This window comes from Heptranchias perlo, chromosome 44, assembly GCF_035084215.1.
Source record: "Heptranchias perlo isolate sHepPer1 chromosome 44, sHepPer1.hap1, whole genome shotgun sequence".
NCBI lineage: Eukaryota > Metazoa > Chordata > Chondrichthyes > Hexanchiformes > Hexanchidae > Heptranchias > Heptranchias perlo.
This window is the reverse complement of record NC_090368.1, coordinates 5674329-5745179: the sequence shown is the minus strand read 5'-3', so window position 1 is coordinate 5745179 and position 70851 is coordinate 5674329. Positions and strand designations below refer to the sequence as shown.

General features: G+C 49.5%; 2 protein-coding genes across 2 annotated transcripts in view; both read left to right on the top strand.

The window, feature by feature from the left end:
* The first annotated feature begins 16490 nt into the window (after window positions 1–16490).
* LOC137306661 (aryl hydrocarbon receptor nuclear translocator-like) lies at window positions 16491–53224 on the top strand. The gene is made up of 20 exons (XM_067976007.1): window positions 16491–16726; window positions 21788–21911; window positions 23738–23794; window positions 24193–24237; window positions 25725–25938; window positions 27278–27491; window positions 30051–30153; window positions 32016–32081; window positions 33762–33847; window positions 34770–34846; window positions 35813–35947; window positions 36739–36813; window positions 38060–38211; window positions 40921–40981; window positions 41575–41689; window positions 42330–42432; window positions 43447–43588; window positions 45439–45607; window positions 46931–47070; window positions 48422–53224. Exons 1-20 carry the CDS (start codon window positions 16705–16707, stop codon window positions 48509–48511), a joined length of 2190 nt encoding a protein of 729 aa, XP_067832108.1. The 5' UTR covers window positions 16491–16704; the 3' UTR covers window positions 48512–53224.
* A 6478-nt stretch (window positions 53225–59702) lies between these two features.
* Window positions 59703–70851, top strand: part of hormad1 (HORMA domain containing 1) — an 18348-nt gene continuing 7199 nt past the window's right edge. Inside the window, exons 1-7 of the mRNA XM_067976124.1 lie at window positions 59703–59735; window positions 62231–62375; window positions 63263–63326; window positions 65254–65290; window positions 67084–67104; window positions 67210–67236; window positions 69275–69342. Of these exons, the coding sequence (XP_067832225.1) occupies window positions 59703–59735; window positions 62231–62375; window positions 63263–63326; window positions 65254–65290; window positions 67084–67104; window positions 67210–67236; window positions 69275–69342 (395 nt within the window). The remainder of the gene's footprint in view (window positions 59736–62230; window positions 62376–63262; window positions 63327–65253; window positions 65291–67083; window positions 67105–67209; window positions 67237–69274; window positions 69343–70851) is intronic.

Genomic DNA, 70851 nt, shown 5'->3' with positions numbered 1-70851 from the left:
ATAGCCCTGTATCAATCCCAAACTAATCCCACTGCCCCACTCTCTCCCCATAGCCCTGTATCAATCCCAAACTAATCCCACTGCCCCACTCTCTCCCCATAGCCCTGTATCAATCCCAAACTAATCCCACTGCCCCACTCTCTCCCCATAGCCCTGTATCAATCCCAAATTAATCCCACTGCCCCGCTCTCTCCCCATAGCCCTGCATCAATCCCAGACTAATCCCACTGCCCCACTTTCTCCCCATAGCCCTGTATCAATCCCAAGCTAATCCCACTGCCCCGCTCTCTCCCCATTGCCCTGTATCAATCCCAAACTAATCCCACTGCCCCACTCTCTCCCCATAGCCCTGTATCAATCCCAAACTAATCCCACTGCCCCACTCTCTCCCCATAGCCCTGTATCAATCCCAAACTAATCCCACTGCCCCACTCTCTCCCCATAGCCCTGTATCAATCCCAAACTAATCCCACTGCCCCACTCTCCCTATAGCTCTGTATCAATCCCAAACTAATCCCACTGCCCCACTCTCTCCCCATAGCCCTGTATCAATCCCAAATTAATCCCACTGCCCCGCTCTCTCCCCATAGCCCTGCATCAATCCCAGACTAATCCCACTGCCCCATTTTCTCCCCATAGCCCTGTATCAATCCCAAGCTAATCCCACTGCCCCGCTCTCTCCCCATTGCCCTGTATCAATCCCAGACTAATCCCACTGCCCCACTCTCTCCCCACAGCTCTATCAATCCCAAACTAATCCCACTGCCCCACTCTCTCCCCATAGCCCTGTATCAATCCCCAAACTGATCCCACTGCCCCACTCTCTCCCCATAGCCCTGTATCAATCCCCAAACTAACCCCACTGCCCCACTCTCTCCCCACAGCCCTGTCTCAATGGGTCTCTGCCTCACCCATTCCCTGTGGCAAAGCAGCCCAGGCTCCAACAACCCTCTGTGTAAAGAATTATCACGTGACCTCTCTCTCTCGTGCCAATTTTAAATCGATGAACCCCTCGTCACTGACTCCCCTACCACAGGAAGTAGCCTTTCCCCATTCACTCTTATCAAAACTCTTCATAATTTAAAAAGAAACTCTGTTCACTCTCCTCTTGGCCTGCTCTGCTCCAGTGGAATCAGGCCTTGTATCTCAAGACTCTCCTCATTAACTATAGTTTTGAAGCCTTGGCATCATTGATAAAGTTACTACTTGCTGGAGCAACACAGACCCTGAAGGAGCCAGCTTCCGTCCCCTGGTCTGTGCTGTTAGCTGATCTCGGCCACCTTTGGTACTCTGACTGGCCTTAGTGTCCCCTTGTGCTTGGAGCAGGCTCTGCTTGTGATGCCTCCCGCGGTCGAATAGGCAGTTAACGTCCGCTGTCTCGGCTCACGCTTGGGCCGAGGCACTGGAGCGATCCTACCTGCCCGCTGACCGAGTCAGCGCCTTCAGGAGAAAGGGGGAGGAAGAAATGTGGGAAAAACAAGGCAGCCAATTTGCGCACAGCAAGATCCCACAAACAGCGATGCGATAATGACCAGAGAATTTTTTTTTAGTGGTGTTGGCTGAGCGATAAATATTGGCCCAGGACACCGGGGAGAACTCCCCCCTGCTCTTCTTCGCAATAGCGGCCGTGGGATCTTTTACGTCCACCTGAGAGAGGGCCAGACGGGGCCCTCGGTTTAACGTCTCGTCCGAAAGACGGCACCTCCGACAGTGCAGCGCTCCCTCAGTACCGGCAGTGGGAGCGTCGGCCTGGATTGTGCGCTCAAGCCTCAGGCCAGAAGCTTTTGTAGACGGTAAAAGCTGTAAGTTTCCCCATCAGTTTGGCTCAGTGGGTCTCTCTCTCTCTCCTCTTGGAGTCAGAAGGTCGTGGGTTCGAGCCCCCACTCCAGAGACTCGAGCCCATAATCCGGGCGGGGATAGATAGACAGATTTAGTCGAATGGATTTGGTTTTGTAACGCAACCTTTGCTGTAAGCACTAGGTGTCACTGTCCCACCATCCAATGCACCATTTTTAACCTGTGCTCAAGTTCTCTAGTGGCTCTGTCCAAAACTTCAGCAAACGTCCTTTAGTCGAAACCTTGGATAAATCATCTCTTGGTGCCCAGTATATTTCTAAACCTCACGTTCTTGGCCTTCATTGCACAGCCACGATGGGCCGAACGGCCTCCTTCTGTACTGTAAATTTTACGAATGGTTCATCCGTCCAATTATTCTCCAGTTGAATTTTGCGTCAGCCTGTGGCTCAGTGGGTAGTGCTCTCTCTCTCTCTCTCTCTATCTATCTATCTCTTTCTCTCTCTCTTTCTCGCTCGCTCGCTCTCGCCTCTGAGTCAGTAGTTCGTGGGTTCGAGTCCCCGCTCCGGAGACTCGAGCCGCATAATCCAGGCCGACGCTCCCCAGCGCCAGTACTGAGGGAGCGCCGCACTGTCGGAGGTGCCGTCTTTCGGATGAGACGTTAAACCCAGGCCCCCGTCTGCCCCTCTCAGGTGGACCTAAAAGATCCCACGGCCGCTATTGGAAGAAGAGCAGGGGGGAGTTCTCCCCGGTGTCCTGGGCCGATATTTATCTCTCAACCAACACTGAAAAACGGATGATCTGGTCATTTATCACATTGCTATTTGTGGGATCTTGCTGTGCGCAAATTGGCTGCTGCGTTTCCTACATTACAACAGTGACCACGCCTCAAAAGTACTTCATTGGTTGAAAAGCGCGTTGGGACGTCCTGAGGTGGTGAAAGGCGCGATAGAAATGCGAATTCTTTCTTTTCCTTCGTTGCGTGTCGGCCAATGACGTTCATTCCCAAGATGCACCGGGGCTAAATGACACAATGGCGCCCCCTACTGTGAGGAAACGTACGGTCACAAAATGGCTTCCCCTGAGCCAAGTGCGATTGGGAATAAGAACAGAAAATGCTGGAAATACTCAGCAAGTCAGGCAGCATCTGTGGAGAAAGGCTATTCGACTGTGAGAGCTTCGCTGCCGCCCCTGATCATGCCCTCACCCGACAGCCATGCACCTCATGTCAGTGGATAGTGAGCGGGACCCCCCTCCCTCCCCCACCATCGGCTGATTTTTCTTTCGTCCCAGGTCCAGTGGCACTGAGGCTAACTCTGGCACCCCAACCGCTGCCTGGGCCTGAGCCCAGCGGACTCAGCACAGAGCTGGGGTGGAAGGTCTTTATTTGAGGACAGGTTACTGTGGACGCCAAGCCACTACTTGATGAGGGCGAGTCATAATCAGGTTAGAATCACAGGATGATAGAAATTTATGGCACAGAAGGAGGCCATTCGGCCCATCGTGTCTGTACTGGCTGAGAAAGGGCCATCCAGAACCAATCCCACATTCCAGCTCTTGGTCTGTAGCCCTGTAGGTTACGGCACTTCAGGTGCACATCCAGGTACTTTTTAAATGAGTTGAGGGTTTCTGCCTCTCCCGCCCTCTCAGGCAGTGAGTTCCAGACCCCCACCACCCTCTGGGGGAAAACATTTCTCCTCAGCTCCCCTCTATTCCTTCTACCAATTACTTAAAATCTATGCCCCCTGGTCACTGACCCCTCTGCTAAGGGAAATAGGTCCTCCCTATCCACTCTATCTCGGCCCCTCATAATTTTATACACCTCAATTAAATCTCCCCTCAGCCTCCTCTGCTCCAAAGAGAACAACCCCAGCCTATCCAATCTTTCCTCATAGCTAAAATTCTCCAGTCCTGGCAACATCCTCGTAAATCTCCTCTGCACCCTCTCGAGTGCAATCACATCCTTCCTGTAATGTGGTGACCAGAACTGTACACAGTACTCAAGCTGTGGCCTAACTAGTGTTTTATACAGTTCTAGCATAACCTCCCTGCTCTTATATTCTATGCCTCGGCTAATAAAGGAAAGTATCCCGTATGCCTTCTTAACCACCTTATCCACCTGTCCTGCTACCTTCAGGGATCTGTGGTCATGCACTCCAAGGTCCCTCACTTCCTCTACACCTCTCAGTATCCTCCCATTTATTGTGTACTCCCTTGCCTTGTTTACCCTCCCCAAATGCATTCCCTCACACTTCTCTGGATTGAACTCCATTTGCCACTTTTCTGCCCACCTGACCAGTCCATTGATATCTTCCTGCAGTCTACAGCTTTCCTCCTCACTATCAACCATTTTGTATCATCTGCAAACTTCTTAATCATTGCCGACTTTCTAATGTTACGTGTCCTCCCTCACCCCTACACGTGCAGTAAGACTGAGATAGGGAACTCGGTGATCGGGGAGTCAAGGAGATGGACCAATGTTCAATATCCTGGCACACCGTGACTCTTGGCCACCATCATCCTGGCACAGTGACCCCAAACCAGCAACATCTTGGCGCATCATGGCTCCAGACCGCAGGGCGCCAAACACCCTGGCAACTAGTGACCCCAGGCCCCATGAAGTCCTGGTCAAGAAGATAAGTTCCTTACAGCATCAATGATGAGACTATGATAGAAACTTGCAACTATCACAAGTCCGTCAAAGAAATCTCAGATCAAAAAATACAAAGGGTGAGCAGAATCAGGATATGCTTTTTATTGCGGTGAATCGAGCTTGGAATAATTATTTTCAAAATGTTAAAAAGGGTACTTTTTACAAAACTCTTCCAGAGAAATTATAGAGGGCGGTAGTTTACATAGGCGAGGAGAGTTGTGCTTTATATTTTATGGCTCTGGAAAGTTTAAGAACGTAATTGCTCAGATTATCTAGATGATTGTGAGATTTCTCCGTGAGATTGCGAGATTTTCCATGAGATTGTGAGATTTCTTCGAGATTGTCCACGAGATTGTGAGATTTTCCACGAGATTGTGAGATTCCTCTGAGATTGTGAGATTTCTCCGTGGGATTGTGAGATTTCTTCGAGATTTGTCCATGAGATTGTGAGATTTTCCACGAGATTTTGAGATTTTCCACGAGATTGTGAGATTCCTCTGAGGTTGTGAGATTTCTCCATGGGATTGTGAGATTTCTTCTTGAGAAAGTTCATGAGATTGTGAGTTTTCTCCATGAGATTTTCCATGAGAGTGTGAAATTTCTTCATGAGATTTCTCCTTGCGATTTCCTCATGAGATTTTTGAGATTTCTCCATGAGATTGTAAGATTTCTCCAGGCGATTGTGAGATTTCTCCATGAGATAGTTCATGAGATTGAGATTTCCCCATGAGATTGTGAGATTTCTCCATGCGATTGTCCAGGAATTCATGTGATTTCATTGTCATCCACAAGACGGTGGAATTTCTCTGCCAAGATATCCTAAAGGGGCGTGGGATTAATAGGGTTTGCAGCAGATGCGGTTGGTTTGGTTTTTTGGTTCCTGATGGTGCAGCAATACAGTCTGAACAAATGGTCAAATTCGAAGGCGTTGGAGAGGGGTTTCTCACTCTGAGACACCTTCTTCGACACCAACATAACACCCAAAGAGGAACATCAAATATGGTGGAAATCTGAGACAATCAGAATTCGACTGGTTTTGGAGCATCGTAAGGTGCTCTCTTCAAGTGAAAGGATCAGTTCAAGGCACCATTTTAATGCTCACCATATCTTGGTGATCGATCTCAGACAGGCCGGAGAGATGGCTGGTCTAAGAACTGCCCCCACTGATGGACTAAAGGCACTCGTCGAAGGCAAGAGTTAAGGCACGTGATTCGACGACGTAGAAGGTGCTTTACTCTGTCTCTAACCCGTGCTGTACCTGCCCTGGGAGTGTTTGACGGGACAGTGTAGAGGGAGCTTTACTCTGTATCTAACCCTGTACCTGCCCTGGGAGTGTTTGATGGGACAGTGTAGAGGGAGCTTTACTCTGTATCTAACCCTGTACCTGCCCTGGGAGTGTTTGACGGGACAGTGTAGAGGGAGCTTTACTCTGTATCTAACCCTGTACCTGCCCTGGGAGTGTTTGATGGGACAGTGTAGAGGGAGCTTTACTCTGTATCTAACCCGTGCTGTACCTGCCCTGGGAGTGTTTGATGGAACAGTGTAGTGGGAGCTTTACTCTGTATCTAACCCTGTACCTGCCCTGGGAGTGTTTGATGGGACAGTGTAGAGGGAGCTTTACTCTGTATCTAACCCTGTACCTGCCCTGGGAGTGTTTGACGGGACAGTGTAGAGGGAGCTTTACTCTGTATCTAACCCATGCTGTGCCTGCCCTGGGAGTGTTTGACGGGACAGTGTAGAGGGAGCTTTACGCTGATTCTAACCCGTGCTGTACCTGCCCCGGGAGTGTTTGACGGGACAGTGTAGAGGGAGCTTTACTCTGTATCTAACCCATGCTGTGCCTGCCCTGGGAGTGTTTGACGGGACAGTGTAGAGGGAGCTTTACTCTGTATCTAACCCGTGCTGTACCTGCCCCGGGAGTGTTTGATGGGACAGTGCAGGGGGAGCTTTACTCTGTATCTAACCCTGTACCTGTCCTGGGAGTGTTTGATGGGACAGTGTAGAGGGAGCTTTACTCTGTATCTAACCCATGCTGTACCCGATTTTATAAAGCTTGATGGGATTGCAGTGCTCCTACAGGAGGTAGGGTGCGATTACAACGTGACAAGTATACATAGACAATTCCCATTACAAATTTGGACGTGGGAATTAAAAATGGAAAAATGCGCACAGACATACAATTTTTTTCGATATTACAAATGGACTGATTGAGGGTTTGGAAGCAATGTTGATAAGACAAGAAAAGAAACGTCTAAAGAGAGTATCAGTCTTGGACACAGTCGCTGTCCTGGGTCACAGAGATCAGAAGGGGGCAGGGTTCGGTATAAAGAAAAGTTAGGGAGTAGATATCTTATAAGGGCTACTTTCATTGGCTACCCAATGGCTCAGCCAATCGATGGACAGCTTAACTGTGGGACTGAGCGACACGGAGCAGGAAGATCCCACGATTTGATTGTGCTGAGTTAGCCGATCCCGCATGGGTGAGGTATTGGGGAGGGGGAACGTAAGAACTTGAGAAATAGGAGCAGGAGTAGGCCATTCGGCCCCTCGGGCCTGCTCCGCCATTCAATCAGATCATGGCTGATCTTCGACCTCAACTCCACTTTCCCGCCCGATCCCCGTATCCCTTGATTCCCTTGGAGACCAAAAATCTATCCATCTCAGACTTGAATATACTCAACGACTGAGCATCCACAGCCCTCTGAGGTAGAGAATTCCAAAGATTCACAACCCTCTGGGTGAAGAAATTCCTCCTCATCTCAGTCTAGGATGGCCGACCCCTCATCCTGAGACCATGCCCTCTAGTTCTAGACTCTCCAGCTCGGGGAGACTGGGATTGGTACTCCCAGCCAGAGTGAGTGCCATCAAGAGTTAGAGGGAGATACTGGAGTGCACACCATTCCCCACACCCCCACCCAAAACAGAATAGCGATCTTTAATTATTAAAGTTTCTCGGTGTGATGGACGGAGATATGACATTCTAAAGGCTCTCAACCGTCCCCTTTAATTGAGGCTCCTGACCGTGAACCAGTATCACTGGCAGAAGTATCAACAAGACCCCCACCCACCGCAAGTATTTTTTTATGCGTTCATGGGATGTGGGCGTCGCTGGCGAGGCCGGCATTTATTGCCCATCCCCTAATTGCCCCTTGAGAAGGTGGTGGTGAGCCGTCGCCTTGAACCGCTGCAGTCCGTGTGGTGACGGTTCTCCCACAGTGCTGTTAGGAAGGGAGTTCCAGGATTTTGACCCAGCGACGATGAAGGAACGGCCGATATATTTCCAAGTCGGGATGGTGTGTGACTTGGAGGGGAACGTGCAGGTGGTGTTGTTCCCATGTACCCTTGACCTTCTAGGTGGTAGAGCTCGCGGGTTTGCTGTCGAAGAAGCCTTGGCGAGTTGCTGCAGTGCATCCTGTGGATGGTCCACACTGCAGCCACGGTGCGCCGGTGGTGAAGGGAGTGAATGTTTAGGGTGGTGGACGGGGTGCCAATCAAGCGGGCTGCTTTGTCCTGGATGGTGTCGAGCTTCTTGAGTGTTGTTGGAGCTGCACTCATCCAGGCAAGTGGAGAGTATTCCATCACACTCCTGACTTGTGCCTTGTAGATGGTGGAAAGGCTTTGGGGAGTCAATTAGAAGCAATCATCTCAACAACAACAGCCTGCATTTATATGGCGCCTTTAACGTAGTAAAACGTCCCCAAGGCACGTCACAGGAGCGTAAATCAAACAAAATTTGACACCAAGCCACATAAGGAGATGTTAGGACAGGTGACCAAAAGCTTGGTCAAAGAGGGAGGTTTTAAGGAGCGTCTTAAAGGAGGAGAGAGAGGCGGAGAGGTTTAGGGAGGGAATTCCAGAGCTTAGGGCCTAGTTGGCTGAAGGCACGGCCGCCAATGGCGGAGTGATGGAAATTGGGGATGCGCAAGAGGCCAGAATTGGAGGAGCGCAGAGATCTCGGAGGGTTGTAGAGGCTGGAGGAGGTTACAGAGATAGGGAGGGGGGGGAGCGAGGGCCATGGAGGGGATTTGAAGACGAGGATGAGAATTTTAAAATCGAGGCGTTGCCGGACCGGGAGCCAATGTCGGCCAGCGAGCACAGGGCAGGGGGTGGGGTGATGGGTGAATGGGACTCGGTGTGAGTTAGGATGCGGGGGGCAGCAGGAGCTTTGCATGAGCTGAGGTTTATGGAGGAGCGGGGCGGGGGGGGATGCGAGGCCGGCCAGGAGTGCATCGTAACTCTGTCGTAACATCCACCACCCCCTCCCTACGACCGTCTTAAACCCTGCGACAGGCTACCATCGCTGGCTGTACCCTTCAGTCCCGTCGTACCAAGGACCGCCAGGCCGGTCGGTAGGGGAACAAACCCGGCCTTGCTCAGTTGGCGATCTGCTCCTCCTGCCAGGTGGAGGTTGGGATGGCACTGTAGGGGTCGACGATCATACGTGCACAGCGGACAATCATGGCCAGGAGGAAAAGGCAGAGCAGGGCGAGGAACGCCAGCGCAAAACCCTTGTCCAGGTCGATATAATTGTCGTCGAAGCCCGGGCGGATGGACGTCATCCGACCCCCTCTGCCCTCGTCCCCGCGCCTGGCCTCCCTCGGTGAGTCTCCCTCCGGGTTTCCGTCGCAAATCCCGCTTGAAAAGTCTGTCGGGAGAGATGAGCAAACATTAGTGCTTCCTTTAGGGTGTGGACTGGGACGTGGGAAGAGGAGGAGGCCATTCAGCCCCTCGAGCCTGTCCCGCCATTCGGTGAGATCATGGCTGATCTGTATCCTAACTCCATTTACCCGCATCGGCTCCATATCCTTTAAGACCCTTGGCTGGCAGAAATCTATCGATCGCAGATTGAAAATGATTAATCGAGCCAGCGTCTACTGCTTTTGGTGGCAGAGTTCTACCCTTTGAGTGAAGAAATGTTTCCCAACTTCGCTCCTGAGTGGCCCTGGCTCTGATTTTAAGGTTACGTCCCCTTGTCCTGGACTCCCCCCACCAGCGGGGAAAAGTTACTCTCTATCTACCCTATCGATTCCGTTCAAAATCCTGAAAACCTCAATCGAATCACCCCCTAACCTATATTCCGGGAAATGCGAGCTTAATTTATTGTACTCTCTCCTCTTAATCTAACCCTTGAGGCCCTGGAAACATTCTGGTGAATCTGGGCTGCAATCCTTCCAAGGCCAATATATCCTTCCTAAGGGAAATGTGGCAGCCAATTTGCGCACAGCAAGATCCCACAAACAGCAATGTGATAAATGACCCGATCATCTGATTTTTAGTGATGATGGTTGAGGGATAAATATCGGCCCCAGGACACCGGGGAGAACTCCCCCCTGCTCTTCTTCCAGTAGCGGCCGTGGGATCTTTTACGTCCACCTGAGAGGGGCAGACGGGGCCTCGGTTTAAGATGGCACCTCCGACAGTGCAGCGCTCCCTCAGTACTGGCGCGGGGAGTGTCGGCCTGGATTATGGGGCTCGAGTCTCTGGAGTGGGGACTCGAACCCACGACCTTCTGACTCCGAGGCCAGAGAGAGAGCCGCCCACTCAGCCATGGCCTGACTCCATCCGCGAGAGCCTCCCACCGCAGTCGAATAGCCCAGTGACTCGAACGGCCGCTCGGGCGGAGGGCGAGCAGTGAAGGCAGGTAACCAAAGGGATCATTGGAGGGAAAACAGTCAAAGAATGATATTGCTCTGTACCTGGTGTCTCTCGCACAATCGGGAGCGCTCGACGGAGTCACTGAGGGAGGAATTGAAAATTCGATGCTTTCTTCCACTTGATACAGCCCAGTCTGAACAAGGCTAACGAAACATTATTTTTTGTAAGTGGCTGCACAGTAAAATATTAATGGAGCCCATCAGTGGATGGGATTGAGTTCCTGGGCGTGCATTAGTCTGCCTCTGTTTTAATAATTCAATGTAACAGCATGGCTAATATGAGATATTGAGAGCAGGATGGATCATTTACTGATGGGCAGAACTTAATCCTCAACACTTAAAGAGAGTGAAGCAAATCTTGTATTGTACACAGAGGAACAGACACGTTCATAAACACACACACACACACACACTCACAAACATACACACACAAACACACACATACAAACATACTCTCACACAAACACACACATATACACACACTCACAAACACACACTCTCAGACACACACACACACAAACATACTCACATAAACACACACAAATATACTCACGCATACACACAGACTCACACACACACAAACATAGACACTCAAACACACACACAATCACTCACACACAATTCACAAACACGGACACACACATACACTCTGTATTGGCTATGTTACTGGACTGGTAATCCTGAATGAAGCTCCCTCTACACTGTCCCATCAAACACTCCCAGGGCAGGTACAGGGTTGGATACAGAGTAAAGCTCCCTCTACACTGTCCCATCAAACACTCCCAGGGCAGGTACAGCACGGGTTAGATACAGAGTAAAGCTCCCTCTACACTGTCCCATCAAACACTCCCAGGGCAGGTACATCACGGGTTAGATACAGAGTAAAGCTCCCTCTACACTGTCCCATCAAACACTCCCAGGGCAGGTACAGCACGGTTTAGATACAGAGTAAAGCTCCCTCTACACTGTCCCGTCAAACACTCCAGGGCAGGTACAGCACGGGTTAGATACAAAGTAAAGCTCCCTCTGCACTGTCTCATCAAACACTCCCAGGGCAGGTACAGCACAGGTTAGATACAGAGTAAAGCTCCCTCTACACTGTCCCATCAAACACTCCCAGGGCAGGTACAGCACGGGTTAGATACAGAGTAAAGCTCCCTCTGCACTGTCCCATCAAACACTCCCAGGGCAGGTACAGCACGGGTTAGATACAGAGTAAAGCTCCCTCTACACTGTCCCATCAAACACTCCCAGGGCAGGTACAGCACGGGTTAGATACAGAGTAAAGCTCCCTCTACACCGTCCCGTCAAACATTCCCAGGGCAGGTACAGGGTTAGATACAAGAGTAAAGCTCCCTCTACACTGTCCCATCAAACACTCCCAGGGCAGGTACAGGGTTAGATACAGAGTAAAGCTCCCTCTACATTGTCCCGTCAAACACTCCCAGGGCAGGTACAGCACTGGTTATGTACAGAGTAAAGCTATACCTGCCCTGGAAGAGTTTGACGGGACAGTGTAGAAGGAATTCACTCTGTATCTAACCCGTGCAATTCCGGCCTCTTGGACATCCCCCGATTTCCATCGCTCCGCCATTGGCGGCCGTGCCTTCAGCCGCCTGGGCCCTAAGCTCTGGAATTCCCTCCCTAAACCTCTCCGCCTCTCTCTCCTCCTTTAAGACGCTCCTTAAAACCTACCTCTTTGACCGAGCTTTTGGTCACCTGTCCTAATATCTCCTTATGTGGCTCGGTGTCAGATTCTGGTCCGATTCGGCTCCTGTGAAGCACCTTGGGGACGATTTGCCGGGTTAGAGGCAAGTTGTTGTTGTTGTCACCGAGAGGGACGAGGAGAGGGCCTTCCAGGGAAGCCGATTTAATTTACCGGATGCAATACTGGCCACACCCTTCAAGCTGAACTCTTAAATGCCAAGAGAGAAATGGCTGTGCACTCTGACACAGAACATCTAGTTACAGCGCTGGGCTCCTACAAAAACTGCTGCTCAGTTGATAGTCTGAGGCACTTGGAGGCACTCAGGAGGTTGTAAGGAGTTTTTGGCCGGTCCGTTGCCCACTCTGCAACTTGATTTTTAAAAAAAACGGCCACCCTCAGATCAAGCTAACAAATCGTCTCCGCCTTTTCCACTCGAAGTTCTGCACACTTTAAGCCCCAAGACGGATTAAGTTTCACACACAACGTACCCTTACCTTGCTTTAAAAGACCCACGTCTCTCTCTCGCTCAGCTCCAAAAATTAACGTGACTTCTTGTTTCTTTTCGCTCCTCTTCCCCTCTTCGATCGTCGGCTGGGGGGTGGGGGTTGCTAACGGGGCAGGGCAGGGATCATATCTGAGGTAGCTCTGCTGGACCCCGCACCCTGTGCACGAGCAAGCTCCCTACTTTGCTTGCTCGGTGAGTGCTTCTGCAAGCATCGAGTTACAGGGGGCCGTCAAGGAGGTCGAGCAGCTCCTTCCCGTCTGCCGACTGCCGTCTGCGGGCCTTCGGGGGCCAAGTGGAGGAGTTTTAAATTCAATGCCTTCCTCTCCTTGGCGCTCCGTCTCAACCCCTCTCCCCACGATGGCCTAGTGGGGAAAGAAAAGAATTTGCATTCCTATAGCGCCTTTCGCGACCCCTGGACGTCCCGAAATGCTTCACAGCCGATGAAGTAGCTTTTTTTTTGAAGTGTGGTCCCTGTTTTGATTTAATTTAACGCGGGAGTCAATTTTACGCACAGCAAGATCCCACGAACAGCAGTGAGATGTTGACCAGATGATCTGTTCTTTTCTTAGCGATGTTGGTTGAGGGATAAAAATTGGCCCCAGGAGAATCAGAAAATTGAGGGTTCGAGCCCCCGCTCCAGAGACTCGAGCCCATAATCCAGGCCCGACACTCCCCGGTGCCAGTGCTGAGGGAGCGCCGCGCTGTCGGAGGTGCCATCTTTCGGGATGAGACGTTAAACCGAGGGCCCCTCTCAGGTGGAAGTAAAAGATCCCATGGCCATTATTGGAAGAAGAGCAGGGGGGAGTTCTCCCCGGTGTCCTGGGGCCGATATTTATCCCTCGACCAACATCACTAAAAAAACAGATTATCTGGTCATTTATCACATTGCTGTTTGTGGGATCTTGCTGTGCGCAAATTGGATGCCTCGTTTCCTACATTACAACAGTGACTACACTTCAAAAGTACTTCATTGGCTGTAAAGCTCTTTGGGACGTCCTGAAAGGCGCTATATAAATGCAAGTCTTTTCTTACACTTTCCTTTGACCTTGCTTATAATACATGACAATAAAATGCATTGCAAATGCGTGAAGGTCCCATTGCCATGGTGACAGACTGGCTTGATTAGGCCTGTACAGCTGGGCCTCACCCGTCACCAGCCGCCGCTGGCATCTGCCCTCCCGCCATCTTGGCTGCCATCAGCCAACTTGACATCGGCCGCACCCAGGCCTTGGATCCTTCCTGCTCTAAATGGCTCCTTGACCCATCAGAGCAGCTGCTGTATTTCTCTTGACGGGGCCTTTGGCCTGTTCACCTCCACGTCCTGGTCAGCTGGGGACCGGCTCCGCGAGTAACTGCACGCCCGGCGCAGCGCAGACCAAAGAAGGTTCTGGAATCAATCCCCTGGCGTGCGCTGGGTCAGCCGATCTCAGGCGGAGCAACGGTAGGGGGCGCCACCGTTGGCATCAGCTATCCTGCTGGAAAGGAAAGGGGATTGGAATTGGCCGGGGCCGCCTCCACAGTTGAATAGCCACCCGACGCTCGCTATCCAGGCTCACGTACGAAGAATGGCCGCTTGGGTGGGAGCAAAAGGCTCCACCTCAGCAGGAAACATCCTTCAGTGCCTCTGGGAAAGGGAAATGGGGATTTGAAAAGGAGAGAGGACGATTGAAAAAGACACAGAAATAACGAAGAGTCGGCTTACCAGAGTGTTCCTGGACTTTTCTGTAAGGTTTGGTTGGGTTCTTTGACACTACGCTGGAGGAAGGAGAGGTGGGTGCCTTGACGACTTTCTTACCCACTAAACATCTCTTGAGTTGGTTGTGGGTGGTGTCTGCCCAGTCTCCCCTTCCCGCCCATCCCCCAGGGTCAGAGGTGAGCCTCTCTCGTGTACGTACACAATGGGGAAACAACAACCCTCCCCCTCGACCTCGACTCTACTCCAATCGAAAAACTCAGGCCAAAAATAGTTCAGCACCTGTTGTCACCATCGACAATTTGTTGTGTGCTCAATCCAGTGCCCCAGGCCCCTTTTTGTTTCCCCAACCTCGTTTCGTATTGTCAGCTCGGCTCAGCAATTAGCAATCTTGCCTCTAGACCAGAAGGTAGTGGGGCCGCAGTGTCTACATCGGAATTTCACCTCACAACCTAAGCCGCGCGGTACCGAGGGAGTGTTCCCTTCCTTTAGGATGAGACGTTAACCCGAGGCACCGTCTTCCCTCTTCAGGTGGACGTCAAAAGATCCCAGGACCACTATTTAAAGAAGAGTGAGGGGTGGGTGGGAGTTCTCCTCAGTGTCCTGGGCCAAAAAAACCTGGGATATCCCACTGAATAAAAACAGAATTTGACTTTTTTTTTATTCGTTCATGGGATGTGGGCGTCGCTGGCGAGGCCGGCATTTATTGCCCATCCCTAATTGCCCCTTGAGAAGGTGGTGGTGAGCCGCCTTCTTGAACCGCTGCAGTCCGTGTGGTGACGGTTCTCCCACAGTGCTGTTAGGAAGGGAGTTCCAGGATTTTGACCCAGCGACGATGAACGAACGGCCGATATATTTCCGAGTCGGGATGGTGTGTGACTTGGAGGGGGAACGTGCAGGTGGTGTTGTTCCCATGTGCCTGCTGCCCTTGTCCTTCTAGGTGGTAGAGGTCGCGGGTTTGGGAGGTGCTTTCGAAGAAGCCTTGACGAGTTGCTGCAGTGCATCCTGTGGATGGTACACACTGCAGCCACAGTGCGCCGGTGGTGAAGGGAGTGAATGTTTAGGGTGGTGGATGGGGTGCCAATCAAGCGGGCTGCTTTGTCCTGGATGGTGTCGAGCTTCTTGAGTGTTGTTGCAGCTGCACTCATCCAAGCAAATGGAGAGTATTCCATCACACTCCTGACTTGTGCCTTGTAGATGATGGAAAGGCTTTGGGGAGTCAGGAGGTGAGTCACTCGCCGCAGAATACCCAGCCGCTGACCTGCTCTCGTAGCCACAGTATTTATATGGCTGGTCCAGTTAAGTTTCTGGTCAATGGTGACCCCCAGGATGTTGATGGTGGGGGATTTGGCGATGGTAATGCCGTTGAATGTCAAGGGGAGGTGGTTAGACTCTCTCTTGTTGGAGATGGTCATTGCCTGGCATTTGTCTGGCGCGAATGTTACTTGCCACTTATGAGCCCAAGCCTGGATGTTGTCCAGGTCTTGCTGCATGCGGGCCTCAGCCTTGAATATACTCAACGACTGAGCATCCACAGCCCACTGGGGTAGAGAATTCCAAAGATTCACAATCCTCTGTGTGAAGAAATTCCTCCTCATCTCAGTCTAGGATGGCCGACCCCTTCATCCTGAGACTATGCCCCCTGGTTCTAGACTCTCCAGCCAGGGGAAACAACCTCTCAGCCTGTCAAGCCCCCCTCAGAATCTTATATGTTTCAATGAGATCCCCTCTCATTCTTCTAAACCCCAGAGAGTATAGGCCCATTCTACCCAACTGGTACAGATCAGCCGTGATCTAGTTGAATGGCGGAGCAGGTAAGGGCTGAATGGCCTTCTCTCATGTCCTCAGGATGTGGGTGTCTGGTAGACCAGAATTTATTGCCCATCACTAGTTCTTCTTGGACAAATGTAATGGTTTGAAACAACTGAGTGGTGAGCCAGGCCACTTTCGAGGGCATATAGAGTCAACCATGTTGGTGTGGGGACTGGAGTCACATATAAGGCAGACCGGGTAAGGAAGGCAGGTTTCCTTCTGTACTGGAAATAACCAACCAGTTGGGTTTTTATGAAAATCCGATAGCTTACTGGTGACACTTTTACATATAGCAGTTTTATATATCCTGATTTTTAAAAAAAACTTTCTGAAGGGATTATAAAAATTAAACTTTGTAGAAACAATTTAAAACAGGAAATAATAGAATCCTAAAATTTTTTTAAAAATTTAAGAGGAAACAATTTAAAAAAAAACTTTTTTAAATTATGAAACTTTCCAAAGTTTGATGCAATCTGCCCACACTTCCGGGAACGGGAGGGGGCGGGACAAGCAAACACGTCAATCAAAGGCAACTCACCTTCGATTGGCCGAGTGCCCAGCCAGACGGGCGGGCGGCTGGGCTATTGCGATTGGTGGAAGGCCGCGTCAATCAAGGACGCCCCGCCCTCTTTTGCTTCACGGCCCGCCCCCTTTTTAGGAAGCAGGAACGCAGCGAGCAAAAAAAAAAATCAGGTTTGGTTGCGCGGAGGGGGAGCCTCCATTTTGTGGAAGTTTTCGGGTTCCCGAATTTCCCGGCCGGGGGAGGGCGGACGGGCCGGCCGGCCCGGAGCGAGCTTCCAGCCCCGGGCGCAGCAGCAAGCAAGCAGCGCCGGCGGATGTTGGACCGAAGCGCACGGAGGAGAGGCCGCCGTCGCGCGTTGAACCATGGCCGCGGCTGTCAACCCAGGTGAGCGGCGCCCCGAAAATTGAGGCGCAGGCTGCAGGCGGGCAGTAGGCCGCAGCACCAACAACCACAACAACAGTTCTGGCAGTGAGTGAGGGGCTTGGGGCCCATGTGCTGGAAGATTTAATGCTAACTTATACCAGCATTAAAATTCTGCCCCATTGCTTCAAATATAAGTTTTTGTTAAACAATTAATAACCAGCCAGGGCTCTGTGGATTTATTATTGACCCAATCTCACACCTGAGTCAACTTATTCCTCCCCGTTATAAATACCTAGGGTCACATTTATAATGGGAACTCTCTATGTAAACATGTCACGCTGTAATTCCACCCTCCCGCCAGTGGAGGTGCTGTGGTCAGTGCAGCGTGACATGTTTACGTAGCTAGTTCCCATTCTAAATGTTGACATAGGAATTTATAATGCAAACAAGAGTGTGTGAAGATTAACTTTTTTGTTGGTGTATTTTGATTTATCAAAAGTTGGTGAATGTATTGTGGGATCGATTTTAATTAGTTTGCTGATTATTTGAGCATATCCCCCTGAGGTTCTGTTCTCTTTTAAAAGAAAGTATTTTAGTTAACTTTTTTATTATTTATCAACAGTATATTAAAAATCTTGTATCTGTGTGCATTTTCTGTCTGTAGATCTGAACTATTCTCACATTTTAAAGTCACCTTTGACTGTTACAAATCCCTATGTCCAGACTTAGAATGCAAACTTCCTATGTAAACTTGTCACGCTGTAATTACATGCTCTTGCCAGCAGTGGCGCTGCAGTCCTGTGTTTCTCCGCTTCTCTGCCTCTACAGAGAAACTTGCATGTGCCAACCCACTCTGCTTCTCAAATTTATCTAAGCCTTAACTATAAATAACAATACAAAGTCAAAAGATGATGTGGAAGTGTACAACTTGTTGCATTGTTAGCTGATTTAGCATATTTTCTCTGGTGTGAAGCTGGGAACTGTGGAGGAGCAGAGAGATTTAGGTGCCAAAGTACAGAATTCACTATAAGCTAGTGGACGGGTACAGAAAATGATTAAAAAAGCTAATGAAATGTTGGCCTTTATCTCGAGGGGGTTGGAATACAAAGGGGTGAAAGTTATGTTAGTTATATAAAGCTCTGGTTAGACCCCATCTGGAGTACTGCGTTCAGTTCTAGGCACCGCATCTCAGGAGGGGGATGCAGCCCAGATTCACCAGAATGATACCGGGACTGAAAGGGGTAAATTATGAGGACATTTTGCATAGACGAGGCTAGTATACCCTGGAGTATAGAAGATTAAGGGGTGATCTAATTGAGGTGTTTAGGATGATTAAAGGATTTGATAGAATCGTAGAAAGTTACGGCACAGAGGAAGCCATTCGGCCCATCGTGTTTGTGCCAGCCGAAAAAGAGCAATCCAGCTTAATCCCATTTTCCAGCACTTGGTCTGTTGCCCTGCAGGTTACGGCACTTCAAGTGCACATCCAAGTACTTTTTAAATGAGTTGAGGGTTTCTGCCTCTACCACCCTTTCAGGTAGTAGGGTAGAGAAAAGCTATCTCTTGTTGCTGGGATGGGGGGGAAGGTCCAGATCACGGGGGTATAACTTCAAAATTAGAGCCAGGCCGTTCAGGGGTGATGTCAGGAAGCACTTCTTCACACAAAGGGGAGTGGAGATCTGGAACTCTCTCCCCCAAAAAGCTGTTGAGGCTGGGGGTCAATTGGAAATTTCATACCTGAGATTGATAGATTTTTGTTGGGTAAGGGTATTAAGGGTTTTTTTTTATTCATTCATGGGATGTGGGCATCGCTGGCATTTATTGCCCATCCCCTAATTGCCCTTGAGAAGGTGGTGATGAGCCGCCTTCTTGAACTGCTGCAGTCCGTGTGGTGAAGGTTCTCCCACAGTGCTGTTAGGAAGGGAGTTCCAGGATTGTGACTCCGCGACGATGGAGGAACCAATGCGGGTAAATGGAGTTAAGATACAGATCAGCCGTGATCTATTTGAATGGCGGAGCAGGCTCGAGGGGCTGAATGGTCTACTCCTGTTCCTATGTTTCTATGACCGGGATCTGAAAATCTTCAGATCCGTCAGTCAATATTCAACAGGCCCAGTGTCGTAAGTGGGCAATTCCCAGCTGCTTTCGAACTGGACAAGGAGAGTGCGCCTCAAATCTTTACCTATGGGGCCTTTGTGACATTGAAAAATGTCCTTGTGGACAAATAAAAACCATGTCCCACGTCGTTGAGTCGTGCCCACTGACTCAAAACTCTCTGGCATTTACACTTTGCATGCTGGCAAATGACAAAGCTCAAAAATGGCTGGCAGTAGACTCCAAGTCAGCATTCGCTAAATAAAATGTAGGATTTAAAAATGGGGTTTGAATCATGCTTTTGCGCCCCGGTCCGGTTACATAGAATTTACAGCACAGAAACAGGCCATTCGACCCAACTGGTCTATACTCCGCATGGAATCACCAAGGTTCTACCAGTTATCCCTGTGGCCTCTAACCCAACTTCACCTGAAGACTGCCCTTGGCTTTGATTCCCTGTATGCCATGCTATGGGTGATGAGCTGCGATATTCAGTATCTAGCGTACACGTGCACTACCTGCCCCAAGACTTAATGGACAATTTTTGAGTGGCACTTCATGTTCTAGTCCCCCCCACTTGTGAATCTCCCCTATCCTGATTTAGCCTCGCCCTTCGAAGTTTTAAACTTCTTGCCACTGTTTTCTCAAGTATGTGTGACTGCATTTTTAATATATCTACATTTATCCTTTTTGTTTTTTGTCTTGCCTCCCAAACTTCACCCTGCCCCTGTTCTTCCAAGTACCTTGGCAGATTACCATGGCATTGCTCATGGGGAGTCAGGAAAGGCTGGTCTGACACGATTACGGGAAGTGTCCTATCTGCAATGCTACTAAAATATTACCAGTAAAAGAGAGAGTAAATTAAGGGAAACTGTTTCCAGTGGCAGGAGGGTCGGTAACCAGAGGACACAGATTTAAGGTAATTGACTAAAGAACCAGAGGCGACATGAGGAGAATTATTTTTACGCAGCGAGTTGTTATCTGGAATGCGCTGCCTGTAAAGGTGGTGGAAGCAGGTTAAATAGTAACTTTCAAAAGGGAATTGGATAAATACTTGAAGGGGAAAAATTTGCGGGGCTGTGGGCTAATTCGATAGCTCGAACAAAGAGGAGGCACAATGGGCCGAATGGCTTCCTTTGTGCTGCATCATTCTATGAGTCTATAAATTGCCGGTGATGTTCTCCATGGTCAGTTAATGAATAGAAATGTTGTTTCTCATACAAGATGGCAACGGAGTTGGATGGGAGACTTCATAGCGTCGCTCCGCAGAGCCACCTAGTGGCCCGAGCCTGCCGCTACGTCGTGACAGTTTACATAGCAAAAGTGAATGGGAAATGGCGACGTGACAATTTAGAACGGGAAATGTTGACAGAAAAGCACAACCAAAAATCGTAGTAATAGAAAGTAAGGATGGTGGACAGGAAGTGCATATTCTAAGCAAGATTTTTAATAATATATTAGTTGAGCTGCCATGGCGTACAAGAATCAAGACTAGGTGTCGTCTTCAGGTGAGTGGAGTTAGAGAATGGTGGATAACTACATCAAGGCCCGCAGACATCATTCAGTCCCCATTTTAAATACATTTTGACCTTATTTTTATGTTATATGTTGATTTTATTGTTTATATAATTAAATATCAAGTCTTCCAGCAGTTTCGGCGGTAGAGTTGGTTAGAACTTTGGAGTTTCTCTGCAGCACAACTGAAAGTGAAACACTACAGCGCCACCAATTACAGCATGACAAGTTTACACGGGGCGTTTCCATTATAAAAATAGCCTAGAAATTTATAATGGGAAAAGGTTGACTCAAAATTGTGATAACAGGAAGTCAAGTTTTGTAAATTGGGTGTCGGCCGTGACTCAGTGGGTTATGGGTGTCTTTCTCCCCTCCGTCCAGTCTGTAAGAGAAAATTGCATTTTCTCACCATCGCTAAGTGCCTCATTACTCAAGACCACCTACTTCCATCTCTGTAACATCGCCCATCTCAGCTCATCTGCTGCTGAAACCCTCATCCGTGCCTTTGTTACCTCTAGACTCGACTATTCCAATGCTCTCCTGGCCGGCCTCCCACCTTCCATAAACTTGAGCTCATCTAAAACGCTGCTGCCCCCGTGTCCCAACTCACACCAAGTCCCGTTGACCCATCACCCCTGTGCTCGCTGACCTACATTGGCTCCTGGTCCGGCAACGCCTCGATTTTAAAATTCTCATCCTTGTTTTCAAATCCCTCCATGGCCTCGTCCCACTCCCTATCTCTGTAACCTCCTCCAGCCCTACAACCCTCCGAGATCTCTGCACTCCTCCAATTCTGGCCTCTTGTGCATCCCCGATTTTCATCGCTGCACCATTGGCGGCCGTGCCTTCAGCTGCCTCGGTCCTAAGTTCTAGAATTCCCTCCCTAAACCTCTCCGCCTCTCTCTCCTCCTTTAAGACGCTCCTTAAAACCTACCTCTTTGACCAAGCTTTTGGTCACCAGTCCTAATATCTCCTTATGTGGCTCGGTGTTTAATAAAACTCCCGTGAAGCGCCTTGGTACATTTTACCACGGTAAAGATGCTATATAAATGCAGGTTCTTATCTGTTGCATTTATATAGCGTCTTTCATAGCCAAAGTGCCTTACTCCCTCCAGGGAGTCTCACTCCACTTTGCTTCAGTCGCTCCATGATTCTGGATTTCCAGTACAACCTCAGCGACCATTTCACGCTGACGCTAAGGCTGTAGTGTAAATAGGGCGAAGTGAAGTGCAGTAGGTGGGTGACTGTGGAATTTGGAGATGGTCCCTAAGTGTCCTCCATCACTACCCTCCAAAAGGAATTCATTGAAATCTTTCGAGAACGCGATAAGATGCTGGCTTGATGGACCAGCTGGTCTTTTCCTGCCTGTCATTTTCGCATGTTCGTAAAGGTATTTCTCCCCTCCCCCCCCCCCCCCCCCCCCAAATCTAATGTTTCACTTACGCTCATGTTTATGGTTTTTGTTTCCCCAAGTTTCAGAAATGGCTTCAGAGATTGGAGGACCGCTGGGTTTATCGGTGGCCGGGAACGCTGGAGCAGGGACACAGCCTCAGCCCGGGGGGGCAATCGTCTCTCGCGCACCTAAAAGACGGACAGGGTAAGGATCCTTGGACTTGCTGCTACGTTAGATCGGGCAGCTGTGAAAGGATTGTTTTCTGCAGGGATATCCAGAGTGAGTTTTAGGCTGGAATCTAATCGAGGGGTTCGGGGGGTTTATATATAGAATAACAGATACCCGGGAGTGAGTTACAGGCTGGAATCTAATCGAGGGGTTCGGGGGGTTTATATATAGAATAACAGATACCCGGGAGTGAGTTACAGGCTGGAATCTAATCGAGGGGTTCGGGGGGTTTATATATAGAATAACAGATACCCGGGAGTGAGTTACAGACTGGAATCTAATCGAAGGGTTTGGATGGTTTATATACAGAATGACGGATATCCAGAAGTCATTTCTAGATAACCTTAGAAAACACAAGCAAAGCAAGAGGTGATTTGGAGGTTAAATGCTTCCAGCGGTGCACAACTTTTCTGAAATGCTTAACAATTAGGTGGTTTTGTCGCTGAAAGACAAAGTTAAGGAGGAATCTATTCATGATTTTCAAAATTTGGACAGGTTTTGAGGGTAGAGGGTGAAAGATTATTCCTTGGCGAATTGGTAACAAATGGGCATAGATTGAGGATTATCATTCGAAGAACAAAAGGGGAAGGTGGAAGAAATCTTTTCACACCGAGGTTATGAAAACGTGGAATTCTTTACCTGAAGGGCCGTTGAAGCATCAACAACCTGCATTTATCCAGCGCCTTTAACATAGTAAACGTCCCAAGGGAGCGATTATCAAACAAAATTTGACACCGAGCCACATAAGGAGATATTAGGACAGGTGACCAAAAGTTTGGTCAAAGAGGTAGGTTTTAAGGAGCGTCTTAAAGGAGGAGAGAGAGGCGGAGAGGTTTAGGGAGGGAATTCCAGAGCTTAGGGCCTAGACGGCTGAAGGCACGGCCGCCAATGGTGGAGCGAAGGAAATCGGGGATGCGCAAGAGGTCAGAATTGGAGGAGCGCAGAGATCTCGGAGGGTTGTAGGGGCTGGAGGAGGTTATAAGAGAGATGGGGTGGGGGCGAGGGCCATGGAGGGATTTGAAAACAAGGATGAGAATTTTAAAATCGAGGCGTGGCCGGACCGGGAGCCAATGTAGGTCAGAGGGCACAGGGAGGTGATGGGTGAACGGGACTCGGTGCGAGTTAGGATACGGGGGCAGCAGAGTTTTGGACGAGCTGAAGTTTACAGAGGGTGCAAGGTGGGAAGCCGGATAGGAGAGCAGGGACATAACATCGTAGAAAATGGGATTGCACAAGTATTTAAAAAGGAAGAATGTAAACGAAAACTCCTTGCACAGGCTCGATGGGCAGAATGCTTGCTTTCTGAAGTGCAATTTCTGCGAATGTTCTGAATTGAAGATCATTTGGGACTGGCGGTATTCAGATCGCCGCTACTGACAATGGCCGATGTACTTTCTGTTTGTTCTAAACAGTCACAACAACAAAAACACATAAGGAAATGTTGCACAACGCAAAGTTCGAATGGCAAATGTTAACATTGCAGTTTACAAGGGTCAATGTTGACAATGAAACCTCTAGATTTTCACATCTCCATCTGATGGTTTTCACAAGCTATATTACAACCCCTTCCCGCAGAATTCTCCCATCTCCAAAGCTGGAACTCCATACCACCCTCGGCCGTCCCTTCCTCTTACTATTTAGCCTTTAAAACGTCAAAGGTGCCATATAAATGCAAGCAGTTTATGTTTGCTGAAAATGGGTTCCTCTGTTCCCTTGTGGTGGGTTTTACAGAGGCCATTGTTTAGGGCATTGCTGTGATGAGTACAATCTTTTGTGAATTATTTGTTCTTTCTCCTTTCTAGACTCAATTTCGATGATGATGATGATGACGAAGGAGAAGGCAGTAGCAAATTCCCAAGGTCTGTGTAAACTCTGCTTTTATTTATTAAACTAATTTAATAAATTGCCCCCGTTCAGTTGAGTTTGATGAACATAAAGTTTTCTCATATCCAAGATGGCGACTGAGTTGGGCAGACTTCAGATACTTGCTCTACAGCGCCACCCAATGGCCAGACCCTGTAACTACAGCGTGACAGTTGACATAGCAAAATTGAATGGTAAATGTTGACATAGCAATTAACAATGGTAAATATTGACTGAAAAGCGTGACCCAAAAATCGCGACAATAGGAAGTAAGATTTGTGGACAGCAGTGCGAGTTTTTTCATGTGTAAAATATATAGATAAGTAGTTAAAATGGATAATCTTCTCAGGATGCACAGGACGTACATAAGTTAACTGTTGATCTTTCCATCCAGGTGTGATGACGATCAAGGGCCCAATGACAAAGAGAGATTTGCGAGGTAACAGCGTCTTACTCACCAAGCCTCCTCTTGGCATTCATGAGAAGTATCCTATTAGAAAGCTATCTTAAAAAGCTTTAGCGACTCACGGCCTGCGGGGAAGCTCCACTGCTGGCTACCGCGTTAGTCGATCTCGGTCAGAAACTGGCCATAATGTCTTCTCATTAGGGAAGGGGAGAAATCGGTTAGCATCCCCACTCCTGATCGCTATCCAGACCCCTACGGGGACAGTGTGCGTGTGCACGGTGAAGGGGGATTGACTGATACTTTGGATGATGTCGCGATCTGGCTTAGCTGGGTTGGGGCTGCTGCTTTCCGTGTTTTTAAAAGAGCTAGGGAGTTCTCCCTGGTGTCCTGGGCCAATATTTATCCCTCAACCAACATCACTTTAGGAAGGACGTCAAGACCTTGGAGAGGGGGCAGAGGAGATTTACCAGAATGGTGTCAGGGATGAGGGACTTCAGTTATGTGGAGAGACTGGAGAAGCTGGGATTGTTCTCCTTAGAGCAGAGAAGGTTAAGGGGAGATTTGATAGAGCTGTTCAAGATCATGAAAAGTTTTGATCGTAAATAAGGAGAAACTGTTTCCAGTGGCAGGAGGGTCGGTAACCAGAGGACACAGATTTAAGGTGATCGGCAAAAGAGCCAGAGGCAACATCAGGAAACATTTTTTTACGCAGTGAGTTGTTCTGATCTGGAATGCGCTGCCTGAAAGGGCGGTGGAAGCAGATTCAATAATAACTTTCAAAAGAAATAAAACGAATCCTTGAAGGGAAAAAAATTGCAGGGGAATGGGATTAATTGGATAGCTCTTTCAAAGAGCTGGCACAGGCATGATGGGCCGAATGGCCTCCTGTGCTGTACCTACCATGACACTAGAACAGATGAACTGGTCACTTATCACATTGCTGATTGTGGGATCTTGCTGATTCACAGGGATGATCCTGGAACTGGGAGGATATACTTACCAGTAAAGGCTGAACAGACTGGGACTCTTTTTTTTCTCTAGAAAGGAGAAGGCTGAGGGGTGACCTGATAGAGGCCTTTAAGATAACGAAAGGGTTCGATAGGGTAGACGTAGAAAAGACATTTTCACTTGTGGGGGGAGACCAGAACTAGGGGGCCATAAATGTAAGAGAGTCACTAATAAATCCAATCGGGAATTCAGGAGAAACTTCTTTACCCAGAGAGTGGTGAGAATGTGGAACTCGCTCCCACATGGAGTAGTTGAGGCGAATAGCGTAGATACATTTAAGGGGAAGCTGGATGAACACATGAGGGAGAAAGGAATAGAAGGATATGCTGATAGGGTGAGATGAAGTAGGGAGGGAGGAGGCTCGGGTGGAGCATAAACGCCAGCATGGACCAGTTGGGCCGAACGGCCTGATCCTGTGCCGTAGACGCGACGTGAACCGATGCAACTTCGTCCGTCCGTCCGTCGTTCGTTCCCTTCAGCACGGAAGCCAATTGTTTCTGCTCCTCCCTCAGAGAGAACCACAGCGAGATCGAGCGGCGACGGCGGAACAAGATGACGGCGTACATCACGGAGCTGTCGGACATGGTGCCGACCTGCAGCGCCCTGGCCCGCAAGCCGGACAAGCTGACCATTCTGCGCATGGCCGTCTCCCACATGAAGTCGCTGCGGGGCACCGGCAACACCTCGGTCGACGGCACTTACAAACCCTCCTTCCTCACGGACCAGGTACGCGGGCGGGGATCGTTCCGGCTGTCTTCGCGCCCGCCTAATCTCCCGGGGACGCGAGCTGCAGGAAGTCGGTAGTTTTCTCCCCCCGCCCCCCCATCAGTGGGACGGTACGCGGCGGCAGATTGCTCTCTGTTCCTTTCAGTTCCCCTCACAGGTAAACCGGGGTGGAGGCTCGTGTGGAGCGTAAACACTGGCAGATAATCCGTCTTTAGTGACGTTGGTTGAGGGATAAATATCGGCCCCAGGACACCGGGGAGAACTCCCCCCTGCTCTTCTTCCAATAGTGGCCGTGGGATCTTTTACGTCCACCTGAGAGGGGCAGACGGGGCCCTCGGTTTAACGTCTCTTCCGAAAGACGGCACCTCCGTCAGTGCAGCGCTCCCTCAGTACTGGCACTGGGCGTATCGGCCTGGATTATGGGCTCAAGTCTCTGGAGTGGGGACTCAAGCCCACAATGGGTCAGAGGGCCAGTGTAGGTCAGCGGGAGTGATAGGAAGTGGGGGAGGGGGATCAGTGGGGGTGATAAGTGGGTGAGACGGGGGAGGGGTACAGGGGGTCAATGGGGGTGATGGGTGGGTGAGACGGGGGATGGGTACAGGGGGTCAGTGGTGGCGATAGGTGGGTGAGACGGGGGAGGGGTACAGGGGGTCAGTGGGGGTGATGGGTGGGTGAGACGGGGGAGGGGTCAGTGGGGGTGATAGGTGGGTGAGACGGGGGATGGGTACAGGGGGTCAATGGGGGTGATAGGTGGGTGAGACGGGGGAGGGGTCAGTGGGGGTGATAGGTGGGTGAGACGGGGGATGGGTACAGGGGGTCAGTGGGGGTGATAGGTGGGTGAGACGGGGGAGGGGTCAGTGGGGGTGATAGGTGGGTGAGACGGGGGAGGGGTACAGGGGGCAGTGGGGGTGATAGGTGGGTGAGACGGGGGAGGGGTCAGTGGGGGTGATAGGTGGGTGAGACGGGGGATGGGTACAGGGGGTCAGTGGGGGTGATAGGAGGGTGAGACGGGGGAGGGGTCAGTGGGGGTGATAGGTGGGTGAGACGGGGGAGGGGTACAGGGGGCAGTGGGGGTGATAGGTGGGTGAGACGGGGGAGGGTTCAGTGGGGGTGATAGGTGGGTGAGACGGGGGAGGGGTCAGTGGGGGTGATAGGTGGGTGAGACGGGGAGCGGTACAGGGGGTTAGTGGGGTGATAGATGGGGGAGGGGTACAGGGGATCAGTGGTGGTGAGACGGGGGTGGGGCTCAGGGGGTCAGCAGGGCTGATAGGTTAATGCGGTTGGAAATCCGTTTCCTGAACGATCTGTATTAGCCGGTGTATATTTTTTTAAACCCAAGGAGCTGAAGCACTTGATCCTGGAAGCTGCGGACGGTTTCCTTTTCGTGGCGGCGTGCGAGTCGGGCAAAATAATCTACGTGTCTGACTCGGTCACTCCGGTCCTCAACCAGCCCCAGTCCGAGTGGTTCGGCAGCACCCTGTACGACCAGGTCCACCCTGACGACGTGGACAAGCTGCGGGAACAGCTCTCCACCTCCGAGAACACGATGACAGGTAAAGGAGGGGGGGGGAGGCCGCTCGTGTCTTGTCTCCACCCCACTGGCCACCTCGCAGTACGACGGTGATTAGAAGCGCACGTGTTTATTTTACTTCGCTCACCAAGTCCAGGAGTTGCGACGGACTCCTCTCTTTTAATAGGCAGCTCACTTAATTCCGGCTATTTTAGAATTCAGATCGCTCCTGGTGCAAAAGTACGATTTGGATTTGTCGGGAGTACAAGAGTAATATGTACCTTAAGTAGAGAACTCTTGTCTTTAAAATTCTCATCCTTGTGTTCAAATCCCTCCATGGCCTCGCCCCCCCTCCCTATCTCTGTCACCTCCTCCAGCCCCGGCAACCCTCCGCGATCTCTGCGCTCCTCCAATTCTGGCCTCTTGCGCATCCCCCGATTTCCATCGCTCCACCATTGGCGGCCGTGCCTTCAGCCGCCCGGGCCCTAAGCTCTGGAATTCCCTCTCTAAACCTCTCCGCCTCTCCTCCGTTAAGACGCTCCTTAAAACCTACCTCCACCTATCCTAACATCTCCTTGTTGTCAAGTCATGTCTTGATTACGCTCCTGTGAAGCGCCTTGGGACGTTTTATGATGTTAAATGAAAGTTGTCTTTCAAATGCATTCTCAGTTTTTGCACATTTTAAAGCTGTTCTTCACTGCAGTAATATTAGTGAGTCATTAATTGAAGACTTGAATTGAGGCAGCTTCTTATCACATCTCTTTTAAATGCCTCAAAGTATTTCCCATTCAATTAATTGCTTTTTTAAAAAAAAGAATTGATTTTTGCATGAGGCTGCCTTTATTGCCTATGCCTAGTTACTCTGAGCACATTAAGAGTCAGCCACGTAGTGTGGGACTGGAGTTGCATGTAGGCCAGACCGGAACAGGGAGAAAGGTGCAGGTTTCCCTCCTTGAAGGACGTTAGTGAACCTGTTGGGTTTTCACGACAATCCGGCAGCTTCATGGTCACTTTATCTGGTTACCCGATTTATTGAATTCAATCTCACAACTTGCCATGGTGCGATTTGAACACTCAATCTCGGGTTCCATACTATAACAAGTCCAGTACTACAACCACTAGGTAACATACCCTCAACTACTGCTATGAAGATTAAGGGGAGATTTAATCGAGGTGTTCAAAATCATGAGGGGTTTTGAGAGAGTAAATAAGGAGAAACTGTTTCCACTGGCAGGAGGGTCGGTAACCAGAGGACACAGATTTAAGATAATTGGCACAAAATCCAGGGGGGAGATGAGATTTTTTTACGCAGCGAGTTGTTCTGATCTGGAATGCGCTGCCTGAGAGGGCGGTGGAAGCAGATTCAATAGTAACTTTCAAAAAGGAATTGGATAAATACTTGAAAAGGAAAAATTTGCAGGGGCTTGGGGGAAAGAGCAGGAGGGAGTGGGACTAATTGGATCGCTCTTTCAAAGAGCCAGCACAGGCACGATGGGCTGAATAGCCTCCTCCTGTTCTGTATGATTCTATTTTGTGCACTGCAAGATCCCACAAACCATTGATTTGAATGGTTGGTTAGTCGTTTTAATTTGATGGTGTTGGTTGAGGGACAAATGTTGGCCAGAATACAGGGAGAGCTCCCTACTTCTCTTCAGATAATGCTGTGGGATCATTTAAGATTCACCTGAACGTGCAGACGGGGCCTCGACTTAATGGCTTATCCGTGGGATGGCCTCTCTGACAGTGCAGTACTTCCTCAGTACAGCACTGGAGTGTCAGCCCAGATTATGCATAGTAGTATCAGTTTTACTCAGTTCATGGCATCAAGGTTGGGGGGGGGGTCCCACTCCCACACTTGAGTAATCCATTGCAACACTAATAAATGAAGTAAATTAGAATAAAATGAGCCTTTCATTAAATAAAATTCCATAGAATGTACAGCACAGGAACAGGCCATTCGGCCCAGCTGGTCTGTGCTGGTGTTTATGCTCCACACGAGCCTCTTCCTACCCTCTTCCATCTCACCCGATCAGCATATCCTTCTATTCCTTTCTCCCTCATGTGTTTGTTTAGCTTTCCCTATAATGTATCTACACTATTCGCCTCAACCACTCCTTGTGGTAGCGAGTTCCACATTCTCACCACTCTCTGGGTAAAGAAGTTTCTCCTGAATTCCCGATTGGATTTATCAGTGACTAGCTTAAATTTTATGGCCCCCTAATCTTGGACTCCTCCACTAGTGGGGACCATCTTCTCTACGTCTACCCTTGCTTTCAAATTGGTGCCGGCCTGGACTCGCGCTTTGCTCTGTTTCGTTTCAGCTAGAGAGTTCCCTCTCCTGGTCGCTACCCAGTGACGCCCTAACTGGCAACGGCTGCCGGCCAAGGACAGGACTGGGTGCGACTCTGCTGCCGCCCCCGGTCGAATAGCCCGGCGTGAGATTGGCCACTTGCCCTCGGTGCTGGAGGGCCGCACTTTCGGGGGTTGGGGGGGGGGAGCGGGGAGGAAAGGTGAAAAGTTAGTTGCAAACATTTGCCAGAACTCGAACGCCAAGCCCGGATGCTGATAATATTCCTTTTAATTCTTGTCCCTTTTGGAGCAGGGCGAATTTTGGATTTGAAGACGGGAACCGTGAAGAAGGAAGGACAGCAGTCCTCGATGAGGATGTGCATGGGCTCTCGCAGATCTTTTATTTGCAGAGTGAGGTGATTACAAATTTACGGACTTGAGCCATCCTGTTTATAAAAACATTCCTGTATTTCTGCTGCCCTCCCAGCATAGGAGAAGTCTCCCCAGCACTTTCTTCCCTCCTCCCCCTGCTTTGGGATTAATGCTGGCATGACCCAGGAAGTATACATTTAGGTTGGGAGGGATGCAGCTATCCCAAATCTTAGTAAACTCCGCTCCGTAATTTGTAGCTTTGCACTTCATAAGAAATAGGAGCAGGAGTCGGCCATTCGGCCCCTCGAGCCTGCTCCGCCATTCAGTAAGATCATGGCTGATCTTCGACCTCAACTCCACTTTCCCGCCCGATCCCCATATCCCTTGATTCCCCTTGAGTCCAAAAATCTATCGATCTCAGCCTTGAATATACTCAACGACTGAGCATCCACAGCCCTCTGGGGTAGAGAATTCCAAAGATTCACAACCCTCTGAGTGAAGAAATTCCTCCTCATCTCTGCCCTAAATGGCCGACCCCTTATCCTGAGACTCTGCCCCCTAGTTCGAGACTCCCCACTTCAGGACAATGACCTGTCCTGGTGTTGGAATGAGAATTTGGATCAGAATATCTATGGGATTCCCTATATCGTTTCAACGTTTTCGGGATTCCAGGAGAATATTGGCGTTGTGCTGGTCTCCTGGTAGCATACCCTTCCCCCCGTTTCATACCCCTGACCTGGTGCCGTTCTCTACCAAATTGCTGATGGAGTGTAACGATGAGTCACAACTGTAGGCCTCTCCACTGCCTAGGGTTGCCAACCCTCCAGGATTGCGCTGGAGTCTCCAGGAATTAAAGATTAATTTCCAGGACACAGCTGCCAGCAAAATCATAGGGGCTTTTAAAAAAAATTTGTTGTTTTTTCATTTTCTTTGAACACTTTTGTTTATTAAAGTTATAAAAGTATTGGAGATGGGGGAAAGAAAGGCGGTTTGACTGACAGCCAAGGTTCATCCAGTCGGGTAACAGAGTCTGTTCCCTTTCCAACTGGTGCCCTGTGAGGATGGATGTGTCGGGTGACCAATGGCGGGAGTGTGGGGACGGGGTGGTTGGCGTTGGGAGGTCATGTGATTGAACTTCCAGGAATACAGCCAACCAGAGTTGGCAACTCATACCGCTGCCGTCGGGACAAGGCGAGTTCACCCGGGTTTGTTTCCTAGTGCAGCTGACGGTGGGCGAATAGCTACTGCATGAATGCCTGTGGCCGCATTTCTGGAGAGAGGACAGATTGAGGCGATATGCTGGCTGGCTGGGTGGGATTGAGGGGATACGCTGGCTGGGTGGGATTGAGGGGATACGCTGGCTGGGTGGGATTAAGGGGATACGCTGGCTGGCTGGGTGGGATTGAGGGGATACACTGGCTGGGTGGGATTGAGGGGATACGCTGGCTGGGTGGGATTAAGGGGATACGCTGGCTGGCCGGGTGGGATTGGGGGGACGCGCTGGCCGGGTGGGATTGGGGGGTCGCCCTGGCCGGGTGGGATTGGGGGGTCGCCCTGGCCGGGTGGGATTGGGGGGGACGCCCTGGCCGGGTGGGATTGGGGGGACGCCCTGGCCGGGTGGGATTGGGGGGACGCCCTGGCCGGGTGGGATTGGGGGGACGCCCTGGCCGGGTGGGATTGGGGGGACACGCTGGCTGGCCGGGTGGGATTGGGGGGATACGCTGGTGGGACTGGGGGGGACGCCCTGGCTGGGGGGGACGCGCTGGCCGGGTGGGATTGGGGGGACGCCCTGGCCGGGTGGGATTGAGTTATCAGAAAAGCTGGGATTTTTGGGGCCTAATGCCTTTTTCCGATTCCAAAGAGCGTCTGTGTTCTAAACTTTTTTTTTAATAATTGATTAATTTAGGTGCGGGAACACGACTGTGGATCCAGTGTCCATGAATAGACTCAGCTTCCTTCGGAACAGATACAGGTATTCCCCACAGCACCACATCTGACAGACTGTCCCTTTACTTTGCTGGGTTCAGGGGTGGAATCGAGTCACAAAGGCCCTTTTTCCTGTAAACCTAAGTTGTAAAAGCTGCCATTCTCTTTTTGCAAAGTGCGCACTCTTTAAAATGCAGTGTGCTCCTGAGCTGCTGCCTAAAACTTGACGAGCACATTGCAGTCTGCAAAGCTTTGGGACCAAACAGTTGAACTCTGAGTGACCTCGTGCTGTGTTTACTTAAAGCAGTTCCAACCGTCACTACGCTTCGTTGGCCGTAAAGCGCTTTGGGACGTCCTGAGGTCGTAGAAGGCGCTATAGAAATGCAAACCGAGGCCCCGTCTGCCCTCTCAGGTGGTTGTAAAAGATCCCAAGGCACTGTTGACGAAGAGGAGGGGAGTTCTCCCCGGTGTGTTTTCTTTCTTACTGTGTCAATTCGGGTAGGGGGGTTACGTCAATTTGGAACTGGGTTGAGACGGCCCAGAACTCCTTTCGCTTAGGACCCATTCAGCCAGCAGATCGAGGAAACTTTCTTCCCGTCAGACTTGAGCTGGATTGAGACCCGGATCCCAAAGGTGAAACGACAATACAACTAGCTAAGCCATCATTACCCAGCAGATCAGGCTGTAATTCGAGGCTGCTGGCTTAAATAATTACATAGAACTTACAGCCCAGAAACAGGCCATTTGGCCCAACTGGTCCGTGCTGGTGTTTATGCTCCACACGAGTCTCCTCCCACCCTACTTCATCTCACCCTATCACCATATCCTTCTATCCCTTTCTCCCTCATGTGTTTATCCAGCTTCCCCTTAAACGTATCTACGCTATTCGCCTCAACTAATCCCTGTGGGAGTGAGTTCCACATTCTCACCACTCTCTGGGTAAAGAAGTTTCTCCTGAATTCCCGATTGGATTTATTAGTGACTCTCTTACATTTATGGCCCCCTAGTTCTGGTCTCCCCCCACAAGTGAAAATGTCTTTTCTACGTCTACCCTATCAAAACCCTACATGATTTTAAAGGCCTCTATCAGGTCACCCCTCAGCCTTCTCTTTTCTAGAGAAAAAAGCCACAGTGTGTTCAGCCTTTCCTGATGGTTATAACCTCTCAGTTCTGGTATCATCCTAGTAAATCCTATTTGCACCTTCTCCAGTGCCTCTATATCCTATTTATAATATGGAGACTAGAACTGTGCCCAGTACTCCAAGTGTGGTTTAAGCAAGGTTCAGTACAAGTTTAACATAACTTCTCTACTTTTCATTTCTATTCCTTTGGAAATGAACTCCAGTGCTTAGTATTTTTTAATGGCCTTGTTAACCTTCGTTAAACAAATCAAAGAATGGATGATGGATAGCACACTGGTCTCTGTTGTTTCACCAACACAACCCTCTCTTCCCATAGCATCTGTTACCAGTAGTCATGAGGCACATGTGAATAGCACAGGCCCCTTCTTTCCACAGTGATGTGGCTCAGATCAGCAACATCAGATCATCAAGAGTGAGGGAATAGGGGAAATCACAGCTGTGTCCCAAGGTTATAGGACACCCAAGCTTTGATGTGCCTTCCTTGTCCCAAGCTTTGATGTGCTGTTCCGTATCTGATTTGTGGTGCATTTTGTTATACTGCTTGGTCTCCTCACACTCGGTTCCTCTTTTCATTCTGTTCTCAGAAACGGACTGGGTCCAGTAAAGGAAGGAGAGCCTCAGTTTGTGGTGGTGCACTGCACTGGGTACATAAAAGCCTGGCCGCCAGCAGGTGAGTGAGCAGGTTATGGGGGAGTGGCTGGAGGTGAGGGAGCAGGTGATTGGGGAACGGCTGGAGGTGAGGGAGCAGGTGATTGGGGGACGGCTGGAGGTGAGGGAGCAGGTGATTGGGGGACGGCTGGAGGTGAGGGAGCAGGTGATTGGGGGACGGCTGGAGGTGAGGGAGCAGGTGATTGGGGGACGGCTGGAGGTGAGGGAGCAGGTGATTGGGGGACGGCTGGAGGTGAGGGAGCAGGTGATTGGGGGACGGCTGGAGGTGAGGGAGCAGGTGATTGGGGGACGGCTGGAGGTGAGGGAGCAGGTGATTGGGGAACGGCTGGAGGTGAGGGAGCAGGTGATTGGGGGACGGCTGGAGGTGAAGGAGCAGGTGATTGGGGGACGGCTGGAGGTGAGGGAGCAGGTGATTGGGGAACGGCTGGAGGTGAGGGAGCAGGTGATTGGGGAACGGCTGGAGGTGAGGGAGCAGGTGATTGGGGGACGGCTGGAGGTGAGGGAGCAGGTGATTGGGGGACGGCTGGAGGTGAGGGAGCAGGTGATTGGGGAACGGCTGGAGGTGAGGGAGCAGGTGATTGGGGAACGGCTGGAGGTGAGGGAGCAGGTGATTGGGGAACGGCTGGAGGTGAGGGAGCAGGTGATTGGGGAACGGCTGGAGGTGAGGGAGCAGGTGATTGGGGAACGGCTGGAGGTGAAGGCTCCCTGTCCCCCACCCCAGCTCCCTAGTTTTGAGGTCCTTGGACAGAATGACATGGGGACGGTCCTGATGAGACTTGGTTTGAACACAGTGCGAGGAAGAGCGTGTAGACAGCACAGTTCCAGTTTGAGAACTACAAGCGGGAAAAAGATATTGAGAATGATATTAAACAGTTGGAAAGGATTTTCTGCTGAAGTAGTAACATAAAAACGTTTTTACCCAGGTGTGACCTTACCTGACGACGAACCAGATAGTGGGCAAGGAAACAAGTTTTGCCTGGTAGCTATTGGACGACTACAGGTAAGGTCAAAGTTCCCGTTGGACCTTTCGTTGGCGATAACGCCCTTCGGCTGCCTGTTTCTGGTATTCCTCGCGGACCTTAAAAGCTCCCACAGATCTAAAGCAGGGACTTCGGGGGTGGGGAGTTCGCAGGGACGGAAGGTGAAAGGTCAAAAAGGAAGGAGTTTGAAGGCAGAGGAGAGAGGAAGCCCAGTATAATGGTTTTTGGGAGAGCATTTCATAGGGCAGAAGGATTGAAGGAACAGGCTCGAGGGGCCGAATGGCCTACTCCTGTTCCGGCGTTCCTGTGATTGGGATTGATAGTGGAGCAGGGAAAAAGTGAAGGTGTGTGCAAGGACATGGGCCTGACTATCAGAGAGCAAGAAAGACTTCCATTTATAGTACCTTTCACGACCTCAGGACGTCCCAAAGTGCTTTACAGCCAATGAAGTACTTTTTGAAGTGTAGTTGCTGTTGTAATGTAGGAAACGTAGCAGCCAATTTGCGCACAGCGAGATCCCACAAACAGCAGTGAGATAAACGGCCAGATAATCTATTGTTGGTTGAGGGTAAATATTGGCCTAGGACACCGGGGAGAACTCCCCCCTGCTCTTCTTCCAATAGCGGCCGTGGGATCTTTTGCGTCCAGCTGAGAGGGGCAGACGGGGCCCCTCGGTTTAACGTCTCATCCGAAAGACGGCACCTCCGACAGTGCGGCGCTCCCTCAGTACTGGGCATCGGGAGTGTCGGCCTAGATCATGGGCTCAAGTCTCTGGAGCGGGGGCTCGAACCCACGACCTTCTCACTCCGAGGCGAGAGAGCTGCCCACTGAGCCACGGGCTGACACTTTGTTATTGTGTGGATTCCGCTATTGCAGATGTTTGGGCTTTTAGCTGACTAACAGTGGAGTAACTTGTAAGCACTGTGGGCAGGGCAGGGTCGCGGGCACGCCTAATTTTGCCCTCTCTTTCCCCGTCACGCTGTCAGGTCACCAGCTCGCCAAACTGCGTGGACATGAAGGGCGACAGCGTGCCCATCGAATTCCTATCCAGACACAACGTCAACGGCGTCTTCACGTTCGTCGACCACCGATGCCTGGGAACCGTCGGGTACCAGCCGCAGGTAGGTTCCACGCCGAGCTGGCTGATCTCCTCTGGGGGCAGCGGAAGGGGTTGCAGGGGTGGGGGCGCCGGGGGCTACTCTCGGCCTCAGTACCCTTAACGGAGAGCGGGAGAAAAACCGAGCAGGGCTCCTGCCCCAAATCGCTATTCGGTGCCTCCTGCCGCAGCCTGGGCGGAGATTGGCTGTGGTGCCCCCTCAACACGGCCAGCATCCCGTGACTCGGGTCACTTGGGCAAGATGCGAGCGAGCCGGCCACCTGTGGAGCTGAGCCCCAGCGTAAGTCAGCCCTCTAGATGGGCTTCTTAACCTCTCGTCTCCCTGTCCTCTCCCGACTACTACTGTCTGCTGACGGTACGATTCCACTCGTGCTGGTGGCCTTTCTGTACTTCATCCCAGTTTCCCATCACGAGGCAGAAAGAAAGAACTTGCATTTATATAGCGTCTTTCGCGACCTCAGGACGTCCCGAAGAGTTTCACAGTCAATGAAGTACTTTTTGCAGTGTAGTCGCTGTTGTGATGTCCCTCCCATACTTCGTCCCAGCGACCACTTCTCACGACGAGGCAGACTCTTCGACCGTGGGGAGCGGCGTCACTGCCAAGCCCGATCCTCTCCTCGTCCGTTGATCCCCATGGGACGCTGGGCTGGCGATCAGGGTTAGGACCCCCGGCTTTTCCGTTGGCCCCCTAGCTTGCCTAGCTGAGTTTGTCCGACTGTTTCCTCTAACCAGTCCAGAAATACATATCGGGAGTTAATGAGCAAACCTCCATTTCTCTCTCTTATTTTTTTGAAGGAGTTGTTGGGGAAAGACATTGTGGAGTTTGCCCACCCAGAGGATAAGGGCCTTCTGCGAGACAGTTTTCAGCAGGTAACATTTCTTGTTTCACAGATCGAGCTAAACAATGTGTCCTTGCACGATCGTGGCATAAGTGACACACATTCTGGCAAGTGATTTAATTGGCTTGAACTGATTGGTACAGTTGGTACTAATAATAATATATATGAAAAACACGATTTTGGCAATGTCAGCACTCTTCTTATTGGTAGCTGGGTAAAGGTCCCAGGGAGTGTATCAATATTTCCAGGGTGTGGTCCCCCAGGAGTGTGTCAGTATTTCCAGGGTGTGGTCCCCCAGGAGTGTGTCAATATTTCCAGGGTGTGGTCCCCCAGGAGTGTGTCAATATTTCCAGGGTGTGGTCCCCCAGGAGTGTGTCAGTATTTCCAGGGTGTGGTCCCCCAGGAGTGTGTCAATATTTCCAGGGTGTGGTCCCCCAGGAGTGTGTCAATATTTCCAGGGTGTGGTCCCCCAGGAGTGTGTCAATATTTCCAGGGTGTGGTCCCCCAGGAGTGTGTCAGTATTTCCAGGGTGTGGTCCCCCAGGAGTGTGTCAATATTTCCAGGGTGTGGTCCCCCAGGAGTGTATCAATATTTCCAGGGTGTGGTCCCAGGGAGTGTGTCAATATTTCCAGGGTGTGGTCCCCCAGGAGTGTATCAATATTTCCAGGGTGTGGTCCCAGGGAGTGTGTCAATATTTCCAGGGTGTGGTCCCAGGGAGTGTGTCAATATTTCCAGGGTGTGGTCCCAGGGAGTGTGTCAATATTTCCAGGGTGTGGTCCCCCAGGAGTGTATCAATATTTCCAGGGTGTGGTCCCCCAGGAGTGTGTCAATATTTGCAGGACGTGTTCCCCAGGAGTGTATCAGTATTTCCAGGGTGTGGTCCCAGGGAGTGTGTCAATATTTCCAGGGTGTGGTCCCCCAGGAGTGTGTCAATATTTGCAGGACGTGTTCCCCAGGAGTGTATCAATATTTCCAGGGTGTGGTCCCAGGGAGTGTGTCAATATTTCCAGGGTGTGGTCCCAGGGAGTGTATCAATATTTGCAGGACGTGTTCCCCAGGAGTGTATCAGTATTTGCAGGGGGTGCCCCCCCAGGAGTGTGTCAATATTTGCAGGACGTGTTCCCCAGGAGTGTATCAGTATTTGCAGGGGGTGCCCCCCAGGAGTGTGTCAGTACTTGCTGGGAAGACCCACCCCAGACAGGAGAGTTTGATCACCTTCGATCTCTGGGTGTTGCTGACGCACGTTTCTCCCCTTGCGTGTTCCTCTTCAACTGCAGGTGATCACATTGAAGGGGCAGGTGTTGTCAATCATGTTCCGATTCCACACAAAGAACCGGGAGTGGGTGGTGATAAGGACGAGCAGTTTCACTTTCCAGAACCCGTATTCCGATGACATCGAGTACATCATCTGCACCAACACGAACGTCAAGTACGTATCCCCAGCCTGCCCTTTAACCTTTAAGCCGAGCCATGTGAATGTGTTTTTAAAAAAAAAAATTTTAAATGGAGACTTTTTCCTCCCTCTCTCTCCCGATTATTTGCTGGCCTGTGGCTTCACGGGGGTTAATCACCTCCCCGTTACTGTGTCCGAGTACCTCCTCTTCATGTACGAGCCAAAGTGTTGGGGGGAGTCTTAGCGCAGTCGAGACTGATCCTTTTTTCCTCTGTTGTCCATGCGTGCACTTTCCAGGACGGTGGGGGGGGGGGGTCACTGAGTAGCAGTCAGGAACCCTGGCTGATCTTATTCTTCCCTATACTGCTGACGGGTACCATGGCCTGTAAGACTACAGATATGCTTTTACAATGTCAACAATTATGGTTAAACCAGGAGTCGATCAGAATCGGTTTGAACTGTGTGCTCGCAAATCCTTGTCCAAAATCTCTTATCAGGTACAAAAAATAATTAAAAAGGCTAATGGGATGTTGGCCTCCATCTCAAGGGAGCTGGAATAGAAAGGGGAGAAAGTTATATTACAGTTAACACCCCATCTGGAGATACTGGGTTCAGTTCTGGGCACCGCACCTCAGGAAGGATATATCGGCCTTGGAGGGGGTGCAGCGCAGATTCACCAGAATGATACCGGGCTAAAAGGGTAAAATTATGAGGACATATAAACTAATCTCGTATGCCCTCGAGTGTAGAAGATTAAGGGGTGATCTAATCGAGGTGTTTAAGATGATTGAAGGATTTGCTAGGGTCGATAGAGAGAAACTATTTCCTCTGGTGGGGGGAGTCCAGAACAAGGGGGCAGAACCTTAAAATTAGAGCCAGGCCGTTCAGGGGTGATGTCAGGAAGCACTTCCTCACACAAAGGGGGAGTGGGAATCTGGAACTCTCTCCCTCAAAAAGCTGTTGAGGTCGAGTGAAAATTTCAAAACTGAGATGGATAGATTTTTGTTAGCCAAGTGTATTAAGGGGTACGGAACCAAGGCGGGTAAATGGAGTTAAGATACAGATCAGCCATGATCTAATTGAACGGCGGAATAGGCTTGAGGGGCTGAATGGCCTCCTCCTGTTCCTATCGATCTCAATGACACCGAGGTAACATCGGAGAACGATGAAACTTTAGACAATGGAACAGGTTATTGAGCAGGATTTGGATGTGTATGTAGTTGTATGTGTTCAGCAATCTGTTTGATCACCCAAGGAGAGGTACCGTGATCAGCCAAATAAATAAACCAGGAGATTCCCGGGGAGCTCTTTACGCATGAGTTTCTAGAAGAATGTTTTGAAACAATGATAAATCAAGTTAATTGTCAGATATATTAATGTCTCTAGTTTTCATGAGTCTTCTTATTAAAAGGATAAGGATTATCCTATCAAGGCCAATGGTAACACTCTCTCCTGCTACCCAACTGAGATTAGCTAACTCAGAACAGACTGGAGTCCTTCCTGCTCAGTACCACAGCGATCAATCTGTAAAGAACTTTTTTTGTTTCTATTTGGAACTTGCACACGGGGACTGAAGACCTGAGTATCATCTTCAGATGTCATGGGGTTAGAGGGCGGGGGATAATTAGACCGAGATGCGCAGATGTAATTCAGTTGCTATTTTAAAGTCAGACGATCTGTCCTCGTTTTTATATTTTAAAAACTGTAAAACCTGGAAATACACAGCAGGTCAGTCAGTATCATGACATTTCACACAGAAAATGGAATAACGTCACAACAATGTGGAGGATTTAGGCTGAAGTTATTTGAGTGGAGGGAGCTTTACTCTGTATCTAACCCTGTACCTGCCCTGGGGGTGTTTGACGGGACAGTGTCGAGGGAGCTTTACTCTGTATCTAACCCTGTACCTGCCCTGGGAGTGTTTGATGGGACAGTGTAGAGGGAGCTTTACTCTGTATCTAACCCTGTACCTGCCCTGGGAGTGTTTGATGGGACAGTGTAGAGTGAGCTTTACTCTGTATCTAACCCTGTACCTGCCCTGGGAGTGTTTGATGGGACAGTGTAGAGGGAGCTTTACTCTGTATCTAACCCTGTACCTGCCCTGGGAGTGTTTGATGGGACAGTGTAGAGTGAGCTTTACTCTGTATCTAACCCTGTACCTGCCCTGGGAGTGTTTGACGGGACAGTGTAGAGGGAGCTTTACTCTGTATCTAACCCTGTACCTGCCCTGGGAGTGTTTGACGGGACAGTGTAGAGGGAGCTTTACTCTGTATCTAACCCTGTACCTGCCCTGGGAGTGTTTGACGGGACAGTGTAGAGGGAGCTTTACTCTGTATCTAACCCTGTACCTGCCCTGGGAGTGTTTGATGGGACAGTGTAGAGGGAGCTTTACTCTGTATCCAACCCTGTACCTGCCCTGGGAGTGTTTGATGGGACAGTGTCGAGGGAGCTTTACTCTGTATCCAACCCTGTACCTGCCCTGGGAGTGTTTGACGGGACAGTGTAGAGGGAGCTTTACTCTGTATCTAACCCTGTACCTGCCCTGGGAGTGTTTGATGGGACAGTGTAGAGGGAGCTTTACTCTGTATCTAACCCTGTACCTGCCCTGGGAGTGTTTGATGGGACAGTGTAGAGGGAGCTTTACTCTGTATCTAACCCTGTACCTGCCCTGGGAGTGTTTGACGGGACAGTGTAGAGGGAGCTTTCTGCTGTAACTAACCCATGCTGTTCAACTTGTTCCCATAGGCATCTGCAGCAGACTCCTGCTATCACTGGACAGGAAGAACTTACTTATGAGCACCGACAGGTAAACCAGTAGATAATAGAAATATAAATTTTAACGTGTGTTTCTCTACAACCACCACCTCGCCCCCTCCACCCTCAATAATTCTTACTCGGTCACCTCAGGCCACTTGCTTTTTGTTCAAAATCTCCCACTTCTCTGAAGGTGCTGACTCTTGCTGGGGTGGAATGCAGTCCTAGGGATGCTGTCCTCCACTGTACCTGGTCCACATGGCCACTCTGCGTCTGTAAGTTTGGAGTGGGACTGTCGGTGGTCTGCTTGACCGCACGGGGTGGGGGGCGATCCTGCCCTCAGCTAACGCCCAGTAAGGAACCATGCCCGATTATCTGTTTCCTATCACCCCTTCTCTCTTGATTCGGAGCGCGGGGATCCCCCCTGAATTCCTGCACCAGTTTCTGAGCAGGCGCCAAGGGCTGGCTTTGATGGAGGCCTGACAGCTTGTTGTCCCTCCCCCCCCCCCCCCCCCCTCTCATTGTACAGACCTGGGAAGATTGCAGACAAGTAAAAAATGACCATTAAAGGTACCTTAGTATTGGAATTTATGCAGAAATCTGGTGGGATTAATCCTACTCTCTCTGTGCCCACTGATGCTTTAGGTCGCCATTCAAGCTGCACCATCAGAACATGCAAAACCCATCAACAAAACCGACCCCCTGTACAGTCGGGAGACTGACCCACGGTACACTGAAATCTACTCCGGCATTGCCACAGGCAAGTGAACTGTTTCAATAGGCTTTTTTTTCCCTTTGTGAAATGATAACATCCTGAGCCAAGACGTTGCAGCCCCTTTTATTCCACATGTCCATCACTCTCTGTTGTTAGCCGGGGCTCTGTGGGTCGCACTCTTGCCTCTGGGTCAGAAGGTTGTGTGTCCAAGTCCCCACTCCAGAGACTTTGGCACAAATTCTAGGCCGACACTCCCAGCGCCAGTACTGAGGGAGTGCCGCACTGTCGGAGGTGCCGCCTTTCGGATGAGACGTTAAACCAAGGGCCCCGTCTGCCCCTCTCTGGTGGACGTAAAAGATCCCACGGCCGCTATTGGAAGAAGAGCAGGAGGGAGTTCTCCCCGGTGTCCTGGGGCCAATATTTATCCCTCAACAGGTTATCTGGCTATTTGTCACATTGCTGTTTGTGGGATCTTGCTGTGCGCAAATTGGCTGCCGCGTTTCCTACATTACAACAGTGACTACACTTCAAACAAGTGCTTCATTGGCTGCAAAGGTTGTGAAAGGCGCTATAAAAATGCAAGCTAGTTGTTTCTTGTCTGCTTGTAATAAGTAACTCACCAAGTATTTCAGCGATGTCGTACGGCACCGTATAAACGCAAGTGGTGTTTAATTCTGTCGCACAGCTGACCAGAGTAAGGTGATTCCAGCGACCTCGGGCGCCGGGAGCCAGCAGATGTACCAGCAGGGGAGCTCCTTCCCATCAGCACGCCCGGCACAGAACTTCAGGTACCGTCGCCTTCTACGGCTAGCTCTTGTGCCAAGGTTGCGGCGCGTTGCACGAGGTAGACAGTAACATCTTCCTGTAGAGGCGCGGAGGGGGGGTGCAGCTGTCGCAAAAAACACCAGCGAACTGGATGTTGATCGGTTTTAATCAGCCATCTTCCCTTCTCCGCTATCCAGTCCTGGCCTGCTCCCCCCACCCGGCCCCTTTCTTTTCATGGTCAGCAAATCAGCCGAACCCTGACCCCGTCCTCGCTCGACACCGGCGCTGTCCCGCAGGGGTCACTGGACAGCGTTCAGGAGCAGGAATCCGCCCTCCCAAAGACACAGGAGCACCGAGTACAATTATCGTAGAATCAGACAGCACAGAAGGAGGCCGTTCGGCCCATCGTGCCTGTGCCGGCTCTTTTTGAAAGAGCTATCCAATTAGCCTCACTCCCCGGCTCTTTCCCCATAGCCCTGCAAATGTCCCCTTTTCAAGTATTACACCACTTCTATTGCTGCCCTGGGCACCTCCGCGCAGGCTAGCGATTGAAACTGGGGGCATTAAGGTCTGGTTTATTACCACACCACAACACACTGCACTCTCACCCACTGAAATGCAATAACCATCAGTCACGCCGTAGTCCTGTAACGCTCCCCATCATCATCTTCCTTCTGGGACCGTGGGCATCGCTGGCAAGGCCAGCATTCATTGCCCGTCCCTCGTTGCCCCTCGGTGGTGGTGGTGGGCAGCCTTCTTGAACCGCTGCAGCTCCGTGGGGCGAAGGTGCTCCCACAGTGCTGTAGCGGCTTGGTACGACCGAGTGACTCGCTCGGCCACTTCCGAGTCCACCACGTAGACGCAGACCGGATGAAGACAGCAGGGCCCCCTCCCCCCCACTAAAGGAAACGAGCGAACCAGTTGTTTTTACTTCTACGCCCGCTTAGTAATCTGCTGACGCGGTGTTGTGTTGTAGTGTCTTGTATTGCGATAAGAGGTTTCTGATTCCTTCTCTGCTCCTTCCTCCCCCGTGACAGCGCGACGATGGTCCCCCCTGCGAGCATTGACCAGCAGCCAGCGTCGGCAGGACAGATCCTCGCTCAGATCTCTCGCCAGTCGGCCACCGGTCAGGTTTCTGGAAGCGCCTGGAGTGGAAACCGGCCCCCATTCCCAGCACAGGTCTCTCTCTCACCCCCCCCCACCCCCTCCACCCCCAACTCAGCGGTTTACGCCTCTCGATACATTTTATTCCCCTTAAACCTTCAGCTTTTTCTCCACCTCCCCTCGAAAGCAATCAGTTGCTGAAATGGGGACGGTGGCAGTGGGGTTGGGGGGGGGGGGGTACCTATAGGACTGAAACGTGGTGTGGGTCTTCGGTTTAAAGCTAGCCCCATAGTGCAGGACACCAGCGAGGTGGAGGAGAGCAGCAGAGACGTCAGGGTCAATCAGGAAGTAGTGGATTGGTGGGCAAAGCACTGGGTGGGGTCTGTGTTAACATAGGAACAGGAGCAGGCCATTCAGCCCCTCGAGCCTTTTCCGCTATTCAGTTAGATCATAGCCGATCTGTATCTTGACTCCATCTCCCCGCCTTGGTTCCGTCACCCTTAATACCCAACAAAAATCTATCAATCTCAGTCTTGACATTTCCAATTGACCCCCAGCCTCAACAGCTTTTTGGGGGAGAGAGTTCCAGATTCCCACTCCCCTTTGTGTGAAGAAGTTCTTCCCGACATCACCCCTGAACGGCCTAACTCTAATTTTAAGGTTACGCCCCCTTATCATAGTAGGTATAGCACAGGAGGAGGCCATTCGGCCCATCGTGCCTGTGCTGGCTTTTTGAATGAGCTATCCAATTCGTCCCATTTCCCTGTTCTTTCCCCCGTAGCCCTGTCAGTATTTTCCCTTCAAGTCCCTTGTTCTGGACTCCCCCCGCCAGAGGAAATAGGGCAGAAAGAAAGAAACTATCAAATTCTTCAGTCATCTTAAACACCTCGATTAGATCACCCCTTAATCTTCTATACTCGAGGGAATACAAGCCTAGTCTGTGCAACCTGTCCTCATATTTTAACCCTTATCTGGTGAATCTGCACTGCATCCCCTCCAAGGCCAATATATCCTTCCTGAGCACCTCCCAAACCCACGACCTCTACCACCTAGAAGGACAAGAGCAGCAGGTACATGGGAACAACACCACCTGCACGTTCCCCTCCAAGTCACACCCCATCCCGACTTGGAAATATATCGGCCGTTCCTCCATCGTCGCTGGGTCAAAATCCTGGAACTCCCTTCCTAACAGCACTGTGGGAGAACCTTCACCACACGGACTGCGGCGGTTCAAGAAGGCGGCTCACCACCACCTTCTCAAGGGCAATCAGGGATGGGCAATAAATGCCGGCCTCGCCAGCGACGCCCGCATCCCATGAACGAATAATAAAAAAAAGGTGCAGTGCCCAGAACTGAACGCAGTAGCTCCAGATGGGGTCTGACCAGAGCTTTATATAACTGTGGCGTAACTTTTGTATTCCCACCCCCTCGGGATAAAAGGCAACATTCCATTTGCCTTCTGAATTAGTTTCAACACATTGAGTTCCTTTCTCAGACATGGCTTACCCGCAAGTAACAAATACAATGTACCGATATAAAATAACCCGGAGCAGTATGTTGAGTCGATGTAGCAGGGTTACAAAGAACAGTGTAAATTTGCCTCGGGCTTTGTGGGAATTGCGGAATGTGATCCCGAAAGGGGCAGGAGCAACGCAACAAATTCTGAATTTGGCTTCAGTGGCTATCATGGGTGGGGTAGGGTGTTTGCTTCAGTTCGCTGCCGGTGCCCCTAAGGGACGACGCGGGCTATTTAGAGGCCGGTTTCGAGCCTTCGCCTCGGGAGTCAGCCACGTTGGAGATGTGAAGAAATCTGCCTGGAGAGCTGGTGGAAGGCTTCTCGTCGTAGGAGCGCCGCTCGGTGAGTGACACCAGAGATCCCGGCCGGCTTTTCCATCGCCTTCTCCCTTTTTTTTTTATTCTTCCAGCAAGTGGCAGCCCAGGGAGCGAAGACGCAGTCGCCTCCGTTTGCGTTGGGAGGGAGCCACCAATTCACGGCCAGCGCCAATTCCTTCAGCCCCCTCGCCAGTCCTGTAGCCAATTCCTCGGCTGGAGGCGCCGCCTACCCGACCCTTGCCAACCGCTCCGCTGCTTTCGGTAGGTAACCACCTCGCCTTTGCTCTGATTGTTTCTCCTTTTTATTGTCCGGCTACGGAGGAGGGTTGAAATCAGCCCAGCGCCCGATCGCTGTCCATCGACCCCCTGCTAGAAAGTGTGTGAGGCGTGCGGATTGAGAACAGGATTGGGCTCGGCTTCAATGCCCCCCCGGGTCGAATAGCCGTCAGGTCCTCCCGGTGCAGGTCTGCATATGAAGAATTCTCACTTGGACAAAGTACTGGAGGGCCTGTGGTAATCTATGAAGTGCACAAGGGAGAAAGGAATAGAAGGATATGCTGATAGGGTGAGACGAAGAGGGGGTGGGAGGAGGCTTGTGTGGAGCATAAATGCCGGCATAGACCTGTTAGGCCGACTGGCCTGTTTCTGTGCTGTAGACTCGACGTAGCTCTATGAATTGGGAGCTGAGGGCAGAAAATGTTGGATAAAAGTTATTTATTTTCTCCGCACTCGTTGCGTTGTGCGATCTGCCTTTCGGCAGGGCTCAGAACCTTTTAGCTTTTTTTTTTCTCTCTCTTACTGAAGAGTCTAAGCCAGAAGAGAATTGGGAGAGAGATGAAGGAGTGGTTAAGTGACACTTGGAGTCTTAAAAGCTGTAAATTGCAGGAGGCTGGATAGGGTGTGATATGTTCCACAGTGTTGAGTTAGAGTAGGAGACAGGGTGATAAACTTTGATTCAAGTGTCAGCTTGGCTCAGTTGGTAGCATTCTCCCCTCTGGATCCAAAGTTTGCGAGTCCGAGTCCCACTCCAGGATGTGAGCCCATAATCCAGGCCGACACTCCCAGTGCCAGTACTGAGGGAGTGCTGCACTGCCGGAGGTGCCGTCTTTCGGAAGAGACGTTAAACCGAGGCCCCGTCTGCCCCTCTCAGGTGGACGTAAAAGATCCCACGGCCGCTATTTCGAAGAGCAGGGGAGTTCTCCCCGGTGTCCTGGGCCGATATTTATCCCTCACCCAACATCACTAAAAAAACAGATTATCTTATTGCTGTTAGCGGGATCTTCCTGTGCGCAAATTTGCTGCCGAATTTACATTACATTACATTACATTACAACAGTGACTACACTTCAAAAGTACTTCATTGGCTGTAAAACGCTTTGGGACGTCCTGAGGTCGTGAAATGCACTATATAAATGCACGTTCTTTTCTTTTTGGTTCCCATCAAGGCGAGCGGTGTCAGTGCTGCGAAATGTGTAACTTCAAAAGCTGCGTTTAGGAAACAAGGAGGCAGCTGTGGCAAATGCTAGATGTAGAGTAGGCAAACTTCTTTCTTTAATGGAGTAATGGAATATGTTTTTTTGTAAGCTGAGACCGGACAGACGAGTGCGCAGTTCCCGAGTCGACCTGCAGAGGGAGCGTCCGTGTGGCCGCAGTGGCAGGGACACGCGCAGACGTCCAGCGAACAGCACTCCCACCAACAGCAGAGCCAGCCCGAGGTGTTTCCGGTAAGGAGCCAAACTGCCATTAGTCCAGTACCCCTTAGTATTACAGGATGGTTCTCCTTAGAGCAGAGACGGTTAAGAGGAGATTTGATCGAGCTGTTCAAAATTGGCGTGATACAGCACAGAAGGAGGCTATTCAGCCCATCGTGCCTGTGCCGGCTCTTTGAACGAGCTATCCAATTAGTCCCACTCCCCCCTGCTCTTTTCCCGTAGCCCTGTCAATTTTTCCCCTTCAAGTATTTATCCAATTCCCTTTTGAAAGTTACTATTGAATCTGCTTCCACCGCCCTTTCAGGCAGCGCATTCCAGATCATAACTCGCTGCGTAAAAAAAAAAATTATTCTCCTCATCTCCCCGCCCCGCCCCCCCCCCCCCCACCCCCCCGGTTCTTTTGCCGATTATCTTAAATCTGTGTCTTCTGGTTACCGACCCTCCTGCCACTGGAAATAGTTTCTCCTTATTTACTCTATCAAAACCCTTCATGATTTTGAACACCTCGATTAAATCTCCCTTCTCTGCTCCAAGGAGAACAATCCCAGCTTCTCCAGTCTCTCCACATAACTGAAGTCTCATATCCCTGGTACCATTCCCGTAAATCTTTTCTGCACCCTCTCCAAGGCCTTGACATCCTTCCTAAAGTGTGGTGCCCAGAATTGAACACAAAACTCCTTATGAGGGGTTTTGAGAGAGTAAATAAGGAGAAACCGTTTCCAGTGGCAGGAGGGTCGGTAACCAGAGGACGCAAATTTAAGATTATTGGCAAAAGAACCAGAGGGGGAGATGAGAATGTTTTTTTACGCAGCGAGTTGTTCTGATCTGGAATTCGCTGCCTGAAAGGGCGGTGGAAGCAGATTCAATAATAACTTTCAAAAGGGAATTGGATAAATACTTGAAAGGGAAAAAATTTGCAGGGGCTACGGGGAAAGAGCAGGGGGGGGGGGGAGTGGGACTAATTGGAGAGCTCTTTCAAAGAGCCGGTACAGGCCCGATGGGCCGAATGGCCTCCCTCTGTGCTGTATGATTCTATGAGGAGGCCCGACATCACCTCAGCGCATCACCCACACCTCGGGAACAAATAAGAAACAAACTGTCTTGAATGGAAAGTTTTCGAAGTGGGAGACCAACCTGTAACGTTCGTTTGGTGTCGGCCGCGGCTCAGCGGGCAGCACGCTCGCCTTGGAGTCAGAAGGTCGTGGGTTCGAGTCCCCGCTCCAGAGACTTGAGCACGTAATCCAGGGGCTGAATGGCCTCCTCCTGCTCCTAATTCAAAGAGGAGAGGGGTGTATATTTTAACGTAGCAGGATTCTGGTGCAGCAATAAACTGTGTGTGTTGTTTTTTTGCTTAACCCTTCAGGATATGCTGTCCATATATGAAGACCAGGGCACCACCTACAACAGTGATGAGTTCTCTGAACTGCCCATGTTCCCTCCGTTCTCTGAGTGACCCCGACGCACCAGAAGGGAAACTTGTCAGCAGGCACGTCTGTCTCTTTTTTCCGCCCCCCCCCCGCTTTTCATTTGTAACTCTGCGTTGAAAAGTTTCTTGGGGTACGTTCGCCCCCATCCTCCCACCACCCCGTCTGTGTGCTGAGGGAGGGAAGGAAGGAAAGTAGAAGATGGAGTAACTTTTATTTTGCTGTCGAACTGCCGTTCCTTGGGGTCCCCGGCCGGCCGTTTTGTTTCGTAGCCTGGAGAAACCTTTTAACTGACGCCGTAACTGGTGTACGGTTGGGCAGATTTCCCTCACCTAGCGTTGGTTGGCATTCGCTCCGCGCCCACCTCGAGGGCACAGTTAGAGTTGGGAGCGTACCGTGCGGGTTTGCTTGACACTCCACTGCTGCAGGCAGTCTGCTTTGACCTTCTTTCCACTTGAAGCACAGGGAAGTCAGGAGCCTTTCCAATGGGTCTCCAGTGTACAATGTTCAGGGAAAGCAGGTCACCTCCGTAATGCCGCCTGTGGACAATCTGGGACTGAGCGGGTGGAACAATCGAGTGCTTCCACTCGATTTGTCGTTCGCTGAGCGCTCTGGTCTCTTGCTGTGCCCCAGAACGGTAAGTCTACTCCTCGCTCCAGAGTGCCTGGCAGCAGCGATGCCCGTGAGGAAGGCTTGCATCGATGTGCCCCCTCAGCGTCCTTCCCTTCCCTTCCCTTCCCTTCCCTCCCCTCCCGCCCCCTGGCCCAGAGATCGGTTGCTCCCCAGAGATCAGGAGCTCCCTTTTGTGGGGCACGGTGCAGCATATCCTTCTCCCTCCACCACCGTGTACCATCTCCCGCAGCCCGCCAAGGCTTCCTCGACAGCACCTCCCGAACCCGCGACCTCCCCCACCCGGAAGGACAAGGGCAGCAGGTGCATGGGAACCTCCCAGTTCTCCCACCCCCCCCCCCCCAAGTCACACACCCCATCCCGACTTGGAAATATATCGGCCATTCCTTCCTCGTCGCTGGGTCAAAATCCTGGAACTCCCTTCCTAACAGCACTGTGGGAGAACCTTCAAGAAGGCAGCTCACCACCACCTTCTGAAGGGGCAACTAGGGGATGGGCAATAAATGCCGGCCTCGCCAGCGATGCATTCTCGGGACGCGGGCATCTGAGCTCGCTGCACTTAATTTTTCTAACTGAAGCAAGAAGTGCCAACACCTGCCCCGCTGTCCCCGTGCTCAAACCAAAAAGTAAGTGATTGAAAGCTCTTCAGAAAATACTAAAATCTCCAGCTGACCCGCTGGAAACGTCTGGCGTGGCATCGAACCGCGCAGATTAGGATGCTCCCCCTCAACCCACCCCCCCCCCCCTCTCCCGGCTCGGCCCCTTGGCCTGTGCCAACGTAGACGACCTCGAGTCGGGTGGCAGCAGGGACGCCACAGCTGGCAGTCGGCTGCGGCGTCCCTACTTGCCCCCTTTTGACAAGACGAGGGGGGAAGTATCAGTCCAGGGCGCTTCTCCTGTCCTGCTGGAACGCGGAGGGGCTTTGCGGCGACGCCCCTTGTAGTCGAACAGCCCGGGCTCCGCCGTCAAGACGAGGGGCGGGGTGGGGGGTTGCAGCCGTGGGATATATCTATATATATATATATTTTAAAAAGCAACAGAATAAAGGGGGTCTGAGCTTGTGAAACGAGTCCCTGAATTCTGTCCTTCTCGCAGGACTGTAGGATTTCAAAGCCATTGAGCGAACCGGGCACCGGTTTTATTTTTTTAAAAAAAACCTTCCGTGTGACGGGTCTTTATAAATATTTTTTTTAATTCTGCGTACGTGGCACATTCACTCGTACACCAGCCTCGAGAGTTTTCGTACATTGGAGTCTGGCGGAGTTTTAAACCCGTCTGGTGCGTATGTGTATTTTTCTGATGTTTTAATTTGTAACATAGATCTGTACTGAACTTGTGAATAGCCCAGGAATAATCACGCTGGTCCTTTTTCTATATATATATATAAAAAAAATCATTGTATTTCACACCTTTCCCCTTCTGGGCACTTTGTAAATATATCAAATGAATTGGGGGGGGGGGGGGGAACGGGGAGGAGAAGGGGGACATTTTAAATATTTTTTTTATATATAAAAATATATATATATATAGTTTTAATGCAGAGGAGGGTTGAAATCAGCCCAGCTCCCTGCTCCCGATCCCTGTCCGTCGACCCCCCCCCGGCTAGGTGTGTGGGCTGAGAACAGGATTGGGCTCGGCTTTATTGCCCCCCCCCACAGTCAAATAGCCGTCAGCTCCTCCCGGTGTAGACTTGTATATGAAGAATTCCTGCTTTTTACACAGTACTGGAGGGCCCTGTGGTAACCTATGCATCTAGGTTAAGCACACGAGGGAGAAAGGAATAGAAGGATATGCTGAGGGTGGGAGGAGGAGGCTTGTGTGGACCTCTTGGGCCGAATGGCCTGTTTCTGTGCTGTAGACTCTGTGTAGTTCTATGTAATGTGATGCAGTGAGGGATCGCAGCAGCAGGGAAGGAACTATTGTGCGCACGTCTCTCTTTCCTGCGGGAAAATCAACCCATTCCACTTCCCACGTGGTGAAATCTGCACCCCCAATGCACGGTTAAACGAGACAGCTGGCCTGCTGCGGCCCTTGTATCGCTGCACACCTCGAGTCAACAAACAGCTGTGTTTCGAGAACCCTGAATGCCAGCCGGTTGGATGAAGCACGGCTGTAATTCAGGACAGGCGTTCATAACCCATAGGCGAAGCTGGATTGGGCGTCCTGTGAGGCTACTTAAAGACTTGTTGGCGGGATTGTCCGGCCCAGCGCACTTGCCCTCTTTGTTCAACTCCCGACTCTCTGCCTTTTGAGCCCGTCCACATCGCCCACGTTGCTGTCCTTCGAGGCAATCTATTCCACAACACAGCTGAAAGAGCTCACTCCTAACCCCCCCCCCCCCCCCCCCCACCTTGTTTATTTTTTAGCTTGTGTCCCCTTAGTGTTGGAATGCTTTGTTACATCCGGACTACAGCACAGAAACAGGCCATTCGGCCCAACCGGTCTGTGCTGGCGTTTATGCTGCACACGAACCTCCTCCCACCCCTCTTCATCTCACCCTATATCAGCATTTCTTTCTGTTCCTTTCTCCCTCATGTGCTTATCTAGCTCTCCTTTAAGTGCGTCTGTGCTATTCGCCTCAACCACTCCTTGTGGTGGAGTTAGTCTGGCTGATTCCACCCTCCTCCCTCCTCTTTTTATCCCCCCCCCTCCCCCCTCCAATCGTGACAACATTAGCAGCATCACCTCAAAAGTCTCCCTGTTGCCAAAGAGCATCAGCCTGACTCCTTAACCCTTCCTTGTAACGTAGACTCCCAATATCTGGAATCATCTTTCCACTCTCTGATTGATAACCTTCCTGTAACTGATCACAGTAGTGTAGTGGTACCGGTTCAAATCCCACCAGGGCAAGTTGTGAAATTGAACTCGCTGTCTGATGATCCCGTTTTATATATTCCGGGACTGTTTCCATTGGATGTATTTGTGGGAAATGTGACGTAGGAGCAGGTGTAGGCCATTCAGCCCCTCCAGCCTGTTCCGCCATTCCGTTGGATAGATCATAGTTGATCTGTGACCTACCTAACTCCATATCCCCGCCTTGGTTCCATAACCCTTAATACCCTTGCCTAACAAAAATGTCTTAGTTTTGAAATTTTCAATTGACCCCCAGCCTCAACAGCTTTTTGGGGGGAGAGAGTTCCAGATTCCCACTCCCCTTTGTGTGAAGAAGTGCTTCCTGACATCACCCCTGAATGGCCTGGCACTAATTTTAAGGTTCTGCCCCCTTGTTCCGGACTCCCCCCACCAGAGGAAATAGTTTCTCCCTTATCGACCCCTGTCGAATCCTTTAATCATCTTAATTAGATCACCCCTTAATTGTCTGTACTTGAGGGAATACAAGCCTAGTCTGTAACCTGGCCTAGTAATTTAACCCTTTTAGCCCTGGTGATTCACTTGCTGCCAAATCCCACCCTCCCCCCTGTTTGTACTGCGGGACAGGTTCGTACACACGAACTTGCAGTGCATGAGTGGGAATCGGTGCGCGCGGGTGAATTGAACCCACCTGCTCGCGTGCCGTTAAGTGTCGAAAGCCGAGTTTGCAGCTTGATGTTTGTATTGGGGGGTGAGGGGATGAGGGCTTAAGTGGGGAGGTCGGCAACAGGGGGCAGCGTGTCGGGCTGGCCAGACGGTCGGGTCTCCTGCAGCCAGATCGTTGGGCACAACCTCCCGGTTGTATCGGTCAGAGCACCCCCGCGTAAACCTCTTGTGAAGGCGGACCATGTTTGCAGGATTAGCCCCTCTGACAACACAGAGACAGTGTAAATGGGGTCCCACCCCCCCCTCATAAACAAGCCGCCTCCCTTTTTAATTTATATATTTTTTTAAAAAACAAGTCTTGGAGCGTACACTTCGCAAGGCAGAGTGAGGGGGGTGTCTGAAATATTCTTTTTAGGAGGGGAGGGAGGGGTTGCTAAAATTGTCCATGATGGTGCACTGGTTTGGACATCGCTATTGTAGGAAGGTTACTGATTTTTTTAAAAAAAAATTTTCTTACAACTTTCTGGATTGTGTCTCTTCATTTTCCTGTACATGTTTTTATTTTACTTTTTATTTATTCAGATTAATACATTGTTAATCTTTTTGTCACATTAATAAAGAGGAACGAAAATCCATTTGGGAGTGGTTTGATTGTGTGCCCTTGTTGTGCGTTTTCGAAGAATGGTTTCCAGCATTGCCCTCGTGGCTCAGCGGGTAGCACTCTGGCCTCGGAGTCAGAAGGTCGTGGGTTCGAGCCCCACTCCAGAGACTCGAGCACAAAATCTAGCCTGACACTTGAATGCCGGTACTGAGGGAGTGCTGCATTGTCGGAGGTGCCGTCTTTCGGATGAGACGTTAAGCCAAAGCCCCTCCTACACAAAGGCCGCCTATTTCCACCTCCGTAACATCGCCCCTCTCTGTCTCGGCCTCAGCTCATAGGCTGCTGAAACCCTCATCCGTCCCTTTGTTACCTCTAGACTCGTCTATTCCAGTGCTCTCCTGGCCGTCCTCCGTAAACTTCAGCTCATCCAAAATTCTGCTGCCCCGTACCCTAACCACTCAGTTTAAAAACAAGGCCACTCGCTAAAAACAAAACCTGGTGGTCCAGCACCAAGTAGGGGTGGGCATTAAATGTGGCCTTGGCAGCCTTACCTGAAAAATGTTTTAAAAGAGCACGAGAGGCACACGTCAAATGGATTGGCCAGAGTTCCTGATCGTTCTCCAGTGACTCCGTGCTGCAAATCGGACTAGTAACACCTCCCTGGTTGAATATCCTGCTGTCTAGGCTCACGCAGGAAGAATGGCCACTTAGTGCCTGCGGAACTGTGCCCCAGCGAAGCTGTCTCCCTCCCCCTTTCACGCGAAGATGAGCAGGACCAAAGCAACAACTGTTTCTTCAAGTGATCTGGTCTCACCTCCTAAGAAACAAACGCTGCTTTGATAGCGGGGAGAGACTCTTGGGCTCCTGGTTGTGAAACAGTTCTTATCAATGGAAAAAAAATTGTAAGATTTCAGTGTGAATCCTATAATTATAATTAAGTAGGTTAGTTTGGTGCCAAATATTCAAGGGTGAGCCCCGAAGTAAAGTATCTAAGGTACTATATTGAAAATTCCAATAGGTAACCTTTATTGAAACCACCTCCCTCTCCCCCTTTTCCAAACACATACAATTTGGAAAGTTGGATTGGGCTTTACATAAGTACCGAAATTAGCCTGTCTTGGACTGTCCAACATACCCCAATCCAAAAAATAGGGATTGCAAAGGTGGCCAAATGAATCAAAGGCAGGACTATAACCAACACCAACTATTTTCCAAAGGCGCTAACTTGGTCCCAGCGATGGATTAACGAACAGTGGGTCAGTGGGCAGCACTCTTGACTCAGAAGCTTCGAGCCCCACTCCAGAGACTCGAGCCCATAAATCTAGGCTGGCGCTCCCGGTGCAGTACTGAGGGAGCGCTGCACTGTCGGAGGTGCCGTCTTTCAGGTGAGACGTTAACCCTAACGAGAGGCATTGACTGAGAAGCTGTTGCTCTCCCCTGGGAAGACACCTTCGTGTGGCTGAAAGGGAACCAGTGATATCAACACTCCACCAAAACCTCACTTGTGCCAAACCCACGGACGTTTCATTTAGGCGTTGGTATAAGGAGCCAAGAATGCTGAAATTGATTATTTGTAGTTCTATTTTTTCCCCCCTTTTTGTAGGTACTGTTAATCGTAGCGGCATGCTTTTTATAAAGTGTTCCCCTTTTGTTTCTGTATGCTATCCATGGTCCCCGAGCAATCAATAACTTGCTGCAAGGTCTCCACCAATTGGGTGGGTGTACCCAGCCCTGATTTTGCTGCCATGGGTGTACCCAGCCCTGATTTTCCTGCTATAAAAACATAAGCAGGAGGAGCAGGAGTAGGCCATTCGGCCCCTCGAGCCTGCTGTGCCATTCAATAAGATCACGGCTGATCTTCGACCTCAACTCTACTTTCCCGCCTGATCCCCATATCCCTTGATTCCCTTAGAGTCCAAATATCCATCGATCTCAGTCTTGAATGTACTCAACGACTGAGCATCCACAGCCCTCTGGGGTAGAGAAAAAAAATGTTCTCAGCTCTGATCTAAATGTCCGACCCCTTATCCTGAGACTATGCCCCCTGGTTCTAGATTCTCCAGCCAGGGAAAACAGCCTCTCAGCATCTACCCTATCAAGCCCCCTCAGAATCTTACGTGTTTCATTGAGATCACCTCTCATTCTTCTAAACTCCAGAGAATATAGGTCCATTCTACTCAATCTCTCATAGAGAACCTTCTAGTGAACCTTCGTTGCACACCCTAGATGTACTCAGCCCTGATTTTCCGCCTATGGGTGTACCCAGCCCTGATTTAGGAACATAGGAACAGGAGTAGGCCATTCAGCCCCTCGTGCCTGCTCCGCCATTTGATAAGATCATGGCTGATCTGTGATCTAACTCCATATACCTGCCTTTGGCCCCTATCCCTTAATACCTTTGGTTGCCAAAAAGCTATCTATCTCAGATTTAAATTTAACAATTGAGCTAGTATCAATTGCAGTTTGTGGAAGAGAGTTCCAAACTTCTACCACCCTTTGTGTGTAGAAATGTTTTCTAATCTCGCTCCTGAAAGGTCTGGCTCTAATTTTTAGACTCTGCCCCCTACTCCTAGAATCCCCAACCAACGGAAATAGTTTCTCTCTATCCACCCTATCTGTTCCCCTTAATATCTTATAAACTTCGATCAGATCACCCCTTAACCTTCGAAACTCCAGAGAATACAACCCCAATTTGTGTAATCTCTCCTTGTAACTTAACCCTTGAAGTCTGGGTATCATTCTAGTAAACCTACGCTGCACTCCCTCCAAGGCCAATATGTCCTTCCGAAGTTGCGGTGCCCAGAACTGCTCACAGTACTCCAGGTGCGGTCTAACCAGGGTTTTGATATAGCTGCAGCATAACTTCTGCCCCCTTGGTGTATCTAGCCCTGATTTTCCTCCCATCTTGTAAGGAGCTCTCAGACCTCTGCCTGGCACCTAACAAAGACAGTGTATCAGGACTTCAGTGTTGTGCTGCTACTGCACTCTTTCCATGCTCTTTTTATATTATCGTTTCTCCACTGCCCCCCCCAGTCCCTGATGGGTTTTTTTTATATATGGAATGAATATTGACGCCACTCTGCCAGCCAGTGAGTTGTAGGCGGGGCCGGACTTGAGCGTCTCCGAGCTCGTGACTGAAACTACAGCAGAGTCTCCCGAGTACAGCAGGATAATTTCTCCAGCAAAATGCAGCGAGTGGAGGATAGTTACATAATCCAAATAATGTGCGTAAAATCAATCCCAGTCACAGCAGTACGGTCTCCGGGCCTGACTGATGGGGGAATTACCCCAGCATTTTCATTCTGGCCGGGACTTGTGGTGTCACTATATGCAGCCTTTGTTTTATATATCGAGAAATTTCAAAATCATGGAAGGTTTAGATAAAATAAATAACAAAAAACTGTTCCCTTTGGAGGAAGGGTCGAAAACCAGAGGACACAGATTTAAGGTGATTGGCAAAAGAACCAAAGGCGACATCAGGCAAAACTTTTTTTTACACGGCGTGTAGTTACGATCTGGAATGCGCTGCCTGAAAGGGTGGCGGAAGCAGATTCAATCGTGGCTTACGAAAAGGAATCGGATAAATACTTGAAGGGAAAAGGTTTGCAGGGCTACGGGGAAAGAGCGGGGGGAATGGACTGTCTGGAATGCTCGTGCGAGGAGCCGGCACGGGCTCGATGGGGCGAATGGCCTCCTTCTGCGCTGTAACCATTCTAAGATTCTACATCCAGGAGACGGGGCAAGACGCGTCGTTCAAGAAACCACTGACATTTGAAAGACAAGTGATGCCAAGTTGGAAAGCCCGGTAGATTGTAGGAAGGTGGGGCTTGAAGAAGGTAAAACTTTTCAGAGCTTTGAGATACTGTGAATATACTGCAATTGGAGACTGGCATTCCATTGCTACATGCTCTTTTTCAGTTCTTTTTTTTTTGTTTTATTGTGAGTACTCTACCAGATTAAAGTGAGCTAAAGTTAAAAAAAATCTGTATTTTGGTTGCCCACATTGACGGTGTGACTTTGGCGCTGTAACATTCCAGGACTCAATTCTGTGGAGCCTTTGAGTTACAACTGCCAGTCTCAAAAATGGCGACCACCCCCACCTCTCTTTGTCACACTGGGCGCTGATTGGCGAGCCGGGTGCTGGCATTGACCACGTGGCGTTCTGTGGCGGGAAGGCGCGAGGTGCGGGCGTCGAATTCGGGAGAAAAACGGATAAAATCCTGAGGTGAGAGGAGCGGCCCCGCGGCTGGTAACCTAGTGCTAGTTAACGAGTCATTAATAACTAATCTCGGGTCGGTAATAACCGACAGTAATCATTCACTTATTAAGATTTTAATTAATCAATTAAATTATATTTACTGAGTAACTAATAATGAACACCGAGTAATAAGTGAGTAATTATTAACCAGAGCTTACTGATTAACATAGTAATTAATCTTTAATACTGAGTAACTAATAATGAACACCGAGTAATAAGTGAATAATTATTAACCAGCGTTCACTGATTAACATAGTAATTAATCTCTAATACTGAGTAACTAATAATGAACACCGAGTAATAAGTGAGTAATTATTAACCAGCATTCACTGATTAACATTGTAATTAATCTTTAATACTGAGTAACTAATAATGAACACCTAGTAATAAGTGAGTAATTATTAACCAGCATTCACTGATTAACATTGTAATTAATCTTTAATACTGAGTAACTAATAATGAACACCTAGTAATAATTGAGTAATTATTAACCAGCATTCACTGATTAACATAGTAATTAATCTTTAATACTGAGTAACTAATAATGAACACCTAGTAATAAGTGAGTAATTATTAACCAGCATTCACTGATTAACATAGTAATTAATCTTTAATACTGAGTAACTAATAATGAACACCTAGTAATAAGTGAGTAATTATTAACCAGCATTCACTGATTAACATAGTAATTAATCTTTAATACTGAGTAACTAATAATGAACACCTAGTAATAAGTGAGTAATTATTAACCAGCGTTCACTGATTAACATAGTAATTAATCTTTAATACTGAGTAACTAATAATGAACACCTAGTAATAAGTGAGTAATTATTAACCAGCGTTCACTGATTAACATAGTAATTAATCTTTAATACTGAGTAACTAATAATGAACACCTAGTAATAAGTGAGTAATTATTAACCAGCGTTCACTGATTAACATAGTAATTAATCTTTAATACTGAGTAACTAATAATGAACACCGAGTAATAAGTGAGTAATTAATCTCTAATACTGAGTAACTAATAATGAACACTCAGTAATTATTAACTAATGTTTACTGACCAACAATGTAATTAATCACTAATACTGAGTAATTAATAATGAATACTGAGTAATAACAGAGTAATTATTAACTAACATTTACTAATTGCTACTGAACAATTTATAATCAACATTAAGTAATTATTAACTAATATTTGCTGACCAATACTGAATAATTAATTATACTCAGTAATAACTTACTGTGAGTAATTTTTAACTAACATTTACCTATCAAAGCCAAGTAATTAATATCTAATACTGAGTATTCACTATTTAATTAACACTGAATGTGTAATTGACTAATAATCACTAATATTGAGTATTTCATCACAAATACTGAGTTATAATATTTAGTGAGCAATTATTAACTGATAATTACTGATGAATGTATTTAATAATTGCTACCAAATGAGTGATTACTAACTAATATTTGCTGCCTAATTATTAACTGATAAGTCAATTACTAATACATATTAGTTAATTGCTCTTTATTATTAAGTTACTTATTATTGATTGAAATGTCAAAACTGTCCAGGGGTAAAAGAGAGAGTTCTAAATCCAGCAACACACACATTTTATTAAGAAGTTACCATTTTATCACTAGCGATCATTTTTTATTAATCAACATTTACTAATCATTATTAACACATATGCCTCATTAATTAATGTTTATCTGGCGCACTCTTGCCTCTGAGTCAGAAGGTCGTGGGTTCGAGCCCCACTCCAGAGACTTGAGCCCACCATCCAGGTCGACACTCCCAGGAGGCGGAGAGGTTTAGAGAGGGAATTCCAGAGCTTAGGGCCCAGGCAGCTGAAGGCACGGCCGCCAATGGTGGAGCGATGAAAATCAGGGATATGCAAGAGGCCAGATTTGGAGGAGTGCAGAGATCTCGGAGGGTCGGAGGGTCATAGGGGCTGGAGGAGGTTACGGAGATAGGGAGGGGGGGGGGTGAGGGCAATTAATCCCACTCAACTGCCCTGGCTGAGACCAGCTAACTCAAGACTGGGAATCGAATCTGGTCTGAGCGGCTTAGAACTACATTGGGAGACCACCAATTGTATATTCCATTAATCTATAGGTCGGCTACTCCTGTCAGCGTAATCTGTTCTCATAAACTATTCACTGACATGGAATTGACTGTGTCTGCAGGTAATCCACTGGCTACGAAGCGTTTTAAAATCGTCCTTGTGACACAGATCATCGCCCAGCAATGACGACTGCCCAGATGCAGAAGAATGCAATGGTACTGTTCAAATTTTATTGATTCAAAATTACTGCTCACAAACTCAAGGTTAGCAAATAACGCTTAAGGGTCAGAATCTTAATTAAGTTTTTAATCTTTGTACTGCTCAACTTCTGAGAGAAATGAACAAATCTGAGCCTTCCCTCTCTCCCTTCAACCTCCCCCTCCTTCCTTCCTTCCCTCTCTCTCCCTCCTTCCCTCCCTCTCCCTCCCTCCTTTCTTCCTTCCCTCCCTCCCTCTTCTCTCCCTCCTGCACTCCTTCCTCCTTTTCTCCCCTTCCCTCCCTCACTCTTTCCCTCCCTCCCTCTCCTCTCCCTCCCTCCCGCACTCCTTCCTCCTTTTCTCCCCTTCCCTCCCTCACTCTTTCCCTCCCTCCCTCTCCTCTCCCTCCCTCCCGCACTCCTTCCTCCTTTTCTTCCCTTCCCTTCCTCACTCCTTCCCTCCCTCCCTTCACAGCTGTTTTGTTGGGAAGAAACTTTTTAAATGTTAGTTTATTTTGATCCTTCTGTTTTCTCATCATCTCACTTGAAGACAGGAGGGAGAGGGCGGGGGTGTTGCTGGGTCGATTTTTGACTGTATTACCTATGTGTGCGCGGAACGCAGAGGGGAAATTCAACCGGGGGAGGGGAGATGGCACCTCTGGTAACAGAGCGCGTGCGATTTTCCCTCCAGTTAAATGAACAGCACGCCCAGTTTTTCCCACATCCTCTCCCCAAGGTCGAAGCAGCCTGCTGCTAGCCATCGCTGTCTGTGCTGACTCGCAAAGAACGGCAACCCGTGCGAGCTGTGGAGGACGGCTGACACTGGCAGCATGAGGCAGCCTCCTTCAGGGAGGAGGCTGGCAACAGAAAAGTGCTGGGAGGTACGTAGCTGGACACTCAGCTCCTGGAAGGGGAAGGGTTAAGGTTTAAACGACCACTGCTTTTTTTGATATATATGAATGACTTGGACTTGGGTGTACCACAGTTTCAAAATGTGCAGAGGACACAAAACTTTGAAGTGTAGCAGACAGTGAGGAGGACAGTAATAGACTTCAAGAGGACAGACAGGCGGCTGGTGGAACGGGCCGACACATGGCAGACGAAATTTAACGCAGAGAAGTTCGAAGTGATACATTTTGGCAGGAAGAACGAGGAGAGGCAATATAAACTGAATGGTACAATTTTAAAGGGAGTGCAGGAACAGAGAGACATGGGGGTGTATGTGCACAAATCATTGTAGGTGGCAGGATTGGTTGAGAAAGCGGTTAAAAAAGCATATGGGATTCTGGGCTTTATAAATAGAGAGAGTACAAAAGCAAGGAAGTTACGTTGAACCTTTACAAAACGCTGGTTCGGCCACAACTGGAGTATTGTGTCCGATTCTGGGCACCGCACTTTAGGAAGGATGTGAAGGCCTTAGAGAGGGTGCAGAAAATGGTTCCAGGGATGAGGGACTTCAGTTACCTGGATAGACTGGAGAAGCTGGGATTGTTTTCCTTAGAGTAGAGAAGATCAAGAGGAGATTTGACAGGTGTTCAAAATTATGAAGGGTTTAGATAAAGTAAATAAAGAGAAACTGTTCCCATTGGCGGAAGGGTCGAGAACCAGAGGACGCAGATTTAAGGTGATTGGCAAAAGAACCAAAGGTGAAATGAAGAAAACCTTTTTTACGCAGCGAGTTGTTCTGATCTGGAATGCGCTGCCTGAAAGGGCGGTGGAGGCAGATTCAGTCGTGGCTTTCAAAAGGGAATTAGATAAATACTTGAAGGGAAAAAATTTGCAGGGCTACGGGGAAAGAGCAGGGGAATGGGATTAATTGGATAGCTCTTACACAGAGCCGGCACAGGCTCGATGGGCCGAATGGCCTCCTTTTGTGCTGTAACCATTCTATGAAATGGGACCCACCTTTCTCCTTCCAGACACCGACCGACCGACCTGCTGTTCATTCCCAGCACTTTCTATTTCCATTTCAAATTTCCAGTTCTTTATTTTTCCTTATGATCTCTTGCATTCGGTTTATAGCTGTGCATTTGAATCTTTTGGCACAGAAGGAGGCCATTCGGCCTATTGTGCCTGAGCTATCCAATTAGTCCCACTCCCCCTGCTCTTTCCCCATAGCCCTGCAAATTTTTCCTTTTTAAGTTTATATTACATCGAATTTACAGAACAGAAACAGGCCATTCTACGCCGGTGTTAATGCTCCACACAAGCCTCCTCCCACCCCTCTTCATCTCACCCTATTAGCATACCCTTCTGTTCCTTTCTCCCTCATGTGTTCATCCAGCTTCCCCTTAAATGCATCAATTCCCTTTTGAAAGTTACTATTGAATCTGCTTCCACCCCCCCTTTCAGGCGCTGCATTCCAGATCGTAACAACTCGCTGCGTAACTAAACTTCACCTCATCTCCTCCCCTGGCTGGAAACAGCGACAACTATTTGAAGGGGCACAGAGATGCTCCCTCACGCGATGTGGCCCGCTCATTGGTTAACGCTCTTTTTCCATCTGCTTCACAGAGTGTAGCCATGTTCCCCAGCAAGGTAACCACAGAGCAGCAGTCACTAGTCCTGGTGAAGCGTCTTCTGGCTGTTGCGATCTCCTGCATCACCTATCTCAGAGGGCTGTTTCCCGAGTACGCCTATGGAACACGATTCCTGGAGGGTAACCTTTCTTACTGTATACATAACGTAAACCAAGGGAGGGAGGGAAGTCCCTCATCCCACTGAAGCTTGTCCCTCTGGTACACTCTCCCATCATGGCATCTAATTGTATTCTGAATCACCTCAGTATTTGTGCCTCGATAACCTTATTTGGTAAACGATTACAAATATTAACCAGGCAAAGATTTAACAGTTTTTAAGCAAGTACGGAGCCTTTCCCTGTTAACTGTTAAATCTTTAACTTCTTCCAGTTCTGACGACAGGTCATCGATGTCTAGACACAAAAGGCATCAAAGGGTATGGGGAGAGAGCGGGAATATGGTATTGAGATAGAGAATCAGCCATGATCATATTGAATGGCGGAGCAGGCTCGAAGGGCCGAATGGCCTACTCCTGCTCCTATTTCCTATGTTTCTATGATTTGAAATGTGAACTCTGTTTCTCTCTCCACAGCTGCTGCCCGACCTGCTGAATATTTCCAGCATTTTCTGTTTTTACTACTTTAAAATTCGAGCTAGGCCGTTCAGGGGTGATGTCAGGAAGCACTTCTTCACACAAAGGGGAGTGGAAATCTGGAACCCTCCCCCCCCCCCCCAAAAAAGCTGTTGAGGCTGGGGGTCAATTGGAAATTTCAAAACTGAGATCGATAGATTTTTTGTTGGGTGAGGGTATTAAGGGTTACGGAACCAAGGTGGGTAAATGGAGTTAAGAAACAGATCAGCCATGATCTAACTGAATGGTGGAACAGGCTTGAGGGGCTGAATGGCCTCCTTCAGTTCCTAACTGTGACTGATTTTGCCAGATTCATTTTTATTGCTTGCTAGTTTTTCAGTCAGAGTTTCACGCTGTGCTTTGGTCTGAAGAAATCCTATGTTACTTTTTCCTCAGACCTTTGTGTAAAGATTCTACGGGAAGATGACAACTGTCCTGGATCCTCACAAATTGTGAAATGGTTTGTTGTGATTCTTTACTCTTTTAGATTGTGAAAGAAAAAGTACAGTTTAACATATAATAACAACTCGCATTTATACAGCACCTTTAATGTAGTAAAATGTCCCGAGGCGCTTCACAGGAACATTACCACCACGTTTTGACATGAGCCACATAAGGAGATATTAGGACAATTAAGGAGGTTTTAAGGAGCGACTTAAAGGAGGGAGAGAGAGGCGGAGAGGTTTACGGAGGGAATTCCAGAGCTTAGGGCCCGGGCGGCTGAAGGCACGGCTGCCATTGGTGGAGCGAAGGAAATCAGGGATGCGCAAGAGGCCAGAATTGGAGGAGCGCAGAGATCTCGGAGGGTTGTAGGGCCGGAGGAGGTTACAGAGATAGGGAGGGGGGCGAGGGCCACGGAGGGATTTGAAAACAAGGATGAGAATTTTAAAATCGAGGTGTTGCCAGAAATCCAAGAGACCTCCTACAAATATTGACACATTCCTAGGGACCCCTGCAAGTGATACACACTCCCAGGGACCCCTTACAAATATTGACACAATCCCAGGGACCCCCTGTAAATACTGACACACACCCAGGGATCCCCTGCAAATACTGACACACTCCCGAGGGACCCCCTGTAATTACTGACGCACTCCCTGGGACCCCCTGCAAATACTGACACACTCCCAAGCACCACCTGTAAATACTGACACATTTCGAGGGACCCCCTGCAAATACTGACACACTCCCGAGGGACCCCCTGCAAATACTGACACACTCCCGGGGACTCCCTGCAAATACTGACACACTCCCGGGGACCCCCTGTAAATACTGACACATTTCGAGGGACCCCCTGTAAATACTGACACACTCCCGGGGACCCCCTGCAAATACTGACACACTCCCGAAGACCCCCTGCAAATACTGACACACTCCCGGGGACCTCCTGCAAATACTGACACACTCCCGAAGACCCCCTGCAAATACTGACACATTCCTAGGTACCCCCTACAGATACTGACATAATATCAGGCCCCTTCTGCAAATAGAGACTCGCTCCCAGCTAACCACCTGTCCTAACTTCTGAAAGACAGTATCAGCTATCCAAAAGAAAACAGTGCTGTCATAGGTTTAATTAGTATACAGCGACATAAATAACATGCTGGGAAGCCAACAAATGTAGAACAATGTAGAAGGCCAAATTCTTGAGACTCCATGCCTCTTGACACATGGCACGTGCCCGCTCTAAAATGGACAAAGGTCTCATGACTTTGCAGAACCCCTGGGATGATCTATTCATAGGCTGGAGGTTTTCCACTTCAGTATCACACTGAGCCGCGCCGTTACCCACAGCTGTTACTCTTTAGTATGATGCTTATAACCTCCCTTCTCCATTTCTGTAACCTCCACCAGCCCTACGACCCTCAGAGATCGCTGCGCTCCTCCGATTCTGGCCTCTTGCGCAGTCCCGATTTTCATCACTCCGCCATTGGCGGCCGTGCCTTCAGCCGCCTAGGCCCAAAGTTCTGGAATTCCCTCCCTAAACCTCTCTGTCTGTCTGTCTCTCTCTCTCCCTGTTTAAGAAGCCCCTTAAATCTTTGACCAAGCTTTTGATCACCTGTCCTAATATCTCCTTATGTGGACCGGTGTCAGATTTTTGTCTGATACTGCTCCTGTGAAGCGTCCTGAGACGTTTAACTACGTTAAGGTGGCTGCATAAATGCAAGTTGTTACTGTTGTGGCTTGCACCCTTTGTATATGTAGCTAGAAATAACCTGAAACAGAGAGGTATCCCCTAGGTTAAAGAAATGTGCATTACCAGTAGATTTTTGGCTAGCAGTGACTGGGAGGAGTCTGCTGCTTATTAACAATGAGTACGCTCACAATTAAAGACAAATGTGGCCATCAGCAGGTTCTTTATTGCATTATTGTTCTGTTTTATTTAGGATGATGGGATGCTATGACGCGTTGCAGAAGAAATACGTAAGTTATTTTGTTGATACTGTTTTCTAGAAATGAGCAAGCAACTGGGGGTAGAATCTCATGGATCAGAGTGAAATCAAATGCAGTTGAGGACTCACGCACGCAGGCCCATGTACACACACGCACACCAACAACTTGCATTTATATAGCGCCTTACACATAGTAAAACGTCCCAAGGTGCTTCACAGGAGCGATTATCAAACAAAATTTAACACCGAGCCACATAAGGTGATATTAGGACAGGTGACCAAAAGCATAGTCAAAGAGGTAGGTTTTAAGGAGCGTCTTAAAGGAGGAGAGAGAGAGGCGGAGAGGATTAGGGAGGGAATTCCAGAGCTTAGGGCCCAGGCAGCTGAAGGCACGGCCGCCAATGGTGGAGCGATTAAAATCGGGGTGGGCAAGAGGCCAGAATTGGAGGAGCGCAGAGATCTCGGAGGGTTGTAGGGACTGGAGGAGGTTACAGAGATAGGGAGGGAGCGAGGCCGTGGAGGGATTTGAAAACAAGGTTGAGAATTTTAAGTGAGAAAAGTGATGAAAGCAGGCAAGAAATGGCTTTAAGACTGCAGAATTAATTTATTGCAGCGCCCAATAATAAGGCAGTTGCTGCTCACAGCCGTCTCCCTTGCAACCCTGCACACCCATTTCACTTGGGCATCATTTGGAACCAACGCCCTCCATCCCAGAATATCAGGAAATGGCACGAGGACTGTTCCCACCCCTAGTTAATATTTAAATTAGGTCCCTCGCCCATGTGGTGGGATCTTCCCATAACCAGCGTTCCCCAATCACATAGGCAGAGATAGGAACAGGAGGAGGCCATTCAGCCCCTCGAGCCTGTTCCGCCGTTCAGTCAGATCATGGCTGATCTGTATCTTAACTCCATCTACCCGCCTTGGTTCTGTAACCTTTAATACCCTCACCCAACAAAAATCTATCCATCTCAGTTGTGAAATTTTTCAATTGACCCCCAGCCTCGACAGCGTTTTGGGGGGAGTGAGTTCCAGATTTCCACTCCCCTTTGTGTGAAGAAGTGCTTCCTGACATCACCCCTGAACGGCCTGGCTCTAATTTTAAGTTTCTGCCCCCTTGTTCTGGACTCCCCCCATCAGAGGAAATAGTTTCTCTCAACAGCATGATGGGAACCCCAACAAATTTTCCCATTGGGTCCGTCTGATTTATAGCGGACTCGATTGGATAATTCAGGGTTGGCTGCTTAGGCCTACAAATGACTGGCTCTGAATGGGTCAGGAAGAAGGAAAGAACTTGCATTCCTATCGCGCCTTTCACAACCTCAGGATGTCCCAAAGCGCTTTACAGCCAATGAAGCACATCTGAAGTGTAGTCACTGTTGTAGTGTAGGAAATGCAGCAGCCAATTTGCGCACAGCAAGATCCCACAAACAGCAATGTGATAATGACATTGGTTGAGGGATAAGTATGGGACACCAGGGAGAACTCCCCTGCTCTTCTTTGAACTAGTGCCGTGGGATCTTTTATCTGCACCGGAGAGGGCAGACAGGGCCTCGGTTTAACGTCTCATCTGAAAGACGGCACCTCCGACAGCGCAGCACTCCCTCAGTACCGCTCTGGGAGTGTCGGCCTAGATTATGAGCTCAAGTCTCTGGAGTGGGACTCAAGCCCATGACTTTCTGACTCCAAGGCGAGAGTGCTACCCACTGAGCCACTTCAGGAGAGGATGGGAGAGGATAAGTAAATCTAAGAGACAATGTCATTAGCAGTCATCGTAGAAATATTAATTCATGTTGAAACCATCTTGTGTTTCCCTTTAAACAGCTGCGGATGCTTGTTTTGGCTGTAAGTAATTTACTAACATTAATTTTGAAATGCTGCTTCCACTTACTGGTTAATGACTATTGGATAGTGGTTTGCTTATATCAGACTTTTGCTTTTCATTTACAGATCTACACAAACCAGGAGGACCCGCAGGTATTTTCCACTGTTTTAAATAATCGGCTGTAATTTGAAGGGGTGAATTTCCGACTTTGCACTCTCGGTGGGGAACCCATCCCACAGGAATGCCTTCCGGAAATTCAGATGCAACGTATAATTTCACTTGTGCCCGAATTTTCGGTATGCGCTCCAGGTGGGCTGGCTACCACCCAGAACTTTTTTTCTGTCTGTCCTCCTTCCCTACAGTCCTTCCCTTTTCTCCCCTCTTTTTTTGTCCTTCCCGTCTCTGTTCTTCCCTACTCTTCTTCCCTTCTCTCTTGTCGTTCCCTTCTCTCTCTCCATCCCTTCTCTGTCTCTCCTTTCTTTCTCTGTCTCTCCTTTCTTTCTCTGTCTCTCCTTTCTTTCTCTGTCTCTCCTTTCTTTCTCTGTCTCTCCTTTCTTTCTCTCTCGCTCCTTTCTTTGTCTCTCTCTTCTTCCCTTGTTTCTCTCTTCTCTTTCTCCTTCCCTTCTAACTCTTGCTCTTGTCCCTTGTTTCTCTTTCACTCTCCTCTCGTTTCTCTTTTGCTCTCCTTCCCTTGTTTCTCTTTCACTCTCCTCTCGTTTCTCTTTTGCTCTCCTTCCCTTGTTTCTCTTTCACTCTCCTCTCATTTCTCTTTTGCTCTCCTTCTCTTGTTTCTCTTTCACTCTCCTCTCGTTTCTCTTTTGCTCTCCTTCCCTTGTTTCTCTTTCACTCTGCTACCCTTGTTTCTCTTCCCTTTCTCTTTCTCTTTCTCTTTTTCTCTCTATCTCTTTTTCTCTGTCCTCTTCTGGTTCTCTATTCCTTTCCTCTTCTAGTTCATTCTCACTTTCTTCTGCTTCACTCTCTATTTTTCTCACTCACATTCTCTTCCTTCATTTTGTGGTTTGCGTGCTCTTTGTCTGTCTCTCTCTCGCAATCTCTCCTTTTCTGCTTCACCCACGTGCCTCTTCTGCTTGTTGCTCTCGCTTTTATTTCCTGTTCCTTTTTTTTTAAACCCCTCTCCTATTCAGCTCTCTGTAGAGACACTGTGGGGTAAGAATAACACTGCCCAGAAATCTGATGGGAACTGCTGGCCAAGAAGGTGGCACAGAGCTGCTGAAACAGCCCAGAAAGCCAACGAGAGCAGGACCACTGACGGTCCATGGAGAAGAGGGAAGGAGTGATAAAGGGTGGTACAACAACTTGCATTTATATAGCGCCTTTAACGTAATAAAATGCCCCAAGGTGCTTCACAGAAGTGTAATCAGACAAAATTTGATACCGAGTCACTTAAGGAGAGATTAGGACAGGTGACTAAAAGCTTGGTCAAAGAGGTAGGTTTTAAGGAGCATCTTAAAGGAGGAGGGAGAGGCGGAGAGGTTTAGGGAGGGAATTCCAGAGCTTAGGGCCCAGGCAGCTGAAGGCACGGCCGCCAATGGTGGAGCGATGGAAATCGGGGATACGCAAGAGGCCAGAATTGGAGGAGCGCAGAGATCTCGGAGGGTTGTAGGGGCTGGAGGAGGTTACAGAGATAGGGAGGGGGGCGAGGGCCATGGAGGGGATTTGAAAACCAGGATGAGAATTTTAAAATCGAGGTGTTGCTGGACCGGGAGCCAATGTAGGTCCAGCGAGCACAGGGGTGATGGGTACAAGAGTAACGGGAAGGACCTGCCCAGGGCTGGTACAGTGGGATGGGAATGTGTGGCCCTGGCTGAACTCTGCAAGGTTGGAAATAGCGGAAGAGGGGGGTTAAAAGACAAAACACTCACAGCTGTGATAAAGGGAGCTACTAGCCCTGAATCAGAAAGATCCCAGGCATCCTGCCCCTACCAACTGGTATATTTTTAAAGTGCACTCACCATATCTCAAACTCCTATTTTGCAACAGGTTTCTCCCCCACCCTTGGTTCCCGTGCAACTGTACCCCAGTAAAAGCCAGCGCCTGCAGGAGAGAGGACTATTGGGGTGGGGGAAGAAAGGCTAATGCCATAACTCTAACCCTCAATCGCCCGTCGTTTCTGACGTTCACCGTAGGAGCTTTGCCGAGTATTGTTCATAACTCGTTCTTCCTTTTCAGACAGTCACTGAATGTTACCAGTTTAAGTTCAAATATATGAAGGACGGACCAATGATGGACTTTGCAAGGTAGTCTCCACCTCCACTCATCTTTGTCTGAACACTCGTGTAGATTGCCAGTCTGCAATTGTGTGCGTGCGTACTTAAATGCATCCGTGCGTGCGTGCATACTTATGTGTGTGTGTGCGCGTACTTATGAGTGCGTTTGTGTGTGTGTACTTACATGACTGCGTACTTATGAGTGTGTGTGCCGTTTGGTCTGCAGTTGAGACTGATAACCCTAATATCCCATCCGATCCAGATGAAACGTGGTGAATTGTTGAATAACCCTCACGGAGTTTCCCACCTGCGTGCCGTACGTTGGGACAAAGGTGGGATGAGTGCTCAGGCCCGGGATTTCCCACCTGGTGAGCTTGCTTCCCCCCCCGCCTCTCTCTCCGCCCCCAGCCTTAGCTATACCTCGATGGGGCCTAGCCCATCAGAGGCCCGATACCTTCCGCAGGGAGGAAGAGAAAGTTGAAGGCACGCATATCTCTTGTGTGACCTCCTACCAAACAGTTAGTAAGGAGCAGTGACAGGGAGCTGTGAATAAGTCATCTGCCCACTCTTCGCAGTTGGGTATGGTGCATGGTTTGGGGACAGAGAGGGGGAGAAAATATCGACGTGATAATGATTCCCCCCTCGTTCTGTGAAGGTGAGGGTACATTTCTACAGTTGCTAGCAACTTTCAAGCATCTCGCTCAACTGGCCATTCTTCCTGTTTGAGCTTGCACAGTGAGCAACCTGTTCAGCCATGGGGGGCACACCACAGCTGAGCTCGCTCATATTCTCAGTCGATGTCCGCACACAGGCGCATGGCCTGGTTTGTCTCCTCCATGGGAGCTGAGACCAGCTGCAGACGCTGCCGCTGCCCAGTGCCGAGTTAACTTAGCCCGTCCACCACCTTTAACATCCCCCACCGATGCTCCATGGCCGCAGTGTGTGCCATCTACAGGACACACTGCAGCAACTCGCCAAGGCTTCTTCGACAGCACTTCCCGAACCCACGACCTCTACCACCCAGAAGGACAAGGGCAGCAGGCGCATGGGAACAACACCACCTGCACGTTCCCCTCCAAGTCACACACCATCCGGACTTGGACATATCACGGCCGTTCCTTCATCGTCGCTGGGTCACAACCCTGGAACTCCCTACCTAACAGCACTGTGGGAGAACCTTCACCACATGGACTGCAGCAGTTCAAGAAGGCGGCTCATCGCCACCTTCTCGATGGGCAATAAATGCCGGCCTTGCCCACATCCCCAGAACGAACAGTAATAACTTGGGACTTCTCTGGTGTGCCTGGCTCCACTTCACTCTAGCTTAACCACCTCAGTTGGCATTTAAGGGGCAGAAGTCTACTACCACCGAGGGCTGGGCTTTATGACCCAGCGTGCTCCTGCAGAGTCACGGTTATTAATGCAGTTTTGGGGAAGGCTCCCACTGGTGTTTGCCCCTGACACTGCTGCTCACCTCAGGTGGGGGAGGAGGGCATTGTCCCATGATGCCTGCCATAGTAGAGCAGCGCCGGTAGAAGG

Coding starts and splice junctions, on each gene's coding strand:
- LOC137306661 (XM_067976007.1), top strand. CDS start 16,705: ATGGCCGCGGCTGTCAACCCAG. Junction 36,814..38,059: donor TGCGAGACAGTTTTCAGCAG/GTAACATTTCTT, acceptor CTTCAACTGCAG/GTGATCACATTGAAGGGGCA. Junction 43,589..45,438: donor GGCCCCCATTCCCAGCACAG/GTCTCTCTCTCA, acceptor TTATTCTTCCAG/CAAGTGGCAGCCCAGGGAGC.